Raw genomic sequence first — 72,089 nt, 5'->3', positions numbered from 1 at the left:
CGCGTGTCTGTTTGGGTCCGGAAGGATGAAGAGAGAGAGGGAGAGGTAGAGAGATGGATAATTAAAACGCTGGTCACTGGTGGTGTCTCCAGGGGATGGGGAGTACTGGTCTCGAACATGGGGTTTTCCACAGAGCAGACGTTACCTAAGCACTAGGCAGTCATCCCCGGTCCCACTTTTACTGGAGTCTGCTTTGAATGTCAATGAACAGAAACTCGGATCGACGAGCCAACTGAGTCATTAAGAGCAATAATGATATTTTATCGAGTTACATTGAGGCCTCTAAGACGTTCCCTTCCGTCACTGCAATCATTCTTATTACACATAAGAAATACATTCAACTCTCTGTTTGCCTCATGTGAACCCAGGGAAACGTTTTGCAATGCAAAACAAAAAATAACGCTTCTCATTGGACAAGTTCATGTAGCCCCTCCCCTGGGTGCCTAGTGAATTGGACCCGGGTCTTGATGTTGTGCCAAAACGGGGCACAGCATCCACTTCCTGCTTAGTCTCTATAATTTGATTCCCATAAACATTACTATGGGATAAGTAGCTATAGTGATGAAGGGGGGGTAAATTAAAGGTGTTTAATCCTTAATGTGAGTGGTGCTAAACACTGAGGAGGATGGAGGGATTAAGGTGGGTGTGTTGATTTGAAGAGAAAGAGGAGAGCAAGTCTAGACAGAGAGAAAACACATGGACGTGTGTGTGTGTGTGTGTGTGTGTGTGTGTGTGTGTGTGTGTGTGTGTGTGTGTGTGTGTGTGTGTGTGTGTGTGTGTGTGTGTGTGTGTGTGTGTGTGTGTGTGTGTGTGTGTGTGTGTGTGTGTGTGTGTGTGTGTGTGTGTGTGTGTGCGCACACGGAGTGAGGAGCTAGGCTAGTTTATGATGTGTGTGTTAACAAGCTGTCCAGTGTGGGGTGTGTCCTTTTGTCTATAATGGAGAATCTGTCACTTAGAATATTGATGCAGAGCAAGAACAACATTACTACATCATTACCCCATCCACCAAAGTATCAGTGTTTCTCTATTACATTAGTACAGTGGACAGACAGAATGGCATCGCTCTACTATTGGGTATGCCAATGCACTCTTTTACCATCTATGGCGAAAGTCTAATGACGTACTTGTACTCCCCTGGTATGATTTATCATCGAATATACAGGTCCAGTCAAAAGTTTGAACACACCTACTCATTACAGGTTCGTACGAATTTTCTACATTGTAGAATAATAGCAAAGACATCAAAACTATGAAATTACACATATGGAATCATGTAGTAACCAAATCAAAATCTATTTTATATTTGAGCTTCTTCAAAGTAGCCACCCCTTGCCTTGATGACAGCTAAGCACACTCTTGTCATTCTCTCAACCAGCTTCATGAACTAGTCACCTGGAATGCATTGCAATTTCCTTCTTAATGAGTTTGAGCCAATCAGTTGTGTTATGACAAGGTAGGGTTGGTATACAGAAGAAAGCCCTATTTGATAAAAGACCAAGTCCATATTATGGCAAGAGCAGCTCAAATGAGCAAAGAGAAATGACAGTCCATCATTACTTTAAGATATGAAGGTCAGTCAATCAGGAACTTTGAAAGTTTCTTCAAGTGCAGTTGCAAAAACCATCAAGCGCTATGATGAAACTAGCTTTCATGAGGAACCGCCACAGGAAAGAAAGACCCAGAGTTTCCTTTGCTGCAGAGGATAAGTTCATTAAAGTTTCCAGCCTCAGAAATCGGCAATGAACTGCACCTCAGATTGTAACCCAAATAAATGCTTCACAGAGTTCAATTAACAGACACATCTCAACATCAACTGTTCAGAGGAGACTGCGTGAATCAGGCCTTCATGGTCGAATTGCTGCAAAGAAACCACTACGGTGTACACCAATAAGAAGAAGAGATTTGCTTGGACCAAGAAACCCGAGCAATGGACATTAGACCAGTGGAAATCTGTCCTTTGGTCTGATGAGTCCAAATTTGAGATTTTTGCTTCCAACCGCCATGTCTTTGTGAGACACAGAGTAGGTAAATGGATGTTCTTCGCATGTGTGGTTCCCACAGTGAAGCATGGATGAGGAGGTGTGATGGTGTGGGGGTGCTTTGCTGGTGACACTGTCTGTGATTTATTTAGAATTCAAGGCACACTTAACCAGCATGGCTACCACAGCATTCTGCAGCAATACGTCATCCTGTATGGTTTGCGCTTAGTGGGACAATTTGTTTTTCAACAGGACAATGATCCAAAACACACCTCCAGGCTGTGTAAGGGCTATTTGACCAAGAAGGAGACTGATGGAGTGCTGCATCAGATGACCTGGCCTCCACAATCACCCGACCTCAACCCAATTGAGATGGTTTGGGATGAGTTGGACTGCAGAGTGAAGGAAAAGCAGCCAACAAGTTGGAACTCCTTCAAGACTGTTGGAAAAGCATTCCAGGTGATTACCTCATGAAGCTGGTTGAGAGAATGCCAAGAGCGTACAAAGCTGTATATTTTGATTTGTTTAAGACTTTTTTGTGTACTACATGATTCTATATTTGTTATTTTATAATTTTGATGTCTTCACTATTATTCTACAATGTAGAAAATAGTTAAAATTAAGAAAACCCCTTGAATGAGTAGGTGTGTCCAAACTTTTGACTGGTACTGTATATATATATATATATATGCCATTTAGCAGTTGTTTTATCCATAGCGACTTACAGTCGTGTGCATACATTTTACGTATTGTGCCAATGGTCTCTGTCTACAACCCTGGCTGTGCAAGAATTTGTACATTTTTTGGGTACCTCTCTGCACTCTCCCAGACTGCTCTGTTTTTTACTCTTAATCCATGTTGGGTTGAACCAGTAACCCCAAACTCTGACAGGACCATGAATCAACAACTGTCTGGGTCACAATGCCCTAGCTCACCCCTCTCCACCAATCACAGTCTGTGGCTGTCATCAGCACATTCACTTAAGTTGTGCAACGACATGTCTGTCTTCAATAAATGAAGAGAGATCTTCTTAATCACCAAAAAAAGAAGACTGACTGCAGATGTCAGATGTGTGAGGCATAGTAACAAACATATTTTAAAACCTCCTTGCTTAGATTCTCTGCCAAGCTGGAGAGAAGTTCTAGAGGGCAGGGAGCCGTGCTGTTTAGATAAGTATCACACTGTCACCACAGCAATGAGTGAACATGTTTCTCACCTTCCACCTCTCCCCTATCTACACAGCACCTCACAGCCAACATACTACTGTAGCATTACTGTAAATCACTTAATATTAGCATTCAAGGCTAACAGCTAAACGGCTAGTTAGCAGACTACCATTAAATCGCCGATCCGCTTCGCTCATGAACTGAGATACAGTGCAATTACAGGTTATGACTTTAAAAGCTGGCTAAGGAGAAAACCTTGACCAATATCTTACAGGAGTGAGGGGAATCAAGGAATCTCTCAGCTCTCAAATGTGATATTAATCAGCCATCTCATCCTTATTTTGCGCAGGAACATGGAGGCTGTCTACAGGCACAACTTGTATATTGTGCCTGTAGATAGTGGCCTATGAGCCATTGAATCATTGACCTTCACTGTAGTCCAGAGGTCCACAGCACACCAGGCCTGAGCTCCAGCTGGGTTCTCTCTAAGTCTCCCCTGCAGTAGGCCTCACGTGGGTGAGTGTGTGGGAGTTGGAGTGTGTTCTTGGACACCATCCAGTCAAAATATCTTACAGACTCTTCCCCTGAGATAAGTTAATTTGATTTCCCCCCCGCTCAGTTATCATGATTTCATCAACTAAATGTCCAAATGTACAGTACATTCTCCCAGCTCAAGCAGAATGGTTTGCAGTCTTACTCCAGGGACATTGATTGGATGTAGGACAAATAGCCTAATCCTGTGCTAAGGCTTACTGGCCTCTCTTCAATGGTGTAGCCCTGTAACAGTACCGTGAGAAGCAGGCCAGCAGTGTAGCTGCTGTGGTATGTGTTGGCTAGGTCTCCTGTTGCTGTTTCAGCCTCTGGGCCTCTGCCTGCTTGCTCTCTTTGCTCTGAAAACTCTGACTTAGATCAGGAGAAGGTTGAAGATGTGAGCCCTCTCTTCTTGTTCACTCCAATCCATCAGTCTTACTTGCTGGTCTTACATGGCTTCTTTTGTGGGTCTTTTCCATCTCCCTTCTCTTTAAATCTCTTGCTCTCTTCTTTTTACTGTCCTGTCCTCCCCTCCTCCTCCGTGCGTGTCTCTCTGTGTAACCACTCACAGTTCCCTTCCTGTGTTCTTTGAGTTCCAATGAAACCAAGATGTTCTCTGAGTCAGCGCTAGGCTAGCCCTGGCCTCTATTACTGCTCATTTGCTCTCCAGTTCCCTCTGTGGTCAAGGGCCTTTAAAACTGTACAGTCCCTGAGCTGGGGCTAACTTCAGAGGAGTTAGCACTACCGCTAACAAGTTCTAACTGGGCTACTGCTGTGAGGGGACCTACCCTTTGCTAGTGTGAGGCTGTAAAGCTTCAGTATAACATCACTATGGAAGTGAATTGGATGAGGAGCCACAATAGTTCACAACCTTGCTAGTAGGTATACTCATGCAACACAACCATCTGAATGTTATGCCAAAGATCTTTTTGTCTTCCACACCGATGAGTTTGACACGGTCAAACAGTTGAGGTTTTCACCTGTACGGCAAATGTCTGACGTCAATTTAATGTCTATTCCATGTTGTTTCAATGTAATTTCATTGAAACGACTCGTTAACAACGTTGATTCAACCAGTGTGTGCCTGGTGGTCAGTCTATGAGGTGTTGGTCAGTTTCTGTCAGTAATATCACAGAAGTGATGAGGTGTTGGAAACACACTGACCATCCGTCTGTCCAGTTATGTCTGGTCATCTTTCCCACCCTCTGTTTGTTCATAGAGGACCTTCTCACGACTCCAAAGGATCCTGGTTATGAAAATGGGAAATATGTGGAAAGAATTAGAGGCGACTCTTGGGTAAACTGAGACGGCTCCAAAAGAAACAGACTGGTTCCCCTGGTCCGCCAGTCTCTCTTGTGAAGACAAGTATCTAGCACGGAGAGACGGGTGGGCAGGACAACAGAGCTTTAGGTTAGGAGTGTCATACAGTTTTGAGTTGGTCTCTTTGTGCTTTGAGAAAGACTTGAGCTGTGTTTGAATGCCCATACTAACATACTGTATACTACATACTTAATGAGTATATACTGCATACTATATACTATTAGTTTGTTTTACTATACTGTAAATCAATGGTATTGTTTCAGTTGAGCTTACTAGAGCTTCACGTCTTTACCGGAAGTTGATGCTGTTGCTATCAAACCTCTTGCTAGTATGTTAGCATAACAAATGACTAGCTAAACATTTTACGATTTCGGGTGTGTTCGTAAATTCAATCTGGAGTGCCAGGGTGTGCTCTGGGCGTTTGTAAATCCAGAGCATTGTCAGATTGTTGTTACGGAGTCTAGTTGATAGGTAATCGACTAGCTGGACTGTTCCCCGGACTCCGCGTGTAGGGATTTGTACAATGCAGAACAAGGCTATTGAACTTAACATTGGTGTCTGTCTTTATTCCTTTATCCAACATATCATACTGAAAAAAAAAATATTTCGCAAATTTAGGGCGTTTTGCTCTCGGAGCGTTCAGAGCGCACACTGGCCGAGGGGTAGGGTTGATCCAAGCATTCTGACCTCACACTGGCCGAGGAGTAGGGTTGATCCAAGCATTCTGACCTCACACTGGCCGACGAGTAGGGTTGATCCAAGCATTCTGACCTCACACTGGCCAAGGAGTAGGGTTGATCCAAGCATTCTGACCTCACACTGGCCGAGGGGTAGGGTTGATCCAAGCATTCTGACCTCACACTGGCCGAGGAGTAGGGTTGATCCAAGCATTCTGACCTCACACTGGCCGAGGAGTAGGGTTGATCCAAGCATTCTGACCTCACACTGGCCGAGGAGTAGGGTTGATCCAAGCATTCTGACCTCACACTGGCCGAGGAGTAGGGTTGATACAAGCATTCAACAGCAGTCAAGCACCCAAGCTAACTGGCTAACATTGGCTAGTTACTTCCAGACACAAATGAGAGGACACCTCACTCTGACCATTTTACTCGCCCTAGCAGAGCTGGTTAGGCTGTTTTCATGTTATCCAGAGCATTGGTGACTGTAACTGTGCTCCTGGCAACAATTTAATTACACTTCTAAACTCATCAGTTCTTCTGTCGAGAGTGCTCTGAAATCGGAGTAGATAGCCATTGAAATGCACAACTATACCACTTAGCTAAAAATAATTTAATTAATCAAGTCAATAAACGTTGGGTAGTTAGTTAGATAGCAGATAGTTAATATACTGCCTGGCAAGTTTGATGTATTAGTAGCCAACTAAAATTAGGTAACTAGCTAACATATTGGTACATACTACTGTAATGCTATGTGGTTCGTAAAGGTAGTGTAGCTAACAAATTGTCAGCCAACATAATGTGTAACATAGCTTATTTGAAATGGCATTACTTTATTACATTTTTCATTTTTTTTAACATTTGTCATGGTTAGTTAAATCAATGAATTTGTATCCACTCTCGTCGGACTTCGGCTGCATATTTTCCGCCATTTTCTTCAAATCTGAAAAGTTATGAAGCCACGCCCATTTTCTGAAGAATTGCATTATGGGCCCTAAAAGCACGGAAACAGTGTCCACTGCATGTACTGTATACTTCGTATTTTGGTGAATTTAGTACGTCATCCGGGAACTTTTGGCATGCTAACTATATCCAACTACATCCATACTATGACCAATAAGCTATATACTCAATTCACGTCACAAATAGTACGGTTAGTGAGGTTAGTATGTGTATTCGAACACAGCTTTGGTCTCTCTGTGACCATTGCTATTCTTTACAGTTAATCACTGAAAAAAATTCACTTATTTTCACCAAGACTTAGATTTCATTGGAAAGACCGCAGAGAGCCCTAAAACGTTTTTGCCTTTTTGGACTGTTGAACAAGAAAGCCAGTGAATGGTTAATAAACCATTTTTGAATAGTTCCATTAACCACAGAACCATTCTAAAGATTGAACAGATGTGAACAACGCCTACCCTCTGGCTCAACACAAACTCTCTCTCTCTCTCTCTCTCTCTCTCTCTCTCTCTCTCTCTCTCTCTCTCTCTCTCTCTCTCTCTCTCTCTCTCTCTCTCTCTCTCTCACTCTCTCTCTCTCTCTCTCTCTCACTCTCACTCTCACGCTCTCTCTCGCTCTCTCTCCTACCATTAATAACTGTTTCTCTGTCTCTTCAGTATGCAAAAGGGAACAGTGTGTTAGATTTTCAAGCTGTTGTTCGATGGTTTTTCTCCCTGGGTTCTGGTTCTCCCAACATGCACCTCTGCGCGTCACAGGTGTTCACAAGCCGAGAAGTGTTCTCTCTTTCCACCGCTGTACTTATTGTGGTCCTGCTCAAAGTGTTCCTACAGCCAGCAGCACGGTGGTTCTAATCCCATCTCCATCCCCAGGTCTTTTCCCCGTTGCCTTCTGGAGTTCCTACCACATGGCTGCACTCCAAGCACTGGGGGGAGATCCGATATGCTACAATAGTTATGGTTGACGTCATTGAGGAATTAAACAGGCATAAAAAATTAGCATGACATATTAGATAATAAAATGGGAAATGGAAAATCCTTGCGCTTATATCAAAACACAGAAACATTATCTTATACTCTCTGTGGAACGGGATGGGATGAAGCGTGCAGCGTGAACGTTTCTACTCTTTGTTTAATCTGCGATATGGCAAAGACGGGGAGGAACGACAACTAAATGGAATCCCCTCGAGGGTGTTTTGATTTGCTTCCTGTTCCCGTACTGGTCAGTCACACAACGTTCTGTTACAAATGTCGTAACTGCACCTTACTGTACCGCACTAACTCTCTAAAGAAACATACCAAGTCTAGGGGCTAAAAAGGGAAGTTGAAGCAATCCCATTGGCAGTCACAATGATGGATGTGGACGGAACAGGAGACTAATAAACCTCTCAGAGGAAGAAGACAAAAACAGTCCCCATCGCTGTCTGTCTGGCGCCTGGCCCCAACATACACAAAGGGAAGTGTTTTGTCTGGCTGTGCGAATTACCAGCCACTCTGGGCTCAATCAGGGCACCCATTGGAGCTCAAGACTGGGCTTGTCTGAATGCAAAGTATAGAAAGATGGCTGACCTTCTATTCATTACAGGCACTGACACCTGAGCTATGCTAAGACAAGCTAATGATGAGCAGGAGGAGCAGGTTATCTCAGCCCCTGATTGAACACTGTCCGCGGGGTCCGAAGAAAACGTGTGTTTCCAGTTTTCAGGGATACAGTATTTTCAGCAGCTTCTCCTCTTCCCTTCAACTCACAAAATTGACCTGCCTCAACAAGAGACAGAGGCTATGTAATAATAATCCTACATGAATTACTTGACTACTTCACTCAATGCCCTTCAATCTGAAAGGGATTGGTTGTTTTTATCGCACATGTAATTCCAGATCACTAGTCATCAAGGAGAAGTGTTAAGAAAAGCAGTCTCTTTAAGAGCCAATGGGATCCAGTCAGAGAGTACAGAGGAAAGAGATAGACTGGTGATTCTCATTAAACAACCCAAAACTGATTCTCCCTAAACAGCCCAAAAATGATTTTACCTAAATAACCCCAAAAATATTTTCCCTAAACAACCCAAAAATGATTTTCCCTAAGCAACCAAAAGATGATTCTTCCTTAACAACCAACATATGATTCTCCCTAAACAACCAACATTATAAATGAAAGCTACTTACAATAGCATAGATGGATATCCTTGCAACAGCTGAGCAGTACAGTTTCATAGAGAATTGTAGCAAAGCCACATGGTTGGCATCTGAACCGATCTCATTATTTATTATTTATCTTATGTGTATATCTGTTGTATGGTTGACAATGTTTTTAATGTTGTTTTTATTGATGAACCATGACTGCAAAACACATTTCACAATTGAGACAATAAAGATAGCTTGAACTCCAACTGAATGATAAGACATATCTTTGAAAAAAGCACAAGCAGGTTGGGTTTGAGCATCATAGCCAAACGGTGCAAGATGTTTGCTGAAGTGCTTAATTTTTTTTCCAGGGATAGCCGGGATTTCAGACCTAAGAGGCAAGAATCCAGCCAAGTCAGTGATAAAATCGATAGCGTCACAGTGTTCTGGTAGCAATAAGCAGACCGGAATGCAGATACGTGGCACAAACGGAAGACAGACGAGGCCAAGGACCTCAGTGAACAGGAAACGCTATCGCCACGGAGACAGAGATCGTCTGCGATGGAGCCTGAACAAAAATGTATATAGGACTAGGGATATTTACTACAAAAATGTATATAGGACTAGGGATATTTACTACAAAAATGTATATAGGACTAGGGATATTTACTACAAACATGTATATAGGACTAGGGATATTTACTACAAAAATGTATATAGGACTAGGGATATTTACTACAAAAAGTATATAGGACTAGGGATATTTACTACAAACATGGATTACTTTGAATGTCAAACATGTAGAATAAAGGCTTTAGACTCAACTCCAGTCTGATCCCTGTCGTACTAGGCTTCATTACACAGAGATCCTTCTCCAAACAATTAGAAAATGTCGTGAATGGAGAGGATGTGCTGTTGTATTAACAACATTTGCTCTGGCACTCGTGACTTCCTGCGTACACATTGTCCTCGCCTCTCTAACAAGCTAGGATTATTTATGTGAGATCTCTGAGCTATGATAAATTACAAGATAGAACGAAGACCAAAGTCCCATAGCGTTTCTTACTGCTGTCGTCTCCCCCTCTCTGTTCCTCAAATGACCAGCCAGAGTTTATCTCTCCTCTGGATTGGTGCATTCCTCAGACGTTGCCTAATGCATTTCCTCATCTGGGTTGTGTGTCTTGCGGGAGAGTGAGATTGGGATTTTTGGCATGTGCATGTGTGTGGTGGTGGGGGTGGGCCTGAGACATTTGTGTGTGTGTGTAATGGTGGGTGTGATTTGTGCTTGTGTGAATAAGTTTACAATACTCAACTGTTCTGTAATGGGATATGTGTGTGTAGGGGGGACATCTGTTTATCTTGTTATTTAGGTTAGTCTTTCCTGTAAAGAAACAGTGCTGTCTCACTATGACTCACTGCCATTACGGGCAGAGGGGTCTTCCTCTAGTATGCTTCTGTTATTCTCACCTCATTCAGAAACGTATCTAAAGATTCCATGTGGAGCACTCAATGTCTCCAAACATTGACACTGACTCAGACACATTGTAAACACAAATATGTACACTTACTCACTGTCTCTCTCTCTCTCTCTCTTTATCTCTCTCTTTCTTTATATCTCTCACTCTCATATGCACATTTATTAAAACTTATTGACACACTCTTTCTCACTTACTTAAACACACACACACGCACACACACCACTTCTTGTTAGTGATGAGTCACCTTGTCAGGGCAGCCTCCTCTCCAGGACTATAGCTGATGGCATGGTGGGGCTCTCCACCATTAATGTCTTTCACACACATTCCGCCCCAGACGTACCAAAAGCCACCCGAGAGCCTGGATGGCCTGCTAAAGACATCACACTTTAACTGTCTACCTGTTTTTTCCACCAAATAACTCTTCTCTTTCCTTCTTATTTCCATCAATATGAATCTGTACTCACTGTTGTTAAATGGTTAAATAAATATCTGTATGCTTTTATTTAACACGGTTGACTGAAATTGTAACATGAGCCTTTCCGTGGTGATTTGCTAGAATTTATATTCTTCCTGAAGACTTCTTCTGGCACTGTCAGGAATTTAGTAGCGCTCTCCAAGTAATGTTATTCTCTGTCATATTTTTGTGGAATCATTATTTTGAAATACATTTCACCGTTGTTTAGTTTGGAGGATAGTACAATCCAAATCCTAAGAATATATTGGTTGTCTTTGTATCCCTTTTATTTCCATACTTCATCAACTCTCTTTGGTGAGAATATCATGAAGTTGCATAAAAGCATAATAACAAAGAGACTCCGATCAGTTCAAGGGGAGATATTGTGACTGGGAGAAACAAATACCTTAGTTTGGTAACTGACCTCAAACCTACAGTACCACTATCAATCACTTGTGTTATTGTCCCATTTTCACCCTCCCTGACTGCTCCCCCCACTTCCTGTGAGGGATTTTCCATGGAGGGTGGTGGGCGGCCATTTTGTGTTGTGTTGGGAATAGAGCACCTGGTGTTATTGGTGAAACTAACAAAGCACAGCTGTGGTTGATTAGGGAGCCAAGGTGAGTAGAGACTGGGTTATTTTGTAGTTACCCCCATCCCTCCTGTGAAAGACCTGGGAGTTTTCGTTAAAACTTAAAGGAAAAATCCACTCAAACTATATACAGTACCAGCCAAAAGATTGGACACTTTATTTTTTACTATTTTCTACATTGTAGAATAATAGTGAAGACATCAAAACTATGAAATAACACATATGGAATCACGTAGTAACCAAAAACGTGTTAAACAAATCAAAATATATTTTAGATTTGTAACCACCCTTTGCCTTGATGACAGCTTTGCACACCTTTGGAATTCTCTCAATGAGCTTCATGAGGTAGTCACCTGGAATGCCTTTCAATTAACAGGTGTGCCTTGTTAACTTAATTTATGGATTTCTTTCCTTCTTGGTGCAATTAAGCCAAACAGTTGTGTTGTGACAAGGAAGGGGTGGTATACAGAATGTAGCCCTATTTGGTAAAATACCATATTATGTCAAGAACAGCTCAAATAAGCAAGAAGAAACGACAGTCCATCATTGCTTTAAGACATGACCATTTAAAGAACTTTGAAAGTTTCTTCAAGTGCAGTCGCAAAAACCATCAAGCGCTATGATGAAACCACCACAGGAAAGTAAGACCCAGTTACCTCTGCTGCAAAGGATAAGTTCATTAGAGTTAACTGCACCTCAGATTTGCAGCCCAAATAAATGCTTCAAAGAGTTCCAGTAACAGACACATCTCAACATCAACTGTTCAGAGGAGACTGCGTGAATCAGGCCTTCATGGTCAAATTGCTTCAAAGAAACCACAACTAAAGGATACCAATAAGAAGAATAGACTTGCTTAGGCCAAGAAACACGATCAATGGACATTAGACCGATGGAAATCTGTCCTTTGGTCTGATGAGTCCAAATTTGTGACTTTGTGAGACGCAGAGTAGGTGAATGGATGATCTCCACATGTGTTGTTCTTACAGTGAAGAATGGAGGAGGAGGTGTGGGGGTGCTTTGCTGGTGACACTGTCAGTGATTTATTTAGAATTCAAGGCACACTTAATCAGCATGGCTACCAAAGCATTCTGCAGTGATACGTCATCCCATCTGGTTTGCGCTTAGTGGGACTATCATTTGTTATTCAACAGGACAATGACCCAAGGCTCATGGGTTCGTTCCCTAGGGCGACCAGTACGAAAAAGTATGAAGATGTATGCACTCACTACTTACTGTAAGTCGCTCTGGGTAAGAGCGTCTGCTAAATGTAAAAATGCATACTGCTGCTATATATGTTGGTTTGTCTTGAACTTTAGTGGAGTTCAGTGAATTTGTTAGTTCCATTCAGATGTTTAGAATATCAGTAATCAGTCTCTTCTGTAAAACATGGAATTTCAATGTGTTGCATCTGTAATACATTTCCTATCTGAAGTTCATTTTGAACCCAGGCTCATGACCTGGCCTCCAGAATCACCCCACCTCAACCTAGTTTTGGATGAGTTGGACCGCAGAGTGAAGGAAAAGCAGCCAACAAGTGCTCAGCATATGTGGGAACTCCTTGAAGACTGTTGGAAAAACATTCCTCATGAAGCCGGGTGAGAGAATGTCAAGATTTTGCAAAGCTGTCATCAAGGCAAAGGGTGGCTACTTTGAAGAAGTTTGTTTAACACTTTATTTATTTATTTTTTATTTTTTATAAGGGGTGGATCAGCTTAATATTGCGGAAAGAATGTTGCTTCCAATGTAATTGTCTGCATCATTTCCAATCCCCCATATTTTGGGGGTAAATATATACACTGCTCAAAAAAATAAAGGGAACACTTAAACAACACAATGTAACTCCAAGTCAATCACACTTCTGTGAAATCAAACTGTCCACTTAGGAAGCAACACTGATTGACAATAAATTTCACATGCTGTTGTGCAAATGGAATAGACAAAAGGTGGAAATTATAGGCAATTAGCAAGACACCCCAAAAAAAGGAGTGATTCTGCAGGTGGTGACCACAGACCACTTCTCAGTTCCTATGCTTCCTGGCTGATGTTTTGGTCACTTTTGAATGCTGGCGGTGCTCTCACTCTAGTGGTCGCATGAGACGGAGTCTACAACCCACACAAGTGGCTCAGGTAGTGCAGTTCATCCAGGATGGCACATCAATGCGAGCTGTGGTAAAAAGGTTTGCTGTGTCTGTCAGCGTAGTGTCCAGAGCATGGAGGCGCTACCAGGAGACAGGCCAGTACATAAGGAGACGTGGAGGAGGCCGTAGGAGGGCAACAACCCAGCAACAGGACCACTACCTCCGCCTTTGTGCAAGGAGGTGCACTGCCAGCGCCCTGCAAAATGACCTCCAGCAGGCCACAAATGTGCATGTGTCTGCTCAAACGGTCAGAAACAGACTCCATGAGGGTGGTATGAGGGCCCGACGTCCACAGGTGGGGGTTGTGCTTACAGCCCAACACCGTGCAGGACGTTTGGCATTTTCCAGAAAACTCCAAGATTGGCAAATTCGCCACTGGCGCCCTGTGCTCTTCACAGATGAAAGCAGGTTCACACTGAGCACATGAGCACATTTGACAGACGTGACAGAGTCTGGAGACGCCGTGGAGAACGTTCTGCTGCCTGCAACATCCTCCAGCATGACCGGTTTGGCGATGGGTCAGTCATGGTGTGGGGTGGCATTTCTTTGTTGGGCCGCACAGCCCTCCATGTGCTCGCCAGAGGTAGCCTGACTGCCAATAGGTACCGAGATGAGATCCTCAGACCCTTTGTGAGACCATATGCTGACACATGCACATTTGTGGCCTGCTGGAGGTCATTTTGCAGGGCTCTGGCAGTGCACCTCCTTGCACAAAGGCGGAGGTAGCGGTCCTGCTGCTGGGTTGTTGCCCTCCTACGGTCTCCTACACGTCTCCTGATGTACTGGCCTGTCTCCTGGTAGCGCCTACATGCTCTGGACACTACGCTGACAGACACAGCAAACCTTTTTGCCACAGCTCGCATTGATGTGCCATCCTGGATGAACTGCACTACCTGAGCCACTTGTGTGGGTTGTAGACTCCGTCTCATGCTACCACTAGAGTGAGAGCACCGCCAGCATTCAAAAAGTGACCAAAACATCAGCCAGGAAGCATAGGAACTGAGAAGTGGTCTGTGGTCACCACCTGCAGAATCACTCCTTTTTTGGGGGTGTCTTGCTAATTGCCTATAATTTCCACCTTTTGTCTATTCCATTTGCACAACAGCATGTGAAATTTATTGTCAATCAGTGTTGCTTCCTAAGTGGACAGTTTGATTTCACTGTCACAATGGCGTGCATAAGTGGCAGTGGAAGTCAGGCGCAGGAGAGTCAAATAGAGTGTAGAATGGAGTACTTTAATTAAAGTCCCAGTAATCTGCTCCATAACACTCACGGGAAAAAAAACATAAAACAAATCTGGGTACGAAGACCCATCGCACACCTATACACAATCAACACAACACTTGACAACGAACATACATAGACAACACTAGACACATGTACTCCACACAAACCCATATACTATACCCAACAACCCCTTTACCATAAAAACACCCAAAACCAACAAAACACAAACATTCCCCATGTCACACCCTGACCTAACTAAAATAATAAAGAAAACAAAGAATACTAAGGCCAGGGCGTGACATAACCCCCCCCTTGAGGCGCGAACTCGGGCGCACCATTACACAGTCTAGGGGAGGGTCTGGGTGGGCTTCCATCCACGGTGGCGGCTCCGGCTCTGGTTGTGGTCCCCACGTCACCACAGTACCTAACCACCTCCTAGGCTTCCTCCAAACGACCCCCCTCCACATTAACCCCATTGCATGAAGGGGCAGTTCCGGACTAAGGGGCAGTACCAGGGTAAGGGGCAGTACCAGGGTCAGGGGCAGTACCAGGGTCAGGGGCAGTACCAGGGTCAGGGGCAGTACCAGGGTAAGGGGCAGCACCAGGGTAAGGGGCAGCACCAGGGTAAGAGGCAGCACCAGGATAAGGGGCAGCACCAGGATAAGGGGCAGCACCAGGATAAGGGGCAGCACCAGGATAAGGGGCAGCTCCGGACTGAGGAATGGCAGCTCCGGACTGAGGAATGGCAGCTCCGGACTGAGGGACTGCAGCTCCGGACTGAGGGACGGCCCATGGCTGGCTGACAGATCTGGCTGCTCATGGCTGGCTAACGGATCTGGCTGCTCATGGCTGGCTGACGGATCTGGCTGCTCATGGCTGGCTGACGGATCTGGCTGCTCATGGCTAGCTGACGGATCTGGCTGCTCATGGCTAGCTGACGGATCTGGCTGCTCATGGCTAGCTGACGGATCTGGCTGCTCATGGCTAGCTGACGGATCTGGCTGCTCATGGCTAGCTGACGGATCTGGCTGCTCATGGCTATTTGACGGATCTGGCTGCTCATGGCTGGCTGACGGATCTGGCTGCTCATGGCTGGCTGACGGATCTGGCTGCTCATGGCTAGCTGACGGATCTGGCTGCTCATGGCTAGCTGACGGATCTGGCTGCTCATGGCTGGCTGACGGATCTGGCTGCTCATGGCTGGCTGACGGATCTGGCTGCTCATGGCTGGCTGACGGATCTGGCTGCTCATGGCTGGCTGACTGATCTGGCTGCTCCTGTCTGGTTGGCGGCTCTGGCAGATCCTGTCTGGTTGGCGGCTCTGGCAGATCCTGTCTGGTTGGCGGCTCTGGCAGATCCTGTCTGACGGACGGCTCTAGCGGCTCCTGTCTGGCTGGCGGCTCTAGCGGCTCCTGTCTGGCGGACGGCTCAGTAGGCTCATGGCAGACGGGCGGCTTTGCAGGCTCATGGCAGACGGGCGGCTTTGCAGGCTCATTGCAGACGGATGGCTCAGATGGCGCTGGGGAGACGGATGGCTCAGATGGCGCTGGGGAGACGGATGGCTCAGATGGCGCTGGGGAGACGGATGGCTCAGATGGCGCTTGGCAGACGGGCAGTTCAGTCATCGCTGTGCAGACGGCAGACTCCTGCCGGCTGAGGCGCACTGTAGGCCTGGTGCGTGGTGCCGGGACTGGTGGCACCGGGCTGGGGACACGCATCTCAGGGCTAGTGCGGGGAGCAGCAACAGGACGCACAGGACTCTGGGGACACACAGGAGGCTTGGTGCGTGGTTTAGACACTGGTGGTAAAGGGCTGGAGACACGCACCATATAGCTAGTGCGTGGAGGAGGCACTGGTGGTACTGGGTTGGGGCGGGGAGGTGGCGCCGGAAATACCGGACCGTGCAGGCGTACTGGCTCCCTTGAACGCCGAGCCTGCCCAACCTTACCTGGTTGTATGCTCCCCGTCGCCTGACCAGTGCGGGGAGGTGGAATAACCCGCACCGGCCTATGTAGGCGGACACCATGCGTAAGGCTGGTGCCATGTACGCCGGCCCGAGGAGACGCACTGGTGACCAGATGCGTTGGGCCGGCTTCATGACATACGGCTCAACGCTCAGTCTAGCCCGGCCGATACGTGGAGCTGAAATGTACCGAACCGGGCTATGCACGCGTACAGGAGACACCGTGCGCTCTACTGCGTAACACGGTGTCTGCCCGTACTCTCGCTCTCCACGGTAAGTACAGGGAGTAGGCGCAGGTTTCCTACCTGACTTCGCCACACTCCCTTTAAGGCCCCCCCCAAGAAATTTTTGGGTTGTACTCACGGGTTTCCAGCCTTGTCTCCGTGCTGCCTCCTCATATCGCCTCCTCTCGGCTTTTGCTGCCTCCAGCTCTTCACGAGGAAGGCGATATTCTCCCGGTTGAGCCCACGGCCCCTTACCATCCAGTATCTCCTCCCATGTCCATGAATCCTGTGTAGGTAGGTCCTGTTGCCGCTTTCCATGCCGCTTGGTCCTATAATGGTCAGAGATTCTGTCACAATGGCGTGTATAAGTGGCAGTGGAAGTCAGGCGCAGGAGAGTCAAATAGAGTGTAGAATGGAGTACTTTAATTAAAGTCCCAGTAATCTGCTCCATAACACTCACGGGAAAAAAAACATAAAACAAATCTGGGTACGAAGACCCATCGCACACCTATACACAATCAACACAACACTTGACAACGAACATACATAGACAACACTAGACACATGTACTCCACACAAACCCATATACTATACCCAACAACCCCTTTACCATAAAAACACCCAAAACCAACAAAACACAAACATTCCCCATGTCACACCCTGACCTAACTAAAATAATAAAGAAAACAAAGAATACTAAGGCCAGGGCGTGACATTCACAGAAGTGTGCTTGACTTGGAGTTACATTGTGTTGTTTAAGTGTTCCCTTTATTTTTTTGAGCAGTGTATATCCATACACGCATGCATACATATACACATAGATACATACACATACCTATATAGACATACTTTTTTAAAGAATATACCTTTATTATTATTCCCCGCAAACCCTACCATCGATGCCCCAATTGGAGTAAACTAATAAACACTTCTGCTTTTACCTTCAATTTATACATCTTATACACATTTTACAGACACAGTCTACTTTATAATAGTTCTCTCTTGTTTGTTCTTAGTTCTTCCTCTATTTCTGATGTCCATCCAGTTTGATTTCTATTTGTAACTGTGCTATTTCACAAAAGTTACGAACCTATATACATTTTACAGATCCCGTATGCTTTACATTGTTTATCTTGTTATTAGTCCCACCCTTCAGCTCCATTCAACCCCTCCCATCTATCTCTCAACCTCATCCATTTCGGGTTTCTATTTGCCATATATATTTTAACTGTGCTGTGATGCTTCACAAAATAATTGAACCTTCCTATTCTCATAGCTTCTACAGATTGTAAATTAAAAAATAAACATTTTTGCTAAAATAATTATTATATTATTGATTGATTGACTGGCTTTTCAAATCACCCAGTATTGCTATCTGTAGCGTTAGTTCTAGGCAAATGTTGCAATTCTTCAGCCATTCCTGGACCTGTGACAAAAAACGAGCTACATATGGACAATGCCAAAATAAATGATCTAATGACTCTGCCTCCTCACAGCAGAATCTGCAGAGCTGGGAAGATTGTATCCCCCATATATATAACATTCTATTAGTTGCAAGAATTTTGTATAGTAATTTAAATTGAAAAATTCAAAGTTTTGAATCCGGCGTTGTTTTGCGTATCAATTCATAAACCATGTGCCATGGAATGAGTACATCGAAAATCTCTTCCCAACTATTTTGCAATTTATATGGCACAGCTGTCAGTTTTTTGGTCCTTAAATGAAATTGGTATATGTTTTTATTTATCACACTTTTCTTTAACCATTTATGTTCTTTAATATAAGGCCGACATACAAGTTCCTTACTTTTTTCCCCTTTTACTTGCCTCTTCCATTTTTGTGGTAATGCTGCAATTAATTGGTTGTAATTTTGGGTAGAGCAGACATTTCCATATGTCTGTGTTAGCTGCATGTGTGACTTAACTCCACCAGTCCTACTTATGATATCATTCACTAAAATTATATCTTTTTTTATCAATTATTATATTTGAATTTAACCACAATATTTGTTGTACTATTTGTTCCGTCCTTTAGGTGTAGGCAAAGCCTACACTAGGTGTAGGCAAAACCATAAGCAAATAGGTTAACTGTGATGTGACTAAAGCGTTAATCAGGGTGATTTTTCCACAAATAGACAGGTATTTTCCTTTCCATGGTAGCAAGATCTTATCTATTTTGCTAACTTTCCATAAAAATGTATTGGAGTGAGATCATTTCTTTCTTTTGGGATTTGTATACCGAGTATGTCCACATCTCCGTCAGACCATTTAATTGGTAAACTACATGGTAATGTAAAATGTGCATTTTTTTGTGATCCAATACGTAATATGGTACATTTATCATAATTTGGTTTTAATCCAGAGAGGATAGCAAAAGTATCTAGATCCTCTAAGAAGCCGTGGAGAGACTCTAATTGTGGTTTTAAAAGAAAACATGAATCATCAGCGTACAATGACAGCATCGTTTTTAAGCCACGGATTTCTAATCCCTTAATATTATTGTTTGATCTAATCTTAACAGCTAACATTTCGATGGCAATAATAAATAGATATGCCGATAGTGGACAACCTTGTTTTACTCCTCTAGATAGTTTAAAACTTTCTGAGATGTAGCCATTATTTACTATTTTACACCTAGGTTTACTATACATAACTTTAACCCATTTTATAAGAGATTCCCCAAAATTGAAATATTCTAGGCATTTATATATAAACTCCAGTCGTACTTTATCAAAAGCCTTTTCAAAATCAGCTATGAAAACCAGGCCTGGTGTCCCCGATATTTCATAGTGTTCTATTGTTTCCAGTACTTGTCTTACATTATCTCCAATGTATCGTCCATGTAAAAAACCTGTCTGATTAGGATGAATAATATCTGACAATACTTTTTCAATTCTATGCGCCAAGCATTTTGCTAGGATTTTTGCATCACAACACTAAAGTGTAAGAGGTCTCCAATTTTTTTAATGGACTGGATCTTTATATATACCACTTGGGTCCTGTTTCAGGAATAATGATATCAGACCTTCTTGTTGCGTGTCTGATAATCTACCATTTATATAGGTGTGGTTAAAACAAGCTAATAATGGTCCTTTGAGTATATCAAAAAAAGTTTTGTATACTTCCACTGGTGTGCCATCCAGCCCTGGAGTTTTCCCATCCTTAAAGACCCCAATTGCATCAAGCAGTTCCTCCTCTGTAATTTGGCCTTCACATGAGTCTTTCTGTACAGATGATAATTTTACATTATTATTAGGAAAAAAATCCATATAATTAGTTTCAGTTAGTGGAGATGGAGGAGCCTGAAACGAAAACATATTCTTAAAGTACTTTACTTCCTCTTTCAAAATATAATTTGGTGAATCATGCGTGACTCCATCATTTGTAACAAGTTTTAATAAAAAACATTTGGTAGCATTTCTATATTGAAGATTGAAAAAGAATTTGGTGCATTTTTTCACAATATTTTTTCCCATATTCCATCCAGTTCACTATAAAAAAAGTATTTAGTCAGCCACCAATTGTGCAAGTTCTCCCACTTAAAAAGATGAGAGAGGCCTGTAATTTTCATTATAGGTACACTTCAACTATGACAGACAAAATCCAGAAAACCACATTGTAGGATTTTTTATGAATTTTTAATGAAATTTTGGTATTTTGGCCCATTCCTCCATGCAGATCTCCTCTAGAGCAGTGATGTTTTGGGGCTGTTGCTGGGCAACACGGAATTTCAACTCCCTCCAAAGATTTTCTATGGGGTTGAGATCTGGAGACTGGCTAGGCCACTCCAGGACCTTAATGCTTCTTACGAAGCCACTCCTTTGTTGCCCGGGCGTTGTGTTTGGGATCATTGTCATGCTGAAAGACCCAGCCACGTTTCATCTTCAATGCCCTTGCTGATGGAAGGAGGTTTTCACTCAAAATCTCACGATACATGGCCCCATTCATTCTTTCCTTTACACGGATCAGTCGTCCTGGTCCCTTTGCAGAAAAACAGCCCCAAAGCATGATGTTTCCACCCCCATGCTTCACAGTAGGTATGGTTGTTCTTTGGATGCAATTCAGCATTCTTTGTCCTCCAAACACGACGAGTTGAGTTTTTACCAAAAAGTTATATTTTGGTTTCATCTGACCATATGACATTCTCCCAATCTTCTTCTGGATCATCCAAATGCTCTCCAGCAAACTTCAGACGGGCCTGGACATGTACTGGCTTAAGCAGAGGGACACGTCTTGCACTGCAGGATTTGAGTCCCTGACGGTGTAGTGTGTTACTGATGGTAGGCTTTGTTACTTTGGTCCCAGCTCTCTGCAGGTCATTCACTAGGTCCCCCCGTGTGGTTCTGGGATTTTTGCTCACCGTTCTTGTGATCATTTTGACCCAACGGGGTGAGATCTTACGTGGAGCCCCAAATCGAGGGAGATTATCAGTGGTCTTGTATGTCTTCCATTTCCTAATAATTGCTCCCACAGTAGGTTTCTTCAAACCAAGCTGCTTACCTATTGCAGATTCAGTCTTCCCAGCCTGGTGTAGGTCTACAATTTGTTTCTGGTGTCCTTTGACAGCTCTTTGGTCTTGGCCATAGTGGAGTTTGGAGTGTGACTGTTTGAGGTTGTGGACAGGTGTCTTTTATACTGATAACAAGTTCAAACAGGTGTCATTAATACAGGTAACGAGTGGAGGACAGAGGAGCCTCTTAAAGAAGAAGTTACAGGTCTGTGAGAGCCAGAAATCTTGCTTGTTTGTAGGTGACCAAATACTTATTTTCCACCATAATTTGCAAATAAATTCATAAAAAATCCTACAATGTGATTTTCTGGATTTTTTTTTCTCATTTTGTCTGTCATGGTTGAAGTGTACCGATGATGAAAATTACAGGCCTCTCTCATCTTTTTACGTGGGAGAACTTGCACAATTGGTGGCTGACTAAATACTTTTTTGCCCCACTGTACATGAAATGAGTTGCAAAATGAATAGGAAATATAGTCAAGACATTGACAAGGTTATAAATAATGATTTTTTAATTGAAATAATAATTGTGTCCTTCAATCTTTGCTGTCGTGAAAGAATCCTCCATTTGCAGCAATTACAGCCTTTCAGACCTTTGGCATTCTAGTTGTCAATTTGTTGAGGTAATCTGAAGAGATTTCACCCCATGCTCCCTGAAGAACCTCCCACAAGTTGGATTGGCTTGATGAGTACTTTTTACGTACCATACGGTCAAGCTGCTCCCACAACAGCTCAATAGGGTTGAGATACGGTGACTGTGCTGGCCACTCCATTATAGACAGAATACCAGCTGACTGCTTCTTCCCTAAATAGTTCTTGCATAGTTTGGAGCTGTGCTTTGGGTCATTGTCCTGTTGTAGGATGAAATTGGCTCCAATTACGCGCCGTCCACAGGGTATTGCATGGCGTTGCAAAATGAAGTGATAGCCTTCCTTCTTCAAGATCCCTTTTACCCTGTACAAATCTCCCACTTTACCACCACCAAAGCACCCCAAGACCATCACATTGCCTCCACCATGCTTGACAGACGGCGTCAAGCACTCCTCCAGCATCTTTACATTTTTTCTGCGTCTCACGAATATTCTTCTTTGTGATCCGAACACCTCAAACTGTCACGCCCTGACCATAGAGAGCTTTTATTCTCTATGTTGGTTAGGTCGGGGTGTGATTTAGGGTGGGTCATCTAGGTGTTTATATGTCGATGTTGGCCTGTTATGGTTCCCAATCAGAGGCAGTTGTTTATCGTTGTCTCTGATTGGGGATCGTATTTAGGCAGCCATTTCCCTTTTGTGCTTTGTGGGATCAAAATATGTGGAACTGTGCCTTGGTCCATTCCTTATGACGAACGTGACACAAACTTAGATTTGTCTGTCTAGTGTCTGTGTTCTTTTGCCCATCTTAATCTTTTATTTTTATTGGCCAGTCTGAGATTTGGCTTTTTATTTGCAACTCTGCCTAGAAAGCCAGCATCCCGGAGTTGTCTTTTCACTGTTGACGTTGAGACGTGTTTTGCGGGTACTATTTAATGACGCTGCCAGTTGAGGACTTATGAGGCATCTGTTTCTCAAACTAGACACTCTAATGTACTTGTCCTCTTGCTCAGTTGTGCACCGGGGCCTCCCACTCCTATTTATATTCTGGTTAGAGACAGTTTGCGCTGTTCTGTGCAGGGAGTAGTACACAGCGTTGTACGAGATTTTCTGTTTCTTGGCAATTTCTCGCATGGATAACCGTCATTTCTCAGAACAAGAATACACTGATGAGTTTCAGAAGAAAGTTCTTTGTTTCTGGCCATTTTTGAGCCTGTAATCGAACCCACAAATGCTGATGCTCCAGATACTCAACTAGTCTAAAGAAGGCCAGTTTTATTGCTTCTTTAATCAGGACAACAGTTTTCAGCTGTGCTAACATAATTGCAAAAGGGTTTTCTAATTATCAATTAGCTTTTTATGATAAACTTGAATAGGTGTAACGATCATCTGTTGAAGAAGGTGTGGACCAAAGCGCAGCGTGGTAAGTGTTCATTCTTTTATTTCAGAACTGAACACTATAACAAAAATAACCAGAGAATAAATGAAAACCGAAACAGTCCCGTCAGGTGCAGAAACACAAAACAGAAAATAACTTCCCACAAAACACAGGTGGGAAAAGGATACCTAAGTATGGCTCTCAATCAGAGACAACGATAGACAGCTGCCTCTGATTGAGAACCACACCCGGCCAAACACACAGAAATAGAAAACATAGAACACAAAACATAGAATGCCCACCCCAACTCACGCCCTGAACAAACCAAAGTAGAGACATAAAAAGGATCTCTAAGGTCAGGGCGTGACAATAGGCTAACACAACGTACCATTGGAACACAGGAGTGATGGTTGTTGATATTGGTTCTCTGTACGCCTATGTAGATATTTCATAAAAAATCTGCCGTTTCCAGCTACAATAGTCATTTACAACATTAACAATGTCTACTGTATTTCTGATCAATTTGATGTTATTTTAATGGACAAAAAATGTGCTTTTCTTTCAAAAACAAGAACATTTCTAAGTGACCCCAAACTTTTGAACGGTAGTGTATATACACTGCTCCAAAAAATAAAGGGAACACTTAAACAACACAATGTAACTTCAAGTCAATCACACTTCTGTGAAATCAAACTGTCCACTTAGGAAGCAACACTGACTGACAATAAATTTAACATGCTGTTGTGCAAATGGAATAGACAAAAGGTGGAAATTATAGGCAATTAGTAAGACACCCCCAAAAAAGGAATGGTTCTGCAGGTGGTGACCACAGACCACTTCTCAGTTCCTATGCTTCCTGGCTGATGTTTTGGTCATTTGTGAATGCTGGCGGTGCTTTCACTCTAGTGGTAGCATGAGACGGAGTCTACAACCCACACAAGTGGCTCAGGTAGTGCAGTTCATCCAGGATGGCACATCAATGCGAAGGTACCGGTCCTGCTGCTGGGTTGTTGCCCTCCTACGGCCTCCTCCACGTCTCCTGATGTACTGGCCTGTCTCCTGGTAGAGCCTGCATGCTCTGGACACTACGCTGACAGACACAGCAAACCTTTTTGCCACAGTTCGCATTGATGTGCCATCCTGGATGAACTGCATTACCTGAGCCACTTGAGTGGGTTGTAGACTCCGTCTCATGCTACCACTAGAGTGAGAGCACCGCCAGCATTCAAAAGTGACCAAAACATCAGCCAGGAAGCATAGGAACTGAGAAGTGGTCTGTGGTCACCACCTGCAGAATCACTTATGTTTTGGGGGGTATCTTGTTAATTGCCTATAATTTCCACATTTTGTCTATTCCATTTACACAACAGCATGTGAAATTTATTGTCAATCAGTGTTGCTTCCTAAGTGGACAGCTTGATTTCACAGAAGTGTGATTGACTTGGAGTTACATTGTGTTGTTTAAGTGTTCCCTTTATTTTTTTGAGCAGTGTATATATATAAATATTGTCCACTGTTAACATAATCCCAAAATGTTTTGCATGTCAACAGTCAAGTTTTCAAGATATTGGACTTTCAAGAAGCAAAGTGTCACTTCATGATGATATGGCAAGTGACCCTTTGCTTCTTACATTGGACCGACCACCATTGAGGAAATACCTGGCTTACCACTTGTTGAAGGCTAACTTAGAGTACTGTTAAACAATATTACAGACAGGGTCTCTTGGAAATACTCGGACGGGAATAAACTCAATGGCCATGATATGGAATTAACAGTGACTCCAGTTGTTTCAGCTCCTTGTCCATTGTGTCCAGATTATTTACCACTACATGGCTTAAATTACAACTATTGAATCCACTGCATATATGTAACTTGTTTGTTTATTTACCACTACATGGCTTAAATTACAACTATTGAATCCACTGCATATATGTAACTTGTTTGTTTATTTACCACTACATGACTTAAATTACAACTATTGAATCCACTGCATAGATGTAACTTGTTTGTTTATTTACCCATCCAGTGTGTTCTGATGGCTGGGCGTTTAAAGACTGGTCCAAAGAACCCTTCTCTATCCACACTCCTGATACTTCACCCCACCCCCTCCTGCCTCTTTCTCGTAGCTAAAGGTAGGACCACTAGTTCTGAAGACACACCTGGGAATACATTGCCAAATCCTTTCCCCCTAACCCAGTCTGAAGTAGCATGTTGTATTTAGCAGCCTCTGGAAATGGTCATCCAATCCCCAACCAAGCCTACATCTCAATTCAAATGTGTTGGTCGCATACACATATTTAGCAGATGTTATTGTGGGTTTAGCTAAAGGCTTGCGACACCAAGCCAGTGTCGTACCATATTGGACCCCTTATCTAAGAGCCTTTAATATCAGATACCAGATTGATGATATAGGCTCGGTACCTGATATCATCAATGAACAGATGTAAAACAGATGCTCCTTTAGCTCAGTGTATGGGGTTGTGGGCTAGCTTGTGCATTGCATTCCATTTAAGCACATTTTAACTGACATGGCTCACAGCCTTCCTCCTGGCCAGCTCTTCAAGCCTGGTCATGATTAGAGCAGCCCAGGCAGATTCCACACCCCCCAGAAAGTGCTGACTATGGGTCACAGCATCTCACAGCACGTACGGCTTCAAAAGGGATTAATGCAACTCACATATGAATGAAGCCGTTGATTTAGCTAGCGTCATTAGCACTGGAGTCTGTTCCGAGTCTGGTTTCTGCTGACATTGGGGAAATCACTGGTTCAATAGGCAGAATGAATGTAGATGTAACAAATAAGTATAACTGTGGAATATGTCTCTGGTGTCTTCACGATACAAAATGTATTAGCGAGGTTTAAAACAAAATGTATGTTAGAAATCATTGTAAAATGCAAAAAGCAGCAAGTGCAAAAACAAAACGATTGACTTAAAATGTGGATTCCTTTCAAACAACATACATGATTAGATAGAATACAAGTTGCGTTAATAAAAACGCAGGCATTCCTTGAACGTGATTCAATGTAAACAAACAGTGTGCTGTCCTTGCAGAGCAATGGCCTCTGGAGGACTAGCCAGGAGGAATGCATAAAACATGGCCAACCAATGTTCTGTAGTAGGAACACAAACTAATATTTATCACACGTGGCCCGAGTTCCCAAAAGCCCGCAGGACGCTTCGCTGTACAGCGCCAAAGCACTCTCTTGTCTCTCTGGTTCACCGAATCCGTCCTCCCATGGTTAAACCTTTCCTACTACCTCCAACCCAGATGTTGTGAATCCCTCAAAACATCCCTCCTGAAGAGGAAATAGGCCAATGATTAATGCCTTGTTGTTGGACCGTCGACCACAGTGATGCTTGTCACTGTCGAGCGCGGTCTGGGAGGTGAGGTCTTCTATTCATTCCAGTCTCCTATCTGTTTTTTGGCCAATTATTGGATAAATGTGATGAGGACCAGTAATCACTACTGTAACTGGATAACAGGCAGAAATGTGTTCTTCTGTAGATCTATGGTGTAAGGTCATGATCACATGCTGTAGGCTATAGGTTAAACAAACATTGATGCAGGTCATGTTTCTTCTTGTAACTCGCCCATTGTGTGAACTTAAGACTTCATTTTGGTAACCATGACATCTCATTATGAGACACAGGGAAAATATTGATATGTCTGAAAGCTCTTTTTGTTACAGAGTTTGGCACTCTGAAGCGCTGGCGATACTATAAACTCATTTTATAATTCCAAATGGTTCTGGGAGTGTTGAGTCTGCCTCTTTGGCAGACAGACTGTTGTCTGGCTACTGGCTCTGTTTCGACCCAGCAAATCAAAAACAGACTCGACTAGAGAGCAGATTGTGCACCCAACACATTTGTACTCATACTATAGTAAAGGAGTGTTACAGAGTAATGACTACTTAAGATGAGGAGAAAGCACATTTATATTTGCCATATAGTGTAGTGTGTTTCGAGACAAAGTGAAGTGTCCATAGAATTATGGAACAACATTGTATCAGTCACACATATACACAGTTACAGTACTAACAAGTGTTAATGCTGCTTTCCAAGCATAAAGCAACAAGATATCCAAAAAAGCTTACTGTAATTACTGGCTTATTAATCTGTTATTGCATATGTTATCCCACTACAGTTAGAGAGGTACAAGGCCTGTGTAATATCTGCAAGACTGGGAGCTTAGCAGTGTTTCCCATAGAAAGTTAGCATGGGGGGGTCATTGGTAGAGGGAAGGGCCAACAGCACCATCTCCGATCAACACTTTTAGAGGCCTTCCTATTGGCCCAGAGACAAAATGTTGGCAGTAGAATTGCAGCAGAATGGCCTTACTGAAGAGCTCAGTGACTTTCAACGTGGCACCGTCATAGGATGCCAACAAGTCAGTTCGTCAAAATGTCTGCCCTGCTAGAACTGCCCCGGTCAACTGCAAGTGCTGTTATTATGAAGTGGAAACGTCCAGGAGCAACAACTGCTCAGCCGCAAAGTGGTAGGCCACACAAGCTCACAGAACGGGGCCGCCGAGTGCTGAAGCGTGTAGCGCGTAAAAAACGTCTGTCCTCAGTTGCAACACTCACTACGGAGCAGTGGAAAAACCTTCTCTGGAGTGATGAATCACGCTTCACCCTCTGGCAGTGCTACGGACAAATCTGGGTTTGGCAGATGCCAGGAGAACGCTACCTGCCCGAATGCATAGTGCCAACTTGAAAGTTTGGTGTAGGAGAAATAATGGTCTGGGGCTGTTTTTCATGGTTTGGCCTAGGCTCTCAGTTCCAGTGAAGAGAAATCTTAATGCTACGGCATACAATGACATTCTAGATGATTCTGTGCTTCCAAATTTGTGGCAACAGTTTGGGGAAGGCCCATGCCCCTGTGCACAAAGCAAGGTCCATCCAGAAATGGTTTGACGAGATTGGTGTGGAAGAACTTAACTGGCCTGCACAAAGCCCTAACCTCAACCCCATCGAACACCTTTGGAATGAATTGGAACGCCGACTGCGAGCCAGGCCTAATCACCCAACATCCGTGCACGACCTTACTAATGCTCTAGTGGCTGAATGGAAGCAAGTCTCCACAGCAATGTTCCAACATCTAGTGGAAAGCCTTCCCAGAAGAGTGAAGGCTGTTATAGCAGTAAAGGGGGGACCAACTATTAATGCCCATTATTTTTTTTTACAGATTGGCTGTAAAAGAAAGGCTGATTAGAAAACAAACTTGTTTATAGTGGTCGGAAGTTGCCAGTAGTATGTCCCAAGAGGTTTGTGCGGGGCTGAGAGATCCGGGAATTGATTGATTGCTTTCTTCTGAGATGTCTCTTTGAGCGAGTGCTTTAATCAGATCCATTGTGAGTTTTAATGGGTGTTCTGTCCCTACATCATAAACTCCTACCCCTGAAACACAGCAGATGTCATATAAATGTATGAATAGAAGTGTACAAATAGTTTGTGTATTTTGCCAATAAGTCAAGACAGTTCATGTTGTATTCAGGAGCCCTGTAATGATGAGGCATTATAAGCTACCTCGAGGAGAGGAGCTTTTGTGGATTTTGCAATGAAAACCTTTATGGTCACGTTAAGAACCTTCAACTTTAAGGTGCTACTCACAGGATATTTTGTTGTTGAATTTTAGCATTGTAATTTCAGAAAACGTCCATAATACAACTGCCGCTAATAGTGGGAGGATATTGTTTCACATTATCACTTACCTGCCAGTGTTGTGATTGGCTGTCATATTCGCCTACTGATTTCTCCCGCCGGAGCGGCATCTGTTGTCAAACTGAGAAAGCATTTCTGACTTTGTTGTTGTGTTATTTAGTGGAAATCATTCATTTCCTGGTTGCTAAAATTCTACATTATTCGCTCAATTTCATTTTTTTGTGAGAAAAGAAGGACTGAAGACTGTAGGGAATCATTGTACCATCTAAATTGCTGTGAAATATCTTTCTGCAAACTCTGGTCTACCAAAACTGCTGTTTGAAGTTGGTGGTCCACCAGCTTCAAACAGCTGTAAAAACAATATTTTTTGTTATTGAAAAGATATTTCACAATGATTTAGATGTTACAAAGATTCCCTACACTATTCAAATTGACCGAACAGTCCACTAGATAACACAGTCACAAAGTCAGAACGGCTTTCCCAGTTTGACAACAGATGCTGCTTCGGCGAGAGAAATCAACAGGCGAATATCACAGCCAATCACAACACTTGTGGGTAAGTAATACTGTGAAACACTATCATTGCACAGTTAGCGCCAGTTATATTATTGACATTTTCTGAAATTACAATGTAAAAATTCTAATAACTCCAGTGTAACACCTTTAATTGAGGCATGATGAGATATTTGTAAGCTAGCTCAAGGAGAGGTGCATTTAAAGTAATACTCCCCCAAATTCATTCCCTCACAAACAATACCTTAGCTTGCACCTCTCTAGCCAAGCACCTGTGTTATCCTCCTCGTTTTTCTCCTCGTTATTAGAGGGTGTGAGGTAAGCTTGGCCAATCGAGAAGTAGTGTTCCCCCCTCGTTCACGTCGAAAGCCTGTTGCCATGGCGAGGAGAAGTTCCGTGGTACATTGAATGGGCAAGTTAATACCACAACAGCACTCGCTCGAAGCGAGCGTTTCCGTTGCCTGTGTGTTTCAACGCTGTGTGGGGCCAGAGATTGAGAGAGAAGAGGCAGAATGCCAGGCTGGTCTCTCTGAAAGGCCCTTTGTGTAAAAACCTAATGCACAACTGACAAACGCTTTCCTTGCTTATGAATACAGATTGTGAATCTATACTTGAGAAGTTAAGTGGCAAGTAAGTCAAGGTAACAGTGGCCTCCATTTCACAGTGATATTTATTATTGAATCTTTTTGGGGGTCAAGTCCATCATTCTATATTCATGTATGTGAACATACAAGAATATTTAAATGATGTTTATTCAAGACGTACTGTAGATGACGTCAGCATGTCTTCCATTCTCTATTATTACTTAGTTGTCAATACAACTCAACTCTCACCAAGATAACAACACCATCCATTTTCCAAGGATATTCATCGATGAAACATTCTGTGGGTCAAGTTCACGGGCCTGTGTTTATGTGTGTATGAACATCCAGGACAATTAATGCGTTTTAATGGGAACGGCATGGCCTTCAAAACCCAGACATTCCAGTGAGCAGCTTTCACAAGGCCACTAATGACATAGCTGGTGCGTTTTATTTCACCATAATGATTTATCAGACTGTGAATATGGCACTCTCGCCTCCTCGTCCGTGAAAAGTAGCCATCGATGCCAGCAGTTAGTGCACTGACAGGGACAGTGTGTGTGTGGGTGTGTGTGTGTGCTTGTGTGTGTGTGTGTACACGACTCAGGAGGTTTACTCTAGTTACGAACCCAATGGGACGGGATTCCTCCGGAGTGATTAGCATACGAATGCTGTGCCGCACAGCGCCACTCCGATTGGCCCAAAAAAGGTCACTTCCCACAGTACTTTTGGCTCGGAACTTGATTGTTCTCTTTTTTTCGATGGACTGTCATTGCTGTTACAGCTCCTGCCATTGGCTTGCAGAGTCGTTTTTTTGTCCCTCTCTTCCCTGGTGAGTTTCCGAAGTCTGTTTAGCCCGTCACAGTAGACTTTCTCTGGGTCTAGAGATGAGTCTGACAGAGCTCCTCTGCACTACTCCTGTTATAACGCTTAACAAGTCCAAGATGGGATTTCTGAAAGGAGCTTCTGTTGCAATTCTGAAACCTCTGCTTGGGTCCCATTGTTAGTGAATTAGTACTGTAGCATGTGTACTGCAAACACCCCATTCCAATACAGGATGATTTTTGGTGTCTATAGTGATTATTCACATGAATAAAGATGTATAAAGACCTAAATCAATCAACTGTTGAGTTTTTCAACCAAAAGCTCCCAGTCACCTTGAAATGATGAGACCAGAGGAGAAACTAGTCCATTAGAAATCATTTGTCTTTGTATTCTAAAAAGGTATTAAAATGTATGCACTCACTATTGTAAGTCGCTCTGCATAAGAGCTTTTGCTGAATGACTAAAATGTGAAATGTAAATGTGTCACCCAGATGCAGTCATTCAAAGACCACCACTCTTTACTGGCAGTGTAAACCTAGCCACATCAGGCGTTTCTTTTGTTCACCCTGAATCAAACGTCATGTCATTCCTGTTAGCTACTCAGAGAAGGTTACGTAGTTGACCTCAAAATGTCAGAGGTCACTAAACCACCTTCATAGGGACACAATGATCTCACCACGATTTAGTGCCTCAGCCAATCCCTGGAAGGGTTCTGTAAAGACGTGCAATCGTAATTATCATAATGTCAGTTAATCATCGTTGCACTGTCAGTGCTGTAACCATACCATCTGAGAAACACAGCATCCACATTCATCATACCCCAAACACCCTATAAAGTTCTGCTGAAAGAGGACACCTCTTACTTCCTGTGTGATATTTATCACTTATCACAGTTATATCACACCCATTTAGTGATTATTGAGGTGTGATATGGGCCTGTATTTCACAGCAGGTCCTTCAGGGCACACAGGTGTCAGGATATCAAGCTAACTGGGTCTAAATGACCTAATTGACGCCCAAAAGAGGCTGGGTTGGTATGCTGGGTTGGTATGCTGGGTTGGTATGCTGGGTTGGTATGCTTCACACATGTCTTCACATACCTGAATTAATAACGAATGATTAATAACTTGATTTGAAGACACGCCAGACTCAGGAAGCATGCCATCCAGGACTAATGTACGCAACCACCAATCTTGGAACTGTCACGCTTACTGATGGGCTAAAGTAGATGTATTCACAAAGATCCAGACTACTGTCAGGTTCGGAGTGATGGTGGGTGTCATTGACAAGTATTAATTAAAATGATTCACTTAAAGATCAAGGCAATTAATTAAAACAATTGTTACAGAGAAAAAGGTATATATATGAACCTGTTTCGACAGGTAGTCTTCACAAAGCCAATCCTACCCTTTTTTGATACCCAATCCAGCCTCCATTTTGAACTCCACCTCCTTCTTGCCTAAGCTTGTTTCCCAACATCAGACAGTAGCCTCTCAAGAGACATCACAATCATCTTTAATAGATATCATTTTAATAGTATCTTGTCATATTTCTGCTGTGGTAAATGATTTGACCCAGAGAGGGTAGCCATGTTGTGGTCAGTCAGTTTCCAGCCCTGCTCTGTTCTAATCAAGAGGACTGAGATGAGGATTGAGGCTGAAGGGAGTCTGGGCTTGAGGAAGGCAACAGCCTCGCAGTGTCATGGCAAGCTGGCGTGGAAACAGTGTGATTTTATACGGGAAGAGGGTGGGACAGTGACAAAGAAGGGAAGAAGCGGGGGAGAGACGAGGGAGGGAGGGAGGGAGGGAGAAAGAGAAGACTAAATGGAGAAAATGAGCAAGTAAGGGGAAGGGTAACGAGGGAGAGATTGAGAGACAGAAAGATAAAAGGAAGGGGGAGGGAGAAATGTGAGAGATGGAGGGAGAATGCTGAGTAATGGAAAGAGAGGTGGAGACTGTGTTCGTTTAGCCCCGAGTGCTTTTCCAAACCATTTAGAGCTATGTTTAGGCCTATCTGTGTGCTGTGGAGCGAGGACGAGCCGACCTCGGGCAAAACCTTACACACACAGAAAAAAGTAGATAATGGAACATTGAAGTTGACACCTCAGAGGATTAGGGGTCTCTACTGTCCAACCAAACATGATCCCTGGGGTTTGATAGTGAGAAGCTGTAAGTTGACAAAAAACTGAGACTTTTGTGACAACCCCTGATGATCCCAGTACAACACCTATATTAGTGATTACAGGTATAGAACCTTCCTTGATCCACTCTGTCATTTTTAAAGTCCTGCCTGAAGGTCAAAAATAATGACCTGTTAACAGTTCTCTCCTCTTCTTTCCTCTCCCCATATCCCTCTGCCCCTCCTCTCTCACCATCCACCACTCCTCTTTCCCGTCCACCTTTCCTTTCCATCCCCACTCCCCTCTCCTTTCCACTCACTCTCTTCCCCTCCATCATCCCCCCTCCATTCCTCTCCCCTCCACGCCACTTTTCACACAAGGTATGATCTCAGTGTTTGTATTCGTGGCCCTCTACCCTGAGGCTTCATCCAAGACCTGCACACAGTGCCAAAGACCATGACCCACCCTTCTTTTTCTCTGTCTGACTCCCCTCCTCCCCCTAGATATGATTAAATGCATAGAGAAAGAATGAATAGAACTGGAGTCCCCATTCAAGTCAATGATTCCTCTGTTCTATTCATTCTATTTCTATGCATTTAATCCTATCCGATGGGCGAAATCCAGATAGATAATTTTGAAAAACTGGCCCTGTATTTCAGTTTAACCTTTCCTGACCCTACAAAATAGTAAGAAACTCGACCAGAATCTGAATCAAAGACAGTACAATGACAACCATTTAACAAGTCGTTTAACTCAACAAGTAGAAATACCTTTTCAATGTTACCTGCTTTTGTATTTTGAGAATGTGTGTTTTTATGGTTGAGTTTGTTGGGTTGGTTTCTGAGGGATTTTAGACAGTCGTACTGATACCTTGGTCATGACCAATGTCTATGTGGGTGGTCCTTCTTTCCTTAACTTGGAGAAGGATAATTGAGATGGGATACGGCTGGAATGCTGCACTTCCCATTACAGACGAAGTCTTACTAGCTAAAGTTCAGCCATTTTACCGGATCCCTTTGATCTGAGCCGTGCATGATAGGCTGAGTGGGAGGGAGAGAGAGAGAGAGAAAGAGTTAGAGAGAGAGAGCATCTGATGCTAGCATACATTGGGTGGAGGCTGAATGCAGGAAGGCACAGCAGTCCTTTGTAGATGTTCCTTGTTCTATCATTCATCAGATCTGCTTTCTTTTTCTACCCTCGATACAATCATTCATCAACGACCATATGCCCACACTGAGATCTCTGCAGCATGTGTTGTTGAAATAATTCAACGTTGTTGAGATAATTCATGGCTGTTGATACAGTGTAGTTCTTAGAGTGGTAGTCTGGATACGTCACCATTCATGTACGCTTTATGGAGCTAGTAGAATTCATTGACTCTGGTCATCGTTGGTCTATATACCATTAACACTATGGCTTTAGATCAGTAGCTAGCATGAACTTTGCAATGCTTTGCCTGTCCCCGGGCCATAAAGGGGCAATCCACAGTTGAAACAATAAGCCTACATAGTGTTTGTTTACATTGACTTTGTTTACAAACATTTGAGTTAACAAGCTGATATTTGGGGTTCTGATGAGGTACGCCAGTTGAACTAAGGTCAATGGGGCATTTCTAAGTTATGTTCTCCAAGAATCAATCATTACATATCATTCAGTTATAAGTCCTTGTTAAATGTCCAGTATGCCTCCTTCAATGCATCCGTCTAGCTTTTCCCCGCCACACAGCGACCAATGAAAGGACTGGATGGGTGGAAGCAATGTTTCCTCCAATTAGCTTGAACTGATCCAGTTCCATCATTTCTGTAATGACGCTTGTGAAAACGTTCTATGAACCAAAGCTGCATAAAGCATTGTGAATTTGTAGTGCCTTATCTATCACACCCATAACACATTCATAACAGCTGTAGGCTGTTTACAACAACTTACATGTCTTTAAATGCATTCATTATGTCCTAGTCATATTTCTCTGTGTACTCATCTCTGTACTGTAGAAAGTATTCTTGAAAGCTCTCCCTCTGTCTTGCAGTCCAAGCGACACAGAGCTCTAAGTGCTCAGCTCCGACTGCACCTCACAGGTCTGGAGCAGTAATCTGAACTATTTAAAGAGTATTAAATCCTTCACATTAGCCTTTGGACTAAAATAACACACACACCAGGGTGGTTAGGGTGACATGTTAGTCAGACAGACCAACCCTGAGCCCAGCCGGAGAGGGAATTATAGACCTAAAGTAGATGTGACACATGGAGGGTAAACCAGGGGATGGGGAGAACTAGGAACTAAGATCCCCCTCCTCGGGGGGGGACAACGGACAAGGTCCCCTTGTCCCTTTTGGTTACGTGTAAATAAGTAAACCGACCCAATCAAGAGATGGGGGGTGAAGGGGGAGGGTGGACTGAATGCTTGTGTGGGATTAAACAAAGGCAGAGGGGTAGTCGGCTGTGTTAAATTAGTTTGAATTTCACCAAAGTAAAGAAAGAGAGATAGAGGGAGGGAGAAAAATGGAAGAAAGAAAGTTGGTGAGAGAAAGGCAGAGAGTAGCGGGCGTTTTTGAACTGAGCCCTGGAGGACCTATCATTACCAGATGGTACTGAATGGGAGCCTGCCAGCCTAGTCACTGCTTATTGCCTTAACTCTGCCTCTCTCTCTCCCTCCATTTCTCGCTCTCTCTCCTTTCTTCCCTCCACTCTCCTCTTCTTTTCTCCATCGCTCTGTGACTGTTCATTTTGAAATTTTCCTCTCTTTTCTCTCCCTCTATTTCCAGCTGTTTTTGGAGCGCGCTCTCTCTCTCTTTTGCTGGGGGAAGTTCTCTCCACCAAGTGTCTCAATTTAAACAGGAGCTCCCTCCCTTTCTCTCTTCCTCTCTCAGCCCCTTCCTCCTCCCCTTCGGCCGTGACAGAGCACACCTGCTTGGTCTTGGCTGCGCGCGCTCTCAGTGCAATTATCGCTCGGCCCCTTGCAGCACAGTGCAGAAGGCTCACAGTGATTCAGCCTATAGCCCCAACAGGATATTTGGAAGGAAGACCATCTGACCTCGGCGCACTCTAACTCTCTCGCTCTCTCTCCCACACTTCTGAAGAGCACAGGTAGGATAACACACTGATAGATAGAGGGGATGGATATTGGGGGGAAACTCGGGAAAGACTGGATTACAGGCCTGGGGAGTGTGGGAAGAGAGGGGGATTGTGAGGGGAATTGTTCAAAGGGATTTGGAATTGGGGTTCTTGTGTTTCAGGGGTACCAAACGTGCAGACTTGGTTAGTAAAATGGTGATGCTGTGCTTGTGGTTTGAGGTTTTCTAATGGCTTGGTAGGTTCTGTGATGTGGATGCTCTTTTGATGTTCCTTCATTCCTTAACTCTCTCGCCAGACTCTGTGTGCATTTTGTGGTTGAACTGGTCATGAACGGTTGTTCATTTCGATGCTTTTGCACATACATTCAATTAGAATGTACGACATGAGTCATCCCAGGCATATCATGACAGTGATGCGTTTGTGCATGATATTGTAAATTTGTTTTGTGTGGGCGTAGGGTTAGTGTGTGTGTGTGTGTGTGTGTGTGTGTGTGTGTGTGTGTGTGTGTGTGTGTGTGTGTGTGTGTGTGTGTGTGTGTGTGTGTGTGTGTGTGTGTGTGTGTGTGTGTGTGTGTGTGTGTGTGTGTGTGTGTGTGTGTGCGTGTGTGTGTGCATGTGTGTGTGTGTGTACATGTGTGTGTGTGTGCGCGCTCCCTCTAAACTAGATGCGTGGCCAGGTCTTAGTCTCACAACAGGACTGGCTTAGGGAGGAGAGACCATAGCTAATTATTCCCATACCAGACCATGTGATAGCCTACAGAATGATGAAGACAGCACCAGCTATAGGGAGGGGGTGTGGTGCTACTGTTGATGCTAGCACTTCACTCCCATGCCAATGTATTAGAAAACCCTACCCTATTTATCCAAAAGAGGATACCATGTTATCTTTCCTTGACTTTATTGGTTTATCCCTCGGCTAGCGGTTTTTAGTTTTTTACCCCTCAAGGCACTTGAGCAAGTGAGCTGTTTTGTCAGTTAGTTGGCTTGTGGTTGTACATGTGGTTTTCCCTTCCATCAAACTGTCCAGTGTGTTTGTTTATGGTTTTACATGCATTCAGAGGTGTTGTGGGCAGAGGAATAGAGAGAAAGAGAAGAGGTTTCTTTGATGTGAAGTCCCTGGAGAGTTTTCTCTCCTCTCTTGTCAGTAACTGGCCCTGGTGGAAAACCCATTAAGTTTACCAGTGTCCTTTTCTTCAGTTGTAGCACTTTAATGCATTGCTGTCTCTCTGTTGTACTCTCCCTCTGGCCCTTGGAGATCCTGCAAGTGAAATGAACACACAACAACAAGGATTTCTTTGTATTGCCTCAAGACATTACAGTTCCCTTGCAGCAGTTCATCAGAATGAACCCATCCAGGGCATTTTAGACTAAAACAAATCCATCTGAAATGGTTTATTTAACTTGTTGTACTGTTGTTCTGTTTCACATCAACATTAACGCACCGTTTCAGACCGCCTCGTGACCACTCTGCTTTGATGGAAGCGCTGCAGACCCAAATCGCCCAGGGCAACCAAAATTAAAGGGAGGACCTGCTTTGAAGTCGAAGAAAGGGGAAAAGAAAAAGCAGTACCTGGCAACCCAAAGCCTTATTAATCCACTAACAGTACAGCTTCCTCTATCACAGAGAGATATGACTGATGGCTTCCCTGCAAGACACCGCAAAACTCCCAGCTAACTGCCAACATCCTCCAACACAGAGGGAGTTTTTTTACAGGGCTGAACTGGAGTTGGAGTACAGAGGGGAGAGGAAGGGATTATGAGTTGGAGGATGGACAGGACTTGTTTTCCTAGTCCACCCCTAGTCCTCTCCACAACCTCAACCTAAACATGTTGTGGCATGTTGATGGAGTCGTTGATGTTGAAGTCTCGTTTGTTTGGACTAACTTGTACAGTATAGTTTGGTTAGCTCTGTATTAGAAAAGTAAAAGATGGGTCTTTAGAGGCCCCGCGTTGAGCCCAGGGGCCACGTTTTCCCGTCTGGACTGTAACTGTCCAGGCCGAGAGAGAACAATAAGCTGAAAGATGGACGTTAGCCACAAATGATTTTTTCCCTCATTGGAATAATATAAAGTTCCATTCTCCAGCAGTGCTCTGTCCAAAAAGCAAATTGTACTGCCAAAGGGTCGAAGAAAAAATGTCTCAATCTATGGGAGATGAAGGGAGAGGGAAAAGAGAGAGAAAAGGAGAAAGAGAAAAATAGTAGGTTGGGCAGCAGAGTAGATGTTCAATACAGGCTGTAGATAATACAGGCTGTAGACAATACAGGCTGTAGACAATACAGGCTGTAGACAATACAGGCTGTAGACAATACAGGCTGTAGATAATACAGGCTGTAGACAATACAGGCTGTAGACAATACAGGCTGTAGACAATACAGGCTGTAGATAATACAGGCTCTAGATAATACAGGCTGTAGATAATACAGGCTATAGATAATACAGGCTGTAGATAATACAGGCTGTAGATAATACAGGCTGTAGATAATACAGGCTGTAGATAATACAGGCTGTAGATAATACAGGCTGTAGATAATACAAGCTGTGGATAATACAGGCTATAGATAATACAGGCTGTAGATAATACAGGCTGTAGATAATACAGGCTATAGATAATACAGGCTGTAGATAATACAGGCTGTAGATAATACAGGCTGTAGATAATACAGGCTGTAGATAATACAAGCTGTGGATAATACAAGCTGTAGATAATACAGGCTGTAGATAATACAAGCATGGATATATAAATGTCAGCCATACAATACTTCTCAATGAACGGTTCAAACGTGGTGTAACCATTCACTGGCTTTCTCCTACAATGGTCCAAAACAGCACAGAAGCTTCAGGGCTTTCTGCGGTCTGTCAACGATATATGTGTTTTTATGACCTGATTTCTGAATATCTCTGGAGTTCTCCCAAAGAAATGCAATGCTCGCAGACGTTGGTCTTGAAACGGATCCAGGGAGAGTTTCTGGGTTTGACGTGGGGAAATCACTCTGTTAGGGAACTATTGTGACCACTGAAGGGGTTAGTGATGCAGGCATTTCCTGTTGACAAAGCGCTGGTATATTATCTGTAGTGCCCAATCTGCCCATCTGCCCAGTTACTTCTTGGATGGATCTCTGGTTTTCTCCCCATATAGATAAACTCTCTTGAACTCAGATGTCTTTGGAAATGTCTTTAGGGAAAAAACAATGACAATTGGAGACCCGTTAGTAGGATTTCAATATGGAAAGTCAGACCAATCACGCAGACAGACAAACTGGGTCTTGAGGACTGGAAATGGTTCAAACTGTCTGGGTATCTGCGTCTGGTTGGGGAGGGGTTGACACGTTGAGTTGTTGATGGGTTTAAAGGGGGCACACATGTTTCAGACATCTCGTAGCCTTGTAAATACATCCCATGCATTCGTTACTGACAGGCCCTCCGGAGACAGAAGACTGAGACCCTGGTCAAGGAGAGTTGGAGTAGAATGGAGTCATGGAGGGTAGAGGTAGTGGTAGGGGATAGGAGGGTTGGAATTGTTGTCTTGAGATCTGTCTCCTGTCAGTCACTCAGACACAAAACAAGTCCAACATACCGTCTCTGTCATCCTCTCGCAAATGCTGCACAAGTTTGGAAAGGTATGAGTATGGGTTGATGACCTACATACTGTACATGTGGCATGGATGGAATACAACTGCATGGTGTCCAAGAGAGAGAGAGAGGAGAGAGAGAGAGAGAGAGAGAGAGAGAGAGAGAGAGAGAGAGAGAGAGAGAGAGAGAGAGAGAGAGAGAGAGAGAGAGCGAGCGAGCGAGCGAGCGAGCGAGCGAGCGAGAGAGAGAGAGAGAGAGAGAGAGAGAGAGAGAGAGAGAGAGAGAGAGAGAGCGAGAGAGAGAGCGAGAGAAAGACGGAGACAGAGGGAGAGAGAGACAGAGACAGAGGGAGAGAGAGAATCAGAGGGAGAGAGATGGAGAGAGAGAGAGAGAGAGATGGAGAGAGAGAGAGAGATATGGAGAGAGAGAGACAGAGGGAGAAAGAGAGAGAGAAACAGAGAGAGGGAGAGAGAGAGAGAGATGGATGGAGGGAGAGAAAGAGCGACAGAGAGACAGAGGGAGAGAGAGAGAGAGAGAGAAATGGAGAGAGAGGTGTGGAGGGAATAATGAGACAGATATGTTACATGGTGTCTCTACTCTAATCTGCTTCCTGCCTGAGACTTGTCAGAAGTGTGTCCAGATTTTTAGAGAAAGTGGAGAGGGAGGGAAGGAGGGAAGGAGAGAGGGAGGGAGGGGGGTTGACAAGGCTGCTGCAACGAAAGGAAGTGTCAACCCCCACCCCTCCTCTCAGAGAGAAAGATCAGACTTGCTCTGACAAAACACAGCCCTCAGGCCTTACAGAGAATGAGAGGAGGAGGAGGAGGAATGAAAGGATGAGAGGGTGTCTTTTGACTGCTCCTACCTTTCCACCTTTCGATTATTGAACACAGGCAGTCAGACGCACACATAGATACACACACACACACACACACACACACACACACACACACACACACACACACACACACACACACACACACACACACACACACACACACACACACACACACACACACACACACACACACACACACATAGTATGAAGACACACATACACACACACACACACACACACACACTCTCACACACACACACACACACACACACACACACACACACACACACACACACACACACACACACACACACACACACACACACACACACACACACACACACACACATAGTATGAAGAGACATACACACACACACACACACACACACACACACACACACACACACACACACACACATAGTATGAAAACACACACACACACATGGTATGAAAACACACACACACACACAGTATGAAGACACACCTCCTTTTACACATTTTATCGAGGACACAAACTTTGAAGGCTGGAAAATAACCACTAAAACTCTCTAGATTCAATTGGACCCCGTAATATGTGTCAATTTATAGTTGACCATCAAATCTTCTCCGGATAGACGTCATTGTGTCGCTATTTACGTGTTTGTTGTCAATGGTATCGCTAATCAATCTCGTTCTAGTAATCACAGTGATGTTGACCAGGTGACACAAGGTGACTAACGTACGCTAATTGTCACCTCATTAAAAGACAAATAATTGATAGGTTAGGTCCGCTTGAGTGCATATGAACAGTATCTGGCCCTGTTGCCTTTGCTACTGTAACAAGCAGACAAAAAGATGGCTCTGACGTGATTTTGGGGGGCATCAACAGAACGGCACGAATGGTGATAGAGTTCAACAAACGTGCCAATGTGCAAAAGCATCTTGGTGGGCATTGCCCAGTACGTCAATGAGACTAACTCAACTTGAGTGGTAAACCACACTGTAATGTACCACACTATACTGCCCATTCAAGTTCCCTAAGCCATCAAACAATATCCAGATCAATAATTCTTATCGATGTCAAGTACATGTTTTACTCTGCAGTATACACTAGTAAAATAACCACGATCAAATCAAATGTTATTAACCACATGCTTGGTAAACAACAGGTGTAGACTAACAGTGAAATGCTTACTTACTGGCTCTTCCCAACAATGCAGAGAGAGAGAAAATAGAGAAATAATAGAAAAGTAATCAAATGTATTAATAAAAGTAAGAATAAATACACAATGAGTAAGGATAACTTGGCTACATACACGAGGTACCAGTACCAAGTCGATGTGCAGGGGTACAAAGTATTTGATGTAGATATGTACATATAACTTAGAATAAAGTGACAGATAATAAACAGTAGCAGCAGCGTATGTGATGAGACAAAAAAGTAACTGCAAAAAGCTATTAGCTATTTAACCAACTATATCCAATGGTCCTTAGATCCCTGATAACTTCTTCCCAGAGACTTTACCCTACAGCAGGGTCAACTACAACACTGTGTGGTCTAGATACCTAGACACTGACTGAACCCATGTAAGGCCTTCACTCACACACTTTGCATTGTGCACCTCAGCCCTCAAAGCCATTCAAATACAGCTGTCAACAAACAGTGTAAAGCCCTTTGGAATTAGTCATTAGAAGTGCACTGAGAACTCATTCAAAGGATCCACCTAAACAAAACATCAATTAGAGAGAGAGAGAGCGAGAGAGACACACACACACACACACACACACACACACACACACACACACACACACACACACACACACACACACACACACACACACACACACACACACACACACACACACACACACACACACACACACACACACACACACACACAGAGAGAGAGAGCCTTGCTGGCCCAATAGACATTGCCAAGCAGTTGTCTGAAGACGGGAGATTGAGGAGAGAGTGCTGACGGTGGCAGGTTTTTTCAAAGTGGTTTAGCAGAGGATCGGCTCTGTCGTGGCGTGGCGTGCCGTGGACACAGCCCTCTAGGTTCACACACAGACTTGCACTTCGAAGCATGTTTTTTTAGGGCCGTCTGTGATCTAAACAATGGATGCTCCAGATGCACCATGGGTGCCTCGCCAGATCAGTTCTTTATGCTTGTGAAGCTGTACCTCCACCCTCTCTCCTCTCCCCTCCTCTCTCCTGGATATCTTTGAGAAAACTACTGATGAAAGAGCCAATGCCTGGGGCTCAGTGGGACGTCTAATGGGATGTGTCTGCCTGCACAGGTTCAACCAAACTGTGACGAGCTCCCTTATGCATTACTGGTCTCGTGGCATCGCTCAGCCTCTCTAGAATACAGATTAGTTAGAGAAAGGAAATGCATTCATTGCAGTTAGCCTACTGCACCTTACTACTAAATGGACTGGAATCAAGGTCTTGATTGACATGGTTTGCATGGTTTGCAAGCTTCAAACGTTTCCTTATTCACATTTTTCTCACAGTTGTGTCAAATCCTTATCGTACTTTGCCTGTACACATGAAATAAGCTGACCTAGACATGTATGTCAGTTTTGATCATTACTAGCACCACATTGGATGTGGCGTTGTTGGGTTAGCATATTACCAACCAATCAGCAGGTAGTATTATACAGTTGTTGCTAATGTGCCAGTGTAGGAGTTCATTAGCGGTCTTATAGTGTTTAATAAAACATGACTGACAGATCTCCCTCTTCAAGGAGATTGGTATCTCTTCCCTCCTGCTCTGCTTTGTTTTAATACGTCTCAGGAATGTTTATTATCACCTAGAAATGGGAGGACACACAGGAGGCTGCTTTTAATATGAATTCCTCTGTGTGTGCGTGTGCATGTGAACATGTGTGTGCCTGCCTGCATGTACCTCCAGCAGTGGCTAACGTCCAAACACTGAGGAGATCAAGATCAATGCTTAGTGGTTAAGGACTATATGGGTCGTTCCACCAATTCAGTGCTTTTTGAGAAGTGTAACTTTTTTTTAAAAGTGTGATTTCATCTTAAATCAGCCATAAATCTCCTTGTGACAGGGGGAATGGAAGTGTGTCGTGTGCAACAAGGAGTGACAATCATAAAACAAAATCAATTGTTGTAACATTTCTAGCATGTCTATCTATGGGTAACAGGGTTGACATGTTATGTGCACAGAGGGACGTGTCAAAATGCAGAATCTTTGCACTTTAGCAAGTCTTTATCATATAAAAAATTGGATTTATTGTATTTTCATTTAATATAACAGGCTTTTAAAATGCACTATTTTTGTGGAATGACCCTTACGCAAATCAGTACAGCATTCCTTCCTGCTATCTCTATTTGGTTTCCTGCTCTCAGACCAATGGAGGTTTAAAAAGACGAACCATCTTGGCAAGACAACTAACAGGGTATTATGGATTCCCCTACATATTGACTTATAGATAAATTAAACCTCGAGCCAAGATTTGCCCTGTTCAAAGAGATTGGACCAACATGTTCTTGTGCTCTACTGTTCAGCTAAGATTGGATCTGTTTTATCTCTGAGTTTCAACACATTTCCACAACTCAGATTGGCACAACTCAGATTGGAAGGTTGTGAGTTCAATCCCTGGCTGAGTCATAACAAAGACTAAAAATGGGACCTGATTTGTCTCGCTTGGCACTCAGCATTGAGATAGAATGGAGGTAAGGCTCTGTGATAGACTAGCATCTTGTCCAGGGGGTGTACTTGTACATCAAGCTGCCTCACGTTACAGATGATAGACTAGCAGCCTTTCCAGGGTTGTACCTCCTACATCAAGCTCCCTCACGCTACAGAAACAGCAGATAGGCTCCTGCCCTATGAGTCGTTCCAGCTCGAATAAGCCAAGGCTCGTGCAAGGCTACTTAATAACATGTTTCCATAGGCTAAGGCTCAGTCCTCCATGGACAATAGAAGTCAGTCACAGCATAACAAGTAAAATCCAATTGAATCCTTGTTTTCTTCGTCCACCCATATTAAGATGAGCAGAGGCATATGCCACACAGTTGGAACCCATTCCATTTCAATCCATCAACCCTTCAATTTTGTCATACATTTTTTTTCATGAAATTGATCCCAGATACAGTATGCTCGGAGAACTCTGTTCCCATTGAGTGCTGTAATGTAGCTCTGTCTGTCTGTGTGATGGCTGTGGGTTAGACCTATAATTACCCTGCATGTTCAGAGAGAGCCGCCGTCAGGCCTGATCCTGTTCCCATTGACCTGACGCCACCCTAAGAACCGGACACACACACACACACACACACACACACACACACACACACACACACACACACACACACACACACACACACACACACACACACACACACACACACACACACACACACACACACACACACACACACACACACACACACACACACACACACAGTCACCTACCCAGCAATCTGTCTGTCATGCAAAGGTCCAGCAGACCCGCCTCTCTCTTTGGTCCCAAAGTAATTGAAGGGGCGGTGTGTAACCACAAACATCATGAGCCGAATAATAACACTGACCCTGAACCAGTTGGAGAGAACTGAAAATACAGTACAGTAATCGGGCTGTGTTTGTCTGGGCTTGGACTACTGGGTCAGTTTGACTGGACAGAGTGGGTTTTGTGTGACTGGACTGGCCAGAAGGCTTGAGTGGGTCAAAAATGGTGGGTCAAAAACTGGAATGGATGACCATTGCGGTCATGACTTGTCGGTCAGAGAAGAAGACTAGAAGATTTCTCACAGTATATGGCTGGTTTTCTATAGTCTTAGAGGGCCTTGAAATGGAGAGAGATAAACAAGGAAAACAGTATAAGTACAAATTACTTTCCTGTACAATTATACAGTAATCAGTCATTGGTTTGACAAGATGTTTTTCACAAATCGTTACCATATTAATATGTATACATACTTACTGTTTCTGCCCTGTGAAAGTGCACATACACTTGGTACAGCCTTGGTGGTCCCCCATTTTACAGATTGATACATTTCCCAATGTTCTTAGCTTTGCCCTGACCTCTCCTCTTTAACCTTTCTTAGGTAAATAGGCCATTCTCCCCCTTCTGACCTGTTACAAACCTAAGCAACTCCAGGTGCTTGGCCTTCTAGCCTATAGCCTCCTACCTCTGACCTTTACCCGCTCTCCTTTTCCCTCTCTCCATGTCACCCCCACACACACTTCACAACCCTTTACTTGAATGAAAGGTTGGCCTCTTTCTATCCTTGCCATCTTAGGGAAGGGATCACTGCCACTACCTGGCTTTGGAACCCAGGTGCATGAGTTGATGAGCAAACTGAAGGAGACAGGAGAGTCAGCAACGCTTGGAGAACAATGGAATACAATAAAACAGCTTCTTTATTGCTAAAAGTAGAACACCTTAATTAACCTCTCACCTCTGCCCCCATCCTTTACCACCTCTAAGCCATGACTTTTTCCCTCCCCCCTAGGCTCCCGGACAAAGGCACCATGAGGTCAGCCTGTCTCTCCCTGCTCCTGGTCACAGCGTGCTGGTCACTGCCCTTCCGCCAGTCGGGCTTCCTGGACTTCATGATGGAGGATGAGGCGGGCTCTGGCTCGCCAGAGGTGCCCATCGACCCCCGCGTGGACATCCTCACCATGCCCGAAGGACCCAAGTGCCCCTTCCGCTGCCAGTGCCACCTGCGTGTGGTGCAGTGCTCCGACTTAGGTGAGACACTCTCCCAGTCAATTCTATTTAATATCATAACAGTATGTACTTCTGTCATTCAATGTGTTTTCATGAGCTGAGGTCAATTTGTCAGTGTAATACAGACAACCTGTTGCATCAGCTCTTCTCTCCCTCTCTTGTCTAACTGAGGCAGTCCCTTAGTTTACAAGATACATCTTCCTGGTTCCCAAAGAGGTGTTCCCTCCATCTGGGGACCTCAGAGAAATGTTCAAAGAGTGTCTGGTGTTTGATCTACCCATCAACAGCTCGTTAATTGGCCTAAAAGAATATCGCCCCAGTCTGACCACTTTAAACGCTCTCAGATGGTGCGAATTTCACGCTCTTCCGCGACGATGACATAGTTTTGCTGGGACGTTGGCCTTTTTCTAATGTTCCTAATTGTTTTCGCAGACGCAGGGATATAAAAGGTTAGCGGGGCTTGGGAAAGTCTCGAACTCACCCCGGTTTAACAAGCCCAATGTTCTAATGGTTGTTTTTCTCTCCGTCAGATCGCTCCTTTCTCCATCCCCACCGGAGGCAAACGAACTCTGACACGAATTAGCCTGGCGCTCTGTTTCCACACGATTAAAATGATTTACTTGATCCTCTTAATTGTTTGCGAGATTATCCTGTTTATTTGCTTCATTCGCCCTTATGCTTTGGCCTGACTCATCTCTAGGACTACTGCTCAGCCAAGAGAAGTCACTGACCCAGTTGTTTGGCTGTAGCTTATATAGCTTGTATAACTTTACAATTCTTCTCTTCTCTATGAGTTTGGTTGTTTTTTGGGCTTTACTTTTGTTTTAAAAGGGAGGAGTAGGGGAGGAATACTGGAGACAGAGACAGAGTGAGAGATACAGATGGACTGGGATGTATACACAGAGAGGAGAGAGAGAAGAAAGAAAGAAAGAAACAGACAGAAAGACAAAAAGAGACAGAGACCTGTGAAAGAGAAGGATGGAGAAGGACAGAGAAAGAGAGGAGGGAAATCAAGGAAACCGTGAGTTCCAGTGGAGGAAGAGAAAGACACAGACTGACCCACGCAGCCAGACAGACAGACAGACCAACTCCGACAGACAGATGGAGAGACTGATGATCAGGAAAGGGCTGGTTCCATTACCTCACTGAGTCCTGTTAGCGCTGAACGTCTCCCAGGAGCCCCAGAGTTGGATCCTCATCTCCGGCACCGGCCCCTCTGGCCTGGAGACTGCATCTGTTCCCCAGATCTGCTGGCAGACACACAGGCCTGGGAGGGGAGGGGGGTGGAGGGGAGGGGGCTGGATTGGTTTGCTTTCCATCCAAAGTCGCCCCCTTTAACAGTTACAAAATTGGATGAAAAAGGAACATTTAGCACAAAGCCTTATTTCTGCAGGCGTCCAGCTGGCGGTGCGTGCTACAGTTATCAAATGTGTATGTGCAGGAAATAGTGCAGAGGCTAGTAGTCTAGACATTCACCAGACGTAGTTACAGTACATTTATTTAAAAAATACTTTTGGCAATTACTCGACAGGCATTGTGGTGTACAAGGTTGGGTAGGTTACTTTCTAAATGTAATCCATTACAATTACTAATTACTTCTCCAAAATTGTAATCAGTAACGTAACTTTTGAATTACCCAAATTCAGTAACGTAATCTGATTACATTAATTTACTTTTAGATTACTTTCCCATTAAGAGGCATTAGAAGAAGACAAAAATGTATGTTACCAATTGAACGACATCTATTGCAGGATAAATCAGTGTTAAAATGTACATAACGGGCCATATATAAAATATAAATAGAATATATTAAATAAATGCTGCGCTCATGGAATGGCATGCTTTGAGCACTACTGAAAAGTGCTATTTACATGTAAAAAATGAATGCCATATGCTGCATTTGCTATAGGCCTTTTGTTTACCTTTATGTTGATGACACTTTGATATGTTAATAATATGCAGCTGTTTAAAGGGCAAATCCACAGATGAAACATTAAGAAAACGTCTGCCCGGCCTCAGTTTTGGTTAAAAGCTGAGGGATGGGCCTGGAGTGATATAACCACTCTCAGAATAATACAAAAAAAATGTCTTAACCATGTTATGAGGCTATACAGTGTTTGTTTACATTTATACTGTTTACAAACATTGGAGTAAAACAAGCTTATATTCTGGATTCTCATGGAGTGTGACAGTTGAACTAAGCTCATGAATCAATTTTATACTGTATATATAATTTATAAGTCCAAAAATGGATGTAGAAACTACAGACTGCCCCTTTAAGTATATCAAAAGTGTGCAAGTTTGAGCATGTTTCAATTAGGCCTATGGATTTATAATTTTTTTTCAGCATGAATTAGATTGAGCAATAAAAGCACTACATTTATTCCATAAGCGTGGATCCGCACTATACAGCTGTTGCAAGAACACATTTCTCACTGGCTGTCCACTGGTTTCAAAAACAATGATTGATAGACAGCTTAAACTTCTTGAATTCAAACATTATTGGGTTCAAATACACATTTAGATTTGTGAACAGCCATCCACAACAACCACACTCTGTAAGGTGCAACTAGCTAAATGAGAGCAGCAGTGTGATTCACATCAATGCGCTATGTAGATATCAATAATAAGTGATATCCGTATCGCCGTAGACTACACCACTGCTGTCATCCTTACCTCCAAGCGTTTATTCAAGTTAGATCATCTTTGGATGCCAACAGCAGTCGCACCATTGGAAGACATAGCTTGGACTGTAGCCTACAAAAGCCTGTTCTTGTTCTTTTCCCTCGATCCATCAAACACATTTGGTGTGTCATCATAGTGGTCTCTGACTTGTGGTCAGACTATCCCAGGTGGAACAAATTTAAACTTGCTCCTTTTTTCAATGCTGATATAAATGTCATTGAGAAAACAGAGAAGCGTCAAAGATTTATTTTTTCAAACATCCTTTCTGAATTAAAAAGTAATCCTCAAAGTAATCATCTAGTTTTTCTAATGTACCTGTAATCTGATTACTATATTTTTTCTGGTAACATAACGGATTACAGTTAACGTTTTTGTCATAGTTTACATGTAACGGATTACATGTAATCTGTTACTCCCCAACCCTGGTGGTGTACTATCAAAACAGCTTCCTTTCTTTCTGAGTTAGGAAATTAGGTTTTATGAACACAAGACTCTTCATAAAAAGGTTTCATTAAGGTTTAGATTAAAAACAGGTTGATGTTACAGTCGTCAAAGACCTTCATCCGACAGGGATATAATGTTCCCAGTTGCCTTGAACTATCCTATCTAGGAGAGTTTGATTTACTGGGTCCCTATGTGTCAACAGGCGCTGTGGATGACAGAAGCCCTTCTTTTCCCAATGCCCTGACTGAACTGAGTCATTACTAGTATTGCTGACAGATGTAGCTACACTGTGCTGCTGTGAATGGACAACGTCATGGAAAACTCACGCTCATCTCAGGGACAATCAGACACATAATGACTGAACAGACCTTCCCCTCACAAGGAGAGAAAGTTACTGTACACCCCCCAAAAAAAGGATTGCATGGCTGGAAATTGCATAAACGTTGTAATTAATGCTTGGATGTGCTGAAAGCATGAGGGCGAGAGGCCAGGGCAGTCATCTGCTTGGTATCACATTCATTTGTCTTTTATTGAAATTGCTACAATAAAGGACTATGTTGGCATTCAGCTCCTATTTCTCTAGTCTGCCACTTGTCAAGAGGTCATGTTACAGTGCCAGTATCTCAACAAGAACAGAGCGTACTATCTCAACCTCTGGTTTCTCTCACTTACTTATGTATCAGCCAAGCCGACTATCTTAAATGAAAACATAATCTGCAGAGAACTGAGACGATCTGACCAGCCATTTTATCCGTGACATTGCTATGGAAATGCTCCCAAGTTTGAACAAACTAATTCACTTAATATATTTTTTTTATAGATGTTCTTACTTTTAATGGAAGATTCAAATCAAATCAAATTGTATGAGTCACATGTGCACAGTGAAAGGCTTACTTACGAGCCCCTAACCGACAGTGCAGTTAAAAAAAATATGGATAACAATAAGAGATAAAAGTAACAAGCAAATAAAGAGGAGCAGTAAAAAATAACAATATATACATGGGGGTGCCGATACAGAGTCAATGTGCGGGGGCACCGGTTAGTTGAGGTAGTATATACAGTACATGTAGGTAGAGTTATTAAAGTGACTACGCATAGATGACAACAGAGAGTGGCAGTGGTGTGGAGAGGGGGGGGTGCAATGTGAATAGTCTGGGTAGCCATTTGACTAGATATTCAGGAGTCTTATGGCTTGGGGGTAGAAGCTGTTTAGAAGCCTCTTGGACCTAGACTTGGCACTCCAGTACCGCTTGCCGTGTGGTAGCAGAGCGAACAGTCTATGACTAGGGTGGCTGGAGTCTTTGACAATTTTTAGGGCCTTCCTCTGACACCGCCTGGTATAGAGGTCCTGGATGGCAGGAAGCTTGGCCCCAGTGATGTACTGGGCCGTTCGCACTACCCTCTGTAGTGCCTTGCGGTCGGAGGCCAAGCAGTTGCCATACCAGGCAGTGATGCAACCAGTCAGGATGCTCTCGATGGTGCAGTTGTAGAACCTTTTGAGGGTCTGAGGACCCATGCCAAATCTTTTCAGTCTCCTGAGGGGAATAGGTTTTGTCGTGCCCGCTTCACGACTGTCATGGTGGGCTTGGACCACGTTAGTTTGTTGGTGATGTGGACACCAAGGAACCTCTCAACCTACTTCACTGCAGCCCCATTGATGAGAATGGGGGTGTGCTCAGTCCTCTTTTTCCTGTAGTCCACAATCATCTCCTTTGTCTTGATCACGTTGAGGGAGAGGTTGTTGTCCTGGCACCACACTGCCAGGTCTCTGACCTCCTCCCTATAGGCTGTCTCGTTGTTGTCGGTGATAAGGCCTACCACTGATGTATCATTGGCAAATTTAATGATGGTGTTGGACCCCTGAGAGGCCCCTGCGTTGAAGATCATCTGGGGGGTGGCCCGTCAGGAAGTACAGGATCCGTTTGCAGAGGGAGGTGTTTAGTCTCAGGGTCCTTAGCTTATTGATGAGCTTTGACGGCACTATGGTGATGAACACTGAGCTGTAGTCAATGAATACCATTCTCACACAGGTGTTCCTTTTGTCCCGGTTGAAAAGGGCAGTGTGGAGTGCAATAGAGACTGCATCATCTGTGGATCTGTTGAGGCGGTATGCAAATTGGAGTGGGTCTAGGGTTTCTGGGATGATGATGTTGATGTGAGCCATGACCAGCCTTTCAAAGCACTTCATGGCTACAGACGTGAGTGCTACGGCAGTCATTTAGGCAGGTTACCTTAGTGTTCTTGGGCACAGGCACTATGGTGGTCTGCTTAACCTGTCTAGGATCAGCGTTTTTTTTAAATATTTAACTTTCACACATTAAAGTCCAATACAGCTAATGAAAGACACAGATCTTGTGAATCCAGTCAACATGTCCGATTTTTAAAATGTTTTACAGGGAAGACACAATATGTAAAGATGTACATCTATTACCTAAAAATACATTAGCATAATCCACCATCTTTTATTTGTCCACCAACACCAGTAGCCATCACCAATTCGGCTAAACTAAGATATTTATAGCCCCTAACCAACAAAACAACTCATCAGATGACAGTCTGATAACATATTTATGGTATGGGATAGGTTTTGTTAGAAAAAAGTGCATATTTCAGGTAGATGGCATAGGTTACAATTGCACCCACCGTCACAAATGGAATAGAAAAACTACTTAGAGCAACGTGTTTACCTACTTACTAATCATCAAACATTTCGTAAAAATACACAGCATACACGAATCGAAAGACACAGATCCTGTGAATACAGACAATATTTCAGATTTTCTAAGTGTCTTACAGCGAAAACACAATAAATCGTTATATTAGCGTAGCACATAGCACATAGCAGCCCAGCATTGATTCTAGCCAAAGTGGGCGATAACGTCAACATCGCCAAAAATATATTAATTTTTTCACTAACCTTCTCAGAATTCTTCAGATGACACTCCTGTAACATCATATTACACAATCCATATAGAGTTTGATCGAAAATGTTTATATTTAGCCACCAAAATCATGGTTAGACAATGTGAAATGTAGCTCAGCTGGTCAGAAAATGTCCTTGCGCCACTTAGACAGTGATCTACTCTTATACATAAATACTCATAAACGTGACTAAAAAATATAGGGTGGACAGGGATTGATAGACAATTTAATTCTTAATACAATTGCGGAATTACATTTTTTAATTTATCCTTACTTTTCAATACAGTTTGCGCCAAGCGAAGCTACGTCAAAGAACATGGCGTCCTAAGCCACTAAAATGTTTCGACAGAAACACGATTTATCATAATAAAAATTTCCTACTTTGAGCTGTTCTTCCATCAGTATCTTGGGCAAAGGATCCTTTCTTGGGAGTAATCGTCTTTTGGTGGAAAGCTGTCCTCTTGCCATGTGGAAATGCCAACTGCGTTCGGGATGAACTGAAAGCGTGCCCAGCTATTCACAGCGTTAAAGAAATAAATGTCCCAAAATCGCACTAAACGGATATAAATTGCTATAAAACGCTTTAAATTAACTATCTTATGATGTTTTTAACTCCCATAACGAGTAGAAACATGACCCGAGTAATATTACCCCCTTCACTAATGCTTGGAACAGGTGCGGGCCGGTGTCCTCTAGGCGCATGACGCAGCTCCAAAAGAATGACTAGCCTCAGGGTTTTTTCATTTGTAGTGCCTGTGAACGCGCAATCGACCCCATTGAAATCGTCATCACGTAAAGGCATCCAGGGGAAGACGTAAGCAGTGTCTGTATAGTCATAGCAATAACAGTGCCCTTTTAACTGACTTCAGAACAGTGGCCAACATTTCTGAAATCTGACTCCATGTCAGGGAAATTGCTGTAGAATGGGCTCTGTTCCACTTAGAGACAAAATTTCAACTCCTATAGAAACTATAGACTGTTTTCTATCCAATAATAATAATAATATGCATATTGTACGATCAAGGATTTTGTGGGAAGCCGTTTCAAAAATTACCCAATTAGCATAAATAGTCTCAACAGCGCCCCCATCCTCAACAGGTTAAAACATGTTGGTGTTACAGACTCGGACAGGGAGGGGTTGAAAATAACAGTGAAGACACTTGCTAGTTGGTCAGCGCATGCTCACAGTACACGTCCTGGTAATCCGTCTGGCCGTGCGGCCTTGTGAATGTTGACCTGTCTAAAGGTCTTACTCACATCGGCTGCAGAGAGCATGATCACACAGTCTTCCGGGACAGCTGGTGCGCTCATGCATGTTTCAGTGTTATTTGCCTCGAAGCGAACATAGTAGTTTAGCTCGTCCGGTAGGCTCGTGTCACTGGGCAGCTTCGGCTGTGCTTCCCTTTGTAGTCTGTAATGTTTTTCCCTTTGTTATTAAAGGTTGGGACCAGTGAGTGTGACCAGAGGCACTATAAATACATCCATTACACACAGGTGGCTCATAGCAGAAGCCTGTTGTCTGCTATTCAGTCTTTCTCTTCCAATCCTTTCAGAGGACAAAAACCCTGAGACTAAACATCTCAACCAGACTTTCCTGCCACCTGACTCTCAGTAACTGACCTCTCATCCCTGTCCTCCTCTCCTACACGTAGACACACTCTCTCCAAACTGTTTACCGTACCAACCACGTCAGCTCTGACTGACAGAACGCCATGTGGTTCACCTCACGCTGCTAGTGGAAAAGAGAGAGAGAGCGAGAGAGAGAGAGAAGAATAACAAAGATGGATTGAGGTAGAGAGAGTAGATGGGGATGTAACGAGAGGAGAGAGAGAAGGCGATGGATGGAAAATGGGAGCGAGTAGATGAGAAAGAGACGTGATGGAAGAGACGCTGAAGGGATATGAGAGAAGGACATGAGGAGTGAGAGAATGTAAGATATTAAGTGGGAGTGGGAGATGGAGAGAGGGAGCACAATGGTGATATGTCGCACAGTGAGAGCCTCCCAAAGACAGCTGTGTGGAGGATTGTGGGGCTTGAGCAGGGTAGGAGAAACTGATAGAAAAGCCAACTGAGCTGAAGAGAATGTTTGTGTAAGTGGGGCGTTCTCAACGCTTTTAAGCCAAATTGTGTCTGCATATGTGGAGTTTAAAAGACACAGCATTTAAGCCCTGAATGACTAAACAGTTTATTCTAGAGACAACCGCCGTCCTCTAGAATGGAAACCAGCCATGTGAACCTTGAACCTTAGTCATTGTGTTGTTTAGATGATTTGTGGTAGCTCTCTGTGTTCACCCTCTATTTAAAACAATACCCATAGAATAGAATAGAATATAATAGACCAGAACAGAACAGATTAGAATAGAATAGAATAGAATGGAATGGAATAGAACACAATAGAACAGAAAATAATAGAATAGAACAGAACAGAATAGAATATAATAGAATATAACACAATAGAATAGAATGGAATAGAATATAACAGAACAGAACAGAATATAATAGAAAAGTTAGAATAGAACAGAATAGAACATAATCATATTACACAAAATACATAATTTACCCAATACATCTACATAGTGTATACCTCACCCCAGCTCATACTTCCCTCAGTGTTCTCCCTCAGAACATATGGTTCTGGTTTACCAGTTATATAGACAGGTGACATTTACTGTCTCAGTGCCAAATAATGCAATGTACTCTCCAACCCAAACTGCATGCAATGAGGTCAGTGCCCAGATATGTGGACACTTGAAATTGACGAAAATTAATTTTGAGTCCCATTTCCACACTGTGTGCCATAGATTGTTTCAATGCTAACTCATGGTGTATCTGGTATCACTCATGTCTGGATTATTACCATGAAACACATCATACTTTGGTTCTTTGGGGTTATTCACTGCTGACATGCTAAACATTTGGACATTTCCGACTTGCTAACTGGTTGAACGCGGCACGTGTATAACTACAACCAGTTAGCAAGTCTGAAATGTCCTAGTTTCCTTGTTCCGACTAGCACGTGAATGCGCCATAATCTCTCGACCACGTTCTACTGCAAACTTCATTTCCCATCAGCTAGCAGGCACAGCTGCAGCACAGCTCAGGAAGTGTCCTGTCACCTGGACAAACATACCATACACACAGCCAAGCATGCACACTCTCACATACACACACACTCCTTGTCGTGTGTCATCATGCACACAAATGCTTATGGCAGGGTTGGGCCAAACCTAATTTCATTCAACATCATTAACTCTGAAATTGAATGTAAACTACAATTAAATTTTTTTTTAAAAAGGTAAATTAATGAATTAAAATCACATGGAGCTATGAAACTAACTTCAACGGTTTGGCCTAGAAGTATCTCTCCTCTCCTTCCTGTTTTGTCTCGGTCTGTGAGTATCTCTCCTCTCCTTCCTGTTTTGTCTCGGTCTGTGAGTATCTCTCCTCTCCCTCCTGTTTTGTCTCGGTCTGTGAGTATCTCTCCTCTCCTTCCTGTTTTGTCTCGGTCTGTGAGTATCTCTCCTCTCCTTCCTGTTTTGTCTCGGTCTGTGAGTATCTCTACTCTCCTTCCTCTTTTTCTGCAGGGCTGAAGAGTGTTCCAGATGAGATCCCTGCAGACAGCACCCTGCTGGACCTGCAGAACAACAAGATCACTGAGATCAAGGAGAATGACTTCAAGACTCTGAAGGGACTGCAAGTAAGAGTTTAACACTCAATATGTCCCCTCCACTAAACACTCAATATGTCCACAAAACATGTCCCCTCCCCTAAACACTCAATATGTCCACTAAACACTCAATATGTCCACTAGAGAGTCAATATGTCCACTAAACACTTCATATGTCCACTAAACAATTAATACTGTATGTCCATTAAACACTCAATATGTCCACTAAACACTCAATTTGTCCACTAAACACTCAGTATGTCCAATAAACACTCAATATGTCCACTAAACACTCAGTATGTCCAATAAACACTCAATATGTCCACTAAACACTCAGTATGTCCAATAAACACTCAATATGTCCACTAAACACTTAAAACTGTATGTCCACTAAACACTCTATGTCCACTAAACACTCAACATGTCTACTAAACACATAATATGTCCACTAAACACTCAACATGTCTACTAAACACATAATATGTCCACTAAACACTCAACATGTCCACTAAACACATAATATGTCCACTAAACACTCAACATGTTTACCAAACACATAATATGTCCACTAAACACTCAACATGTCCACTAAACACTCAATATGTCCACTAAACACTCAATATGTCCACTAAACACTCAATATGTTCACTAAACAATTAATACTGTCTGTCCACTAAACACTCAATATGTCCACTAACACTCAATTTGTCCACTAAACACTCAATATGTCCACTAAATACTTAATACTGTATATCCACTAAATTCTCAATGTGTCCACAAAATAATCAATATGTTCACTAAACACTTAATATCTCCACTAAACACTCAATATGTCCACTAAACACTCAACATGTCCACTAAACACATAATATGTGCACTAAACACTCAATATGTCCACTAAACACTCAACATGTCCACTAAACACTTAATACTGTATATCCACTAAACACTCAATATGTTCACTAAACACTCAATATGTCCACTAAACACTTAATACTGTATGTCCACTAAACACTCAATATGTTCACTAAACACTTAATACTGTATGTCCACTAAACACTCAATATGTCCACTAAACACTCAATTTGTCCACTAAACACTCAATATGTTCACTAAACACTTAATATGTCCACTAAACACTTAATATGTCCACTTAACACTCAATATGTCCACTAAACACTCAATATGTCCACTAAACACTTAATATGTCCACTAAACACTTAATATGTCCACTTAACACTCAATATGTCCACTTTCTATCAATTCTTCTAGGGAGTGCAATGTTGACATCCCTTCAAAGTATACTCCAGAGTGAGTGTAGAAACCTGAATGTCTTGGGTAGGAGAGAGCTAAAGGGAAAACACTGAAGCTAAACTTGAAGCCGTGTTTTGTTGGATGACATCCTAACAGGCGTATTATACATGCAAAAGTATCAGCCTGAGCGAAGCAGTGGAAATCTGATTTATCTCTGGACTTTCTTGAGACAAGAGGGAGCTTAGGTGTGTACTAGTGTGTGTGTGCGTGTGTGCGCGTGTGTGTGTGTGTGTGTGTGTTCCTGATCATATTCCAAACCACTAACATGTTTAACTAACATGTTTAACTCGGATCAAAGATCCTAAAAATAGTCTACCACAGGGAACAGCACTGTAAACCACCTCCACTCATTTGTTTTTAACCACAGGAATCCAGGTACCAATGTTCCCCAGGTGCCATGGAAACTATTCTCCTCTGGGCCATCGCGTGACCTCTCTACACGTGTATAGCTTTCTGACCTGTAATAAATAGCCTACCTCTGTCAAACGGCCCACACTGTTTCCACCCCCGTACATTAGTTGTTCTCTCCAGGGGGAATTTGCTGCATTCTCTGCATTCTCCATTCTTCCACCCCCGTCTGCAGCCTTGAGTATGGAACGGTCCACTACAGACACAGCAATTTCTCTTGCGAAATTTCTCAGAAATTGCCTCCAATCACAACAACCCTGGCGCCTGTGCTCTTTAAGACTAGGTCCAAGGGTGTGTTGGGATTACTGTACAGACGTTAAAAAACAATCTCACATTTCAGTTACCTTGGACACGTTCAATTGAGTCAGTCCATACTTGGGAAATGTAATCAAACAGTCTGCAATAGGTCTAGAACATCGTATTTTGTTGATGTCAAGCGTTTAAGATGCTCATCAACTAGTACAAAATAGTCTAAAATAGTCCAGTCTAGGTTGCAATTTTTGCAACCTCACTATGATATAATGAAAAGTCTGCCTTCAATTACTTCATTTTACACACATAAACAATGATCACAGACGCCCACGGGAAGTTGTAGCCACATTAAAGTAGCCAGTGACAGAACACATTTCAGAGTAACACATCATTGCTAATGATAATAGTGATATATTGCAATAATGTAGCTAGCTATCTCAAATAGAAAAAGCTATCTCAAATAGAAAAAGCTATCTCAAATAGAAAAAGCTATCTCAAATAGAAAAAGCTATCTCAAAGCAATCTCAAATAGAAAAAGCAGTTGCCCAATTGAACATTAGCATAAATATCTACATAGTAATTAGCATTACCACAAACATACTAATTATAATTAGCATAAACATACACATTATAATTAGCAAAACATACACATTAGCATTAGCTTAAGTATAACAGGGATTGTTCTCTCTCCAATCTCCCCAGACCCTGATCCTGGTGAACAACCAGATCACCACAATCCACCCCAAAGCCTTCATTCCCCTGGGCAAGCTGCAGCGCCTCTACCTCTCCAAGAACCACCTCAAGGAAATGCCCGCCAACATGCCCAAGAGCCTGCAGGAGCTTCGCATCCACGAGAACGAGATCACTAAGATCAAGAAGGCCTCCTTCGAGGGCATGGCCCAGGTCATCGTCATGGGTATGGACCAGACTTGGCTTCAAATACTAGTAGAAATCTTTCAGATATGTTGTGCCCTTGCTTTAGCCTGCCTGGATTGCCTTAATGACAAGTCTGTTTTCTTCTGTTGGGTGCATAATGAACTCAACCCATCCCTTGTTCGGTACTCAAATTCCATACGATAGAACTGGTCTAATCCTTAACAGTACACACAGTTACTTGAACATCTTTCCTTAATTGACAATATAGTATCAACAGGACAGGAGCAAGTTAACAAGTTTTCAGCTAAAAAGTACACTAAAACATTAGTCAGAGACTGATGATGCAAAGTGTTGTGTAACCATGAATTACAACGTGTCAGTGTTTAGAGAGGTGCCAGCAATCACCTACAGAGAGGAAGGGTTGGTGCATTGCTTACAGAGTGGAGAGTGGACTTTTGAGTGTGCCAGCAGCAGAGAGAGTGATGGAGTGTGTGCGTGCGTGCGTGCGTGCGTGCGCGTGCGTGCGTGCGTGCGTGCGTGCGTGCGTGCGTGCGTGCGTGCGTGCGTGTGTGTGTGTGTGTGTGTGTGTGTGTGCGCATTTATACATTTATTTATAATGTCTCTATTCTGGTGTGTGTTACATTCCCTCTCAGAATGTAAAGTATCTCATTATAGCATAGCTGAAGGACTGGAGCGGTAGGCCCTAAAACACACTGATCCTCAGACTATATCCCCAGTGTGACAAATCGGCCAATCCAGCGAGGCTAAAGGACGAGGCAGACAGGGCTTATGGACAATATCCCACGCCGGCTGCAAACCATGTTTATACATGAGTCAGGTTGAGATTCCCGTAACACACCAGGACTGGGATGTGGTTAATAATGGACCTTTTTTTCTCTCTGTTTTCTTTTCTGTCTCCTCCCCTGATTGTCTACCTCTCTATTCATCTTCCTCTCTGTCTATCTCTCTCTTGCTCTCTCTCTTTATTTCTGCTCCCTCTGTCTCTTAATACTCTATCTCCCTTAATTCTCTCTCTGTCTCTCTGTCTGTCTCTCCCTTCTCTTTCCAGAGCTCGGCTCCAACCCCCTGAAGAGTGCAGGGGTTGAGGCTGGGGCATTCGGGGCCCTGAAGAAGGTCTCATACATCCGCATTGCAGACACCAACCTGACAGAGATCCCCAAAGGTACTGCCCTCTCTGGTCCCCCCATCACAAATCATCCTTCCTTCCTTCCAGTCCCTTGAAGGGATCATAGGAAATCTAACACAAGGCTAGGTATGAGCAGAGAGCCATTACATAGCTTTCACCTATCCAGTCATGTCAGATCATTTCACTGTGTGGATCCAACTAAAGAATACGGAAAATAACATGTCATTTTAATAAAGGATGGCTGTAGGGATTTTGACCACACTACAACAACAAAAGATGTATTAGACATACTGTATAATTCTAAGGCAACCAGCTGCAATGGGATTGTGAAAATGTTTGTTGAGCAAACTCACAACAATAGTTGGTGTGTGAACATTTTGTTGAGCAAACTCACAATTGCAACTTAATGCCTTTCAATTGTACGTTGAATCAACATCTTTTTGTTTTACAGTGCAGGGCCTGAATCTCTATTTTCAACCAGGACTGGTTTGAATACTTCACAGCTCAATAGCTCCAGCTAAAACAAAGGAATTCAAGTTAACAGTGAGGATCTCTTACTCAATCGACCACAGTCAAAATCATCAAGCATCTTGCACTGCAGGAATGCACATTTGGATTGATATGCTCCACTGAACAATGGTTACAGTGTGGAACCAAGAGAGGAAAACTAAAACAGCATATTCATTCAAAGGCGTGTAACATGAATGTTATCTGGCCTATTGTGGGAATCTGGCCACCAGTTCAGATGGAATAGTACTCAGAGAGAGATCCTCTAATCTAATGCTTTAATACGAATAGAAGGGATGAAGGAGGCCTCTGGATGTTAGAGGCTGCGTCTGAGTTGGCATCCTATTCCCTATAGTGCACTATTACCTAGTCAAAAGTAGTGCACTAGGGATTAGGGTGCCATTTCAGATGCATTAGAATTAGTATGGATTCAGAGTCCTACTGGCATACTGTACGTAGACATTAAAACCACTTACCTTCCCCTCACCACAACTGCTGTGGTTTCCCCGGTTGTTTGTCCTCTCGTCATTGTCTCTCTCCTGTGGGTTGCCAGGTCTGCCCTCCTCCCTCTCCGAGCTCCACCTGGACAGCAACAAGATCACCAAGGTGCAGGCGGACAACTTGAAGGGCCTCAAGAACCTGGCTAAGTAAAGATGTTTCAACACTTCTACTCAATGTTTCAAAAACTTTTTTGCTCTTGACGAGGACAAAGCATGCTTACAGTATTCTTCTTCACTGTATTTGATGAGTGGGTCAACACTTCATAAGTAGTCCTGTAGTGGGATATTGGGTAATCTCTAGACAACAGTGCCCTGCACACACACACACACACACACACACACACACACACACACACACACACACACACACACACACACCCTAGTATGTATTTCAAACCTCAGCAACAATCCTGGGTTAGTCACCAATTCAGTTATATAAGGAGTATTTGAATTGATGCGGTACTTCTTGGCATTAATGTCACTAGTGTTTTTTGTACCACATCATCACATTCACTGGGGAGGTTAGACTGGAGCAGCATGTCCTAAACTCCCTGTCTGCCCTGTACTCTGCTGCTAGCACTGTCTCTCTGTCTCTCTGTCTCTCTCTCTCTCTCTCTCTCTCTCTCTCTCTCTCTCTCTCTCTCTCTCTCTCTCTCTCTCTCTCTCTCTCTCTCTCTCTCTCTCTCTCTCTCTCTCTCTCTGTCTCTCTGTCTCTCTGTCTCTCTCTCTCTCTCTGTCTCTCTGTCTCTCTGTCTCTCTCTCTCTCTCTCTGTCTCTCTCTCTCTCTCTCTCTTCTCTCTCTGTCTCTCTCTCTGTCTCTCTCTCTCTCTCTCTCTCTCTCCTCTCTCTCTCTCTCTCTCTCCTCTCTCTCCATCTCTCTCTCCTCTTCTCTCTCTCTCTCTCTCTCTCTCTCTCTCTCTCTCCTCTCTCTCTCTCCCTCTCTCTCTCTCTCATCTCTCCTCTCTCTCTCTCTCTCTCTCTCTCTCTCTCTCTCTCTCTCTCTCTCTCTCTCTCTCTCTCTCTCTCTCTCTCTCTCTCTCTCTCTCTCTCTCTCCTCTCTCTCTCTCTCTCTCTCTCTCTCTCTCTCTCTCTCTCTCTCTCTCTCTCTGCCTTCGTCATCACTCACTAGTCCACTCTGCTCAACTCTGAGTGAGTTCTGCAATTGTAGTCCACTGCTGTATTTGTGGAAAGTAGCCAGGGCTTGAGAAAGAGCTATACATCATTACCAGATCTAAACCAACCAGACAGACTCACTCAGAGAACCCAACTCCTGGTTCTCTCTCACTCCCTGTGGCTGTGCCTGTCAGAGCTCTCTCATTCTGTCACTCTCTCTTTGACTCTCATTGAGACATTGGGGGCGTTGATTTATCAAGGCATTATGTGTTTGAGAGTTTTAACAAAATGCATATGAAAGCAATGTTTCTGAAAATGAACAGCTGGGTTTATAAGATCACTGCTTCGAGGGTAGGAAAAGACTCATGCCAAAGTAGGGAGACTAATCAACAGAAATATACTCTCATGCAGTACAAGGCCGTTTATTTTGGAAGAGCTGCAGGATTCACTGAAAATATTATTTTACATTTTCTGGATCAGCAACACGTTCGCTAGCGAGTATTTCATTTTGTCAACGAAGTTGGTCCCTTGGCAAAAGTAGAACCTCTTTCTCATTTGCTAGTCTACATTCTGCCCATGGTTTTCATTGGCAGAAAACCAGTTTGTGTCTTTCCCATTGGATGTTTTCTTTCCTCTTTCTCTCATTTGTTTTTATACATTCTGTACGTTGACTTGTAGGGACAGCTCAGGGCTTCATGCCCTCTTATATCGCTCTTCTTCTGTACCTCTGTCTCATTGGCTCTTTTACACATCGTGTCTCTGTCCCATTGGCTCTGACACATTCTGACACACACCATTGGCTGGTTTGTCTCCTAGGCTGGGTCTAAGCTACAATGAGATCAGCCAGGTGGAGAACGGTTCTCTGGCCATGGTTCCTCACCTCAGAGAGCTTCACCTGGACAACAATGCCCTGACCACGGTGCCTGCAGGCCTGCCTGACCACAAGTACATCCAGGTGGGTTCCACCGGACACACAGGTGTCCCGTCACACCTGGGAGAATGGGTAGAGACTTCATGTCCATGAATGTTCCACCTCACACAGGGTTTTCTCAGGAGGGTGTAACCATTACAGATCAATCTCATGATGATGATGATGATGAAATAAAATATAAATAAGTTGATTAATACAGAATTGACCTTTCTTTATATGCAATGTTCATTTCCAGACATCCCTCCCTCTAACCACTCATTGTGGTTGATATGTTCCCAGGTGATCTACCTCCACAGCAACAAGATAGGGGTGGTGGGCACCCAGGACTTCTGCCCACCAGGCTACAATACCAAGAAGGCCATGTACTCTGGCATCAGCCTGTTCTCCAACCCCGTCCCTTACTGGGAGGTGCAGCCCATCACCTTCCGCTGTGTGTTCGACCGCTCCGCCATCCAGCTGGGCAACTACAGGAAGAAGTAGAGAAAAAGTAGTCCACCCCCAGAGAGAGAGAGAGAGAGAGAGAGAGAGAGAGAGAGAGAGAGTGTGTGTGTGTGTGTGTGTGTGTGTGTGTGTGTGTGTGTGTGTGTGTGTGTGTGTGTGTGTGTGTGTGTGTGTGTGTGTGTGTGTGTGTGTGTGTGTGTGTGTGTGTGTGTGTGTGTGTGTGTGTGAACCGCAGACCCCCATCCACCCCACAACACTGATCGGCAACTTTATCCCCATTTTAAAACCATAGCGAACATCCAATACAGTTTTAACAGTTACAGTACTTAATGTTTTCATGAGCAAAGACAGAACAGTTACAAAACTCAGTACCAAACCTTCCATAGATGGCTTAGTAATAACTCAAACCAGCTCTGTATGCAAACAGTTGATTTATAATAGTCCATGTGCCATTTGTACATTTCATATTCTACAACAGTAATCACTGGCATTATCCTGTAACAGGTCTTCCATACACAATAAACCGTCAACTCATTAAATACTGTAACACTACCTCATGGTAGTTATCTGTCAAAAAGATCAACTTAAAGGGGATGTCACCCACTTTTCAACCTCATTTTCATTATCTCCATTACAATACCATCGTCTACATATGTGAAAACGTCACATTTCTATGTTTTGTAGAAAACAAATATGAAGTTAAAAAGATATACCCAATGACATCATCAAGAAAATACCATCATCCCTCTGGCTAGAAACTCGTTGCAGGTTTTGAAAAGCACTGTTTGTTTTTCACTTTTAAGCCTACGCTGTGATGTCACAGAGAAGCATTTTATTAGGACCTTTCTTCTTATCTTTTTAACCACAGATCATAGACAAAACAACGTGACGTTTTCACACATGTAGACACTGATATGGTGCTGGGGATAATGAATATGAGGTTGAAAAGTGGCGGAATTGTCCTTTAACAGAAGTCTGTGCAATGGTTTCGAAGTGTGTGCCCTCAGATTGCATGACTGAAATGTTATTTTGTGTTTGAAAGAAACATTATGAAACTCTACAAAATATTTTCAACAACAAAAAATATATATGACCACTTTGAAAATATGTACACGATTAACCCTTTAATACCTCACACATGTCAGCTGGTTGAGATTGGCCGAAAAATCTGAATTTGACCGGTGTAGATCTTTTGTGTGCAACAAGCCTTTACGTGCATAAATCTGTGACAATTACAGTAGGTAAGCTGACCTGCGGAGCGGGCAGCAAAGGGTTAACTCGTGTCTTACTACCATTAACACCAGCTAGGATACTAGAATGTACTAGAGTATATTACCTGTGTAGTAGCTAGCGTTCAAAGTGTACCTTTACAATATGTCGTACTATTTGAAAGAATTCCGATTTTCTTTCTTTCACATTGTAGTCGATTGCCATGTCTCCTGCTTGCTTCACTGTTGATTTAAAGTTTTGTTGTTTTTACTAAATGTTCTGACAGTTTAAAGATTTTCCCGAAAGCATTTATTTCTTCTTCACATTCCATTCTCCCATCTGTCATGTAACATCAGCTCATACAACCAAGATGAAAATAGCTCTTAAAGATGTAGAATAAACAATATATACGTTCTGAAACAGAAGCCATGCCCAAAGATCTATACGCATGCTTTTCTTCTTTTGACTTGAAGCACGGTGGTGGTTTCTGGGATGCCATGCTAATGCCTGTTTACTTTCTCTTCTTTTTTACTTTGACTTTCTTTTGTTCTTTTTTTGAAGTCTGAAGAGAATTGGAGGCTGCAGGCGGACTGTCATGCCTTCAGTGCCCATGTTAGTGTGAATGTTTGTATGTATAGACGCTGTATATAAATGCTGTATAAAAAAAACTCTCATTGCTTAAAAGCACAAGCACTTACAGTAGTTCAGACTTATTATATCAACAATAAAGATGTTCCTCTCTTTTTTCTGAGCAGGGGCTCCGCCTAAGGTGTCCTGAACCAAATAAAAATACCAATTAAAAAGCAGCATTTTTCTGGGGGTGTCGCCAGCAGAGGTCATAACCCTTGGTATGTCCACGTTGTGTGTGTCGTTGTCATAGAGTTGGAAAGAGGGCCCACCTCCTATCTTTGACATTATTGCTTCTGTGATAACATAGGTTTTGTGGCAAGTGTGCCCTCTTACCAACTCTATGGTCGGTGTGTGGAGGGCTCTACTTGCCCTGTCACTAGATGGAGCTGTAATATCTATGGAACAGTCAAACGACTATAGACTTCACAGTGATGGACGGAGTTTCCAGGTGAACAAGGTCGTGAGGAGGAACAGGTGAGACACCGGAGAAAGCAGGTGAGAAAGTATTCACACTGTAATATTCTACGGTCACACACCAAGCACAGAGTACTGGAGAGACTCTTAGAACACTCTTAAAAGTTGAAAGGCCCTCATAACAAGTAAGCATAAGTGATTTTGTGCAAAACAACAACTATATCCATAAGGTGAAATATCAAGGCTTTAGGGGATTAATGGGCTATCAAGCCTGACTTGAATGGTGTATTTATAAGGGGCTATGTTTTCTGTAGTTGCCAGAACTATTGTTGTGCTGGCTCTCTGTTGTGGGGTTTTCAGAGAAGTTCAGGGAGGGGACTGGACATCTGAAACATTTACATTTACATTTAAGTCATTTAGCAGACGCTCTTATCCAGAGCGACTTACAAATTGGAAAGTTCATACATATTCATCCTGGTCCCCCCATGGGAATTGAACCCTGGTCCCCCCGTGGGAATTGAACCCACAACCCTGGCAACCCATACGAAACAAACAGGATCCAAGGTAAACAGTAAGAGTGAAGTAATGTAGATACACCAGAATAATATTATATCAACAACCAGCTGAAGGCAACAGTAGTGTTAAAACTCACATCGTTTCAGCGAATATGAGCTACATTTCTGGATTTTATATTAAATATTTAAATGCGACAACCAATCAAGTAAAATGTAAATTGCCTATGGTTGTGGTTGAATAGTCTTGGGTATCAAGATATATCGTAAGTACTGTATATTGTTTAATAGCTGACAGATTTGATACGAGGCCAGTGACACCCAGATAGCTGTGGTGAAAACATGTCTGCTCTATAGGGGATATCTTCAGTCTGTTTCATGAATCATAACTCCCGCAACAGGCAGCATGCCCTGGACCTATGAACTATTGGAAGGTTGTATTAACAAAGATAGGCACTTTAAAACAAGTTTGCTCCAATTGACTCTTTTTTTTTTTAAACTTACGAAACCCGATATAGTATATTTACTGTAATAGTATTGATATCATCACGGTGTAAGATATGTCTGTAAGCCTCCATGATTCCTTGCAGATTTGGGTCACTTACACACACTGAGATACCAGACAATACAAATATTGCATATTGACAGGGAGATATTTATACAGCAGTATTTCCCAAACCTCTCTGTGAGTACTCCCAACTGGTCAACTTATTTTCAAACCTAGATTAAAATCAGGTGCGCTCAGCCTGGCCTCAGAGCCATACGAAACATACTATACATATAGGCGAGTTGGTTGTTTAGCAACAAAACCAACGCGTGCGCCACAATGGGGCAAAATTAGATTGTTGACAACATGTCAACTATATTTAGTCTCCAAATGTTTATTGAAAACAAGTACATTTGCACAATGAGCACTTGTTGTCTCTTAAATACGTTGTTACAGTTGTTGGTTAGCTAGCTAGTGAATTTTAGCCATATTAGCATTGACATGAAATCAGTCAAAACACCTCAAAACAAGACGTGGTATCAAGAACAAGATTAAACTAGGTGAAATGAGCAGCCTATGATTCCCCACATGGCATCTGTCATTTTTGCTAGCTTTCTGATGGCTCAGAATCATAACAAAGCACGACTTCCGACCACATCGATGTGTGTGCATCATTTTGGTGACATTGTCAGCCAACACGTCTATTTCTGAGCACCTCTAAGACATATGATATGTACTAATGGTCTAGTTACTTCAGACAGAAAGTATGGAGGTTGGTCGGGGAGGAAGGGTGGGCTTAAACCGCGACCATCTAGCAAAAGGTTGCATGTTCAAGTCACGTCGGGGACAACTGTAGCATTTTAGCAGGATTGGGTTACTTTCTAAATGTAATCCGTTAGTTACTAATTACTAGTCCAAAATTGTGAACAGGAATGTCACTTTTGGATTACCCAAACTCAGTCAAATAATCTGACTACTTTGAGTTTCTTTTGGATTACTTTTCCCTTAAGAAGCATTAGAAGAAGACAAAAATGATCCATCAAATGCATTTGGTGTGTCATCATAGTAGTCTCTGACTTTCAAAGTATCTGGAATCCTATTACTGATTAGAATATTTTTGCTGGCAACGTAACTGATTACAGTTTGTCTGTAATCAAATGGCATGTAACTGACTACGTAATCAGTTACTCCCAAATGTTGCATTTTAGTTTAACCCTTCCCCTAACCCTTATTCTAACCTTAACCCAATTCACCTCACCTGGAATATATCAGATGAGGGAATGGTACAGTATTCTGGTGCACCTCTTGTCACAATGGGGCCTGTTATTTAGTGTGTAATATACAGTAATACTAAATGCTCTACAGAATATTCTTCTTTAACAGAAGAAAAGGTAGGTGCCAAATAAGCCTATTCTACCAGAACACAAATTGCACTGTTCATCTAAAAACTGTCATTTCTAGAGAGATTTATGATTTTTATGACTTGCTGTATAATCAAACAAGGTCTTCAATTAAATAACTGTCCATAACAATAAGGATTACCAGAGATTTGACTGGGCTGGAGTCCCAACCAGTAAGGTGATTGGTGGACGTTATAAGGAAGGTGGAGCATGTAGATCCATGATTGGAATGCATCAGTGTTGGAGCCTCTGGCAACGGCACACACACATCTGTTAGTCACACCACAGGGCCATGGGTCTCCTGCCCCTCTCTGTCGCCCCCATGTGGTGGGTATTGGCTTCTCTCCATCGCTCTTTCTTTCGACCCCCTCTGCGCACACACGTGTGTGTGTGTGTGTGTGTGTGTGTGTGTGTGTGTGTGTGTGTGTGTGTGTGTGTGTGTGTGTGTGTGTGTGTGTGTGTGTGTGTGTGTGTGTGTGTGTGTGTGTGTGTGTGTGTGTGAGAGAGAGAGAAAGAGAGAGAGAGAGAGCGAGTGTGTGTGCATGTGTGTGTATACATAATGCACACCCGGGTTGGCAGGTACATGCATGTGTGTGTGTATGAGGGAGAGACAGGCAGGAGAAGGTGCATGCATGACAGTGTGAATGTCTATATCCATGTGCCCACGTGTCAGAGTGAAACCGTGTCAGAGTGAAACTACAGTATGTGTGACTGAGACTACACTAGGTGTGAGTGAGACTACACTAGGTGTGAGTGAAACTACAGTATGTGTGAGTGAGACTACACTAGGTGTGAGTGAGCCTACACTAGGTGTGAGTGAGCCTACACTAGGTGTGAGTGGAACTACAGTATGTGTGAGTGAGCCTGCACTAGGTGTGAGTGAGACTACACTAGGTGTGAGTGAGACTACACTAGGTGTGAGTGAGCCTACACTAGGTGTGAGTGAGACTACACTAGGTGTGAGTGGAACTACAGTATGTGTGAGTGAGACTGCACTAGGTGTGAGTGAGACTACACTAGGTGTGACTGAGACTACACTAGGCGTGACTGAGACTACACTAGGTGTGAGTGAGACTACACTAGGTGTGACTGAGACTACACTAGGTGTGACTGAGACTACACTAGGCGTGACTGAGACTACACTAGGTGTGAGTGAGACTACACTAGGTGTGACTGAGACTACACTAGGTGTGAGTGAGACTACACTAGGTGTGAGTGAAACTACAGTATGTGTGAGTGAGACTACACTAGGTGTGAGTGAGCCTACACTAGGTGTGAGTGAGCCTACACTAGGTGTGAGTGGAACTACAGTATGTGTGAGTGAGCCTGCACTAGGTGTGAGTGAGACTACACTAGGTGTGAGTGAGACTACACTAGGTGTGAGTGAGCCTACACTAGGTGTGAGTGAGACTACACTAGGTGTGAGTGGAACTACAGTATGTGTGAGTGAGACTGCACTAGGTGTGAGTGAGACTACACTTGGTGTGAGTGAGACTACACTAGGTGTGAGTGAAACTACAGTATGTGTGAGTGAGACTACACTAGGTGTGAGTGAGACTACACTAGGTGTGAGTGACTCTACACTAGGTGTGACTGAGACTACACTAGGTGTGACCGAGACTACACTAGGTGTGACTGAGACTACACTAGGCGTGACTGAGACTACACTAGGTGTGAGTGAGACTACACTAGGTGTGACTGAGACTACACTAGGTGTGAGTGAGACTACACTAGGTGTGAGTGAGACTACACTAGGTGTGAGTGAAACTACACTAGGTGTGACTGAGACTACACTAGGTGTGAGTGAGAATACACTAGGTGTGACTGAGACTACACTAGGTGTGAGTGAGACTACACTAGGTGTGACTGAGACTACACTAGGTGTGAGTGAGACTACACTAGGTGTGAGTGAAACTGCACTAGGTGTGAGTGAGACTACACTAGGTGTGACTGAGACTACACTAGGTGTGACTGAGACTACACTAGGTGTGAGTGAGAATACACTAGGTGTGACTGAGACTACACTAGGTGTGAGTGAAACTACACTAGGTGTGAGTGAGACTACACTTGGTGTAACTGAGACTACAGTATGTGTGAGTGAGGCTACACTGGGTGTGAGTGAGACTACACTAGGTGTGAGTGAGACTACACTAGATGTGACTGAGACTACACTAGGTGTAACTGAGACTACAGTATGTGTGAGTGAGACTGTAGTATGTGTGAGTGAGACTACACCAGGTGTGAGAGAGTCTGCAGTATGTATGTGAGTGAGCCTACAGTATGTGTGTGAATGAGACTGCAGTATGTTTGAATGAGACTGTAGTATGTGTGAGAGAGACTACACTAGGTGTGAGTGAGACTACAGTATGTGTGTGAGTGAGACTACATTATGTGTGAGTGAGTCTACACTAAGTGTGAGAGAGAGACTATAGTATGTGTGAGTGAGACTGCAGTATATGTGTGAGATAGACTGCAGTATGTGTGTGAGTGAGACGAAAGTATGTGTGAGTGAGCCTACACTAGGTGTGAGTTAGACTTCAGTATGTGTGTCAGTGAGACTACACTAGGTGTGAGTTAGACTTCAGTATGTGTGAGTGAGCCTACACTAGGTGTGAGAGAGACTGCAGTATGTGTGTGAATGAGACTACACTAGGTGTGAGTGAGACTACAGTATTGGTTTGAATGAGACTACAGTATGTGTGAGTGAGTCTACAGTAGGTGTGTGAATGAGACTACAGTATGTGTGTGAGTGAGGCTACAGTAGGTGTGTGAGTGAGACTACAGTATGTGGTTGAGTGAGACTGCAGTATGTGTGTGAGTGAGACTACAGTATGTGTGTGAATGAGACTACAGTATTTGTGTGAGTGGGACTACAGTAGGTGTGTGAATGAGACTACAGTATGTGTGTGAGTGAGACTACAGTAGGTGTGTGAGTGAGACTACACTATGTGTGTGAGTGAGGCTACAGTATGTGTTTGAATGAGACTACAGTAGGTGCGTGAGTGAGACTACACTAGGTGTAAGAGAGACTGCAGTATGTATGTGTGACTGAGACTACACTAGGTGTGACTGAGACTACAGTATGTGTGTGAGTGAGACTACAGTATGTGTGAGTGAGCCTACACTAGGTGTGACTGAGACTACAGTATGTGCGAGTGAGACTACAGTATGTGTGTGAGTGAGACTACAGTATGTATGTGAGTGAGACTGCAGTATGTGTGTGAGTGAGACTACAGTATGTGTGTGAGTGAGACTACAGTATGTGTGTGAGTGAGACTATAGTATGTGTGTGAGTGAGACTACAGTATGTGTGTGAGTTAGACTGCAGTATGTGTGTAAGTGAAACTGCAGTATGTGTGTGAGTGAGCCTACAGTATGTGTTTGAGTGAGACTACAGTATGTTTGTGAGTGAGACTGCAGTATGTGTGTGAGTGAGCCTACAGTATGTGTGTGAGTGAGACTACAGTATGTGTGTGAGTGAGACTACAGTATGTGTGTGAGTGAGACTACAGTATGTGGGTGAGTGAGGTTGCAGTATGTGTGTGAGTGAGACTACAGTATGTGGGTGAGTGAGATTGCAGTATGTGTGTGAGTGAGACTACAGTATGTGTGTGAGTGAGACTACAGTATGTGTGTGAGTGAGACTACAGTATGTGTGTGAGTGAGAGTACAGTATGTGTGACTGAGACTACAGTATGTGTGAGTTAGACTACAGTATGTGTGTGAGTGAGATATGCCTTCCTGCTCTTGAGCAAAGCAGTAACCAGCAACAACAACTCCTCCCCGGGCTGCGATGACGTGGATTAAGGCAGCCCCCCTGCACCTCCCTGATTCAGGGGTTGAATGCAGAAGACACATATTGGTTGAATACGTTCAGTTGTATCTTTACTGACAATCTGAGCAACATTAACCTGATACCAGCACTCAATATTCATTAGCCTGTACAAACAGTATAGGTTTAAATGCATGTGTGCATGTTCTGTAGCTCCTATTAGAGTAGGGTTCAAACCAGCCCAATCTTTGACTCTATGGTATAATATATATACTGTATATATATAGCATGGCT

The 72,089-nt window shown here is 43.3% G+C and overlaps 1 protein-coding gene across 1 annotated transcript; it reads left to right on the top strand.

The window, feature by feature from the left end:
• The first annotated feature begins 35,656 nt into the window (after window positions 1-35,656).
• On the top strand, window positions 35,657-65,386 carry LOC129865148 (decorin-like). The gene is made up of 8 exons (XM_055937657.1): window positions 35,657-36,091; window positions 45,947-46,185; window positions 55,800-55,912; window positions 58,559-58,772; window positions 59,802-59,915; window positions 60,940-61,033; window positions 62,816-62,954; window positions 63,210-65,386. The coding sequence occupies exons 2-8, from the start codon at window positions 45,966-45,968 to the stop codon at window positions 63,408-63,410; spliced, it is 1,095 nt and encodes a 364-aa protein (XP_055793632.1). The 5' UTR covers window positions 35,657-36,091; window positions 45,947-45,965; the 3' UTR covers window positions 63,411-65,386.
• Window positions 65,387-72,089: the final 6,703 nt, after the last annotated feature.

The sequence above is a fragment of the Salvelinus fontinalis genome, chromosome 11 (genome assembly GCF_029448725.1).
Source record: "Salvelinus fontinalis isolate EN_2023a chromosome 11, ASM2944872v1, whole genome shotgun sequence".
In the NCBI taxonomy this organism is placed as follows: Eukaryota; Metazoa; Chordata; class Actinopteri; order Salmoniformes; family Salmonidae; genus Salvelinus; species Salvelinus fontinalis.
Note: the sequence above shows the minus strand (reverse complement) of the source record. Positions and strands in the feature narration are given on the sequence as shown.

Bases quoted from the DNA above. Each gene is read 5' to 3' on its own strand.
- LOC129865148 (XM_055937657.1), top strand. From the start codon at position 45,966: ATGAGGTCAGCCTGTCTCTCCCTGCTCCTGGTCACAGCGTGCTGGTCA. The intron at 59,916-60,939 runs GTACTGCCCTCT...GTGGGTTGCCAG, and splicing joins CCTGACAGAGATCCCCAAAG to GTCTGCCCTCCTCCCTCTCC. The intron at 61,034-62,815 runs GTAAAGATGTTT...TTTGTCTCCTAG, and splicing joins GGCCTCAAGAACCTGGCTAA to GCTGGGTCTAAGCTACAATG.